This window comes from Haliotis cracherodii, unplaced genomic scaffold, assembly GCF_022045235.1.
Source record: "Haliotis cracherodii isolate W230 unplaced genomic scaffold, xgHalCrac1.p SCAF_14, whole genome shotgun sequence".
In the NCBI taxonomy this organism is placed as follows: Eukaryota; Metazoa; Mollusca; class Gastropoda; order Lepetellida; family Haliotidae; genus Haliotis; species Haliotis cracherodii.
Window position 1 is genome coordinate 6,892,179 of NW_027266269.1, and position 72,089 is coordinate 6,964,267.

The following is a 72,089-nucleotide window of genomic DNA, read 5'->3' on the forward strand; positions in this document are numbered from 1 at the left end:
CACCAAAATCTTCACCAAAGAAGAGATCACTTACAAAATATTCAATGGACTGTTCCCCAAAGACCCCAAACCAGGCCGGTTCTACCTCCTGCCCAAAATACACAAAAACCTAACACCTGGCAAAGTACCGGGCCGCCCAATCATAAGCGGAAACGGAACCACAACTGAACTGATCAGCAGCTTCGTTGACGAACACATAAAAAAGTTTGTCAAACATTATCCCAGCTACATTAGGGACACCACCCACTTTATCCAAACCGTAGGCTCCATCCACCTACCACCCAATAGTGACATCATTCTGGTTACTATGGACGTCACATCCCTCTACACCAATATACCCAACATGGAGGGCCTCCGTGCAGTAGCTCAGGCCATTAGACGTCACAAACCTGACTGGTCCATCAGCCCCACTAGCTTACTCTCATTACTTAGACTTGTTCTATACAAAAACAATTTTGTTTTCAACAATGAACATTTTGTACAAACCGGAGGAACAGCTATGGGTACCAAACTAGCCCCATCATACGCAAACATTTTCATGGGAGAATTAGAAGAAGAACTTCTAAAAAAGCCCACTGATAGCCCCAACCTATACGTCAGATTCATAGACGATATTTTCCTCATTTGGACTTTGGGCTACACACTAGGTTAGAATCTTTCATCAAAGAAATGAACCAATCACATCCCACAATCAAATTCACTGCCGAATTCTCTAGAGAACAAGTATTTGTCACAAAGTGACGAAATGTCCCCCGCCTGTATATACACCATAGTACCAAATAGGAAGACAATCCAGCGATTAGTTCTTGAGATATCGCGGCAACACCGTTTTCCAACTCCAAAACCAGATTTGCCTGCTGTGACCTTGAAAATGGGGTCAATGTCACCAAAACCGACTGGTGTCTGCGGAGTCTGTATATACACCATAGTTCCAAATATGAAGACAATCCAGTGTTTAGTTCTTGAGATATCATGGCAACAAACAGGTGGGACGTATGTACGGACGGTTGTGAATACTATATCCCCATCTTCTCGCTTTCGCACGGCGGGGGACAAAAAGTAGCTTTCCTAGACACATGGGTCATATTCAACCAAGAAACCAATAAACTGGATTTTGACCTATATTGCAAACACAAAGATACACACTCCTATCTGCTATACACCTCCTGCCACCCGCGACCGTACAGTCAATTTCTCCGACTCAAAAAGATCTACAGCTCGCAATCACAATATGAGTTCCACAGCAACAATCTAGTAAAGTATTACCTCAAGACAGGTTATCCCAAGAAAATTCTCTTGGACAATGAAACAAAAGCCAACGCCAAAGAGAGAACATCCCTCTTAACACCTAAACAGACACCTTCCAAAGACACTAAACCAGTGATCTTTATCACAGATTACAACCCCACTGCACTCAAGGTTAGCTCCATGATTAAAAAATCCTGGCACCTACTTCTAGGATCAGATACCTGCAAAGACACCTTCCGAGTCCCACACATCACGGCATACAGGAAAAAACGCACTCTCAGAGACATCCTCATGAGAGCGGCAATCACCTATCCGCCACTTAAACCACATAACAGTGGCCGAACTGTGCCCAATTTAGATGACAGCTGTCACAAACAGGCATGCAAAATCTGCACAAATATGAAATCGGTCAACACCTTCAATAGCCACACAACAGGAAAAAATATAAATGCCATCCGCATTTCACTTGCAAAAGCAGGAACATAATCTACCTGCTTAACTGCACCAAATGTGGCAAACAATACGTAGGTGAGACCAAACGACACTTCTGTATCAGACTCAAAGAACACTTTGCAGATATAAACCACCAAAGGGACAAACCTGTCGCTAAACACTTCAATTCCGTAAGACATTCAACCAGAGACCTACACTATCAAATCATACAACAGCTCAAAACAGACCCTGAGTCAGCTCAGAGCACGGTCAGGCACCGGTCCATTGAACTTAAATGGATATTTGATCTCAAAACCATCCACCCGCAAGGCATGAACGACAAGATCTAATCCTGGAATTCCCCAACCCACCCACCTATTAGGCTTATAGACGGTCGGTGATTTCCCGCCGCTGTGAATACGTGATGTGGAGGACGTCATATTTAACAGCAGATCTAATGGTTGTGGTAGTGTAATGGATACGTGTGGTTTCAGTTTCCAAATAACAGTATTCTCTTTGACTGAACTAGAAAGCATATCTAGTACATCACGATTGGAAAATGTCTACGGCGACCAACGAATGAATGAGACCGCTTATCATTTGACTAACAGTGTTAGAATATTTGGCGCAGTTTTCTAATTTTGGTGTGTTGACATGTGCTTTTCGTATCTGTTTGAAGGCTTGATATTCCAAAAAATTAATGTGCATTTAGTTGAGTAAGGGAATGTATTTTTTCACTGTGTGAAAGCTGTCAAAATGGATCCAATATTAAACAACCTAGATTTTTAATATTTCAGCTTCATCTATTAGAATCTTGAATGGTTCAATTTATAACATCAACAGTAAAAGTAATTAGATCTACTCACAATATATAGATAGTCGATTTCTGAAAGACAAAATGTTTTCAATGTTAATGTGATTTTGTTTTGATGTTTTATCTGGTTTTATTTATGTCCATTTATTATTTCACTCTACAAATTACCAAATACTTCGATCAGTTACATAGTAGTAATTAATTACTTTATTTGTATCCTTGGTATGAAATAGATTTTTTTAAAATGAATATTTGTTTAATAGCAAAATCAAAGCATTCTTGTGGTTCTTTTTTCACCATTTTAATTTGTATATCTTCCCTCCAAGCTGAAGTTTAGCTGGGCCAGAATTAAGAAAAAAGGAAAGACATTTATATTAAAGATTTTGCTGGTTAAATTTTCGAGGTTCAATTCCAAGAATATATTTTTCCTTTTATGACAAATAATTCCATTACTTTCATTGACCTGCGATCATTATCTATTTCAAACTTTTCCTTTAGTAGAATGGGATGGAATGGGAAACTACTGGGAATAAACTATCACGTATATGTCCTTAAATGTACAAGTACATTATACTACATACCTAGCAAGCTGTAAATACACTCCTAAAGTCGTATTTATAGATCAATATGAAAGAAAAAAGTGGTATTTCATGGACTGGCCATACCTGTTTATTTTGAGCAAAGGTCTAACTAAGGCAGCCAAGTGCGAAATACTAGCTGAGACGAGGATGTATGTTTTCTTGTGGTCATAGTGAAACAATGAAATATGGCGCCCGAGTTGCGAGTGATCGAAAATAGGTTTGTTGAATAGATTTGCTGCCCATGAAAACATTTCAAAAATTTTGATTGAATCTACATGTACACTCTTGGATGGTATTACGTTAGTATAATCTTGTTAATTATTAAGAAATAATAATGATGCCCGATATTGAGCGATGTCAATTTGAGTATTGTTAGGGCTGTTTAGCGATCTTTCACATTTTTTGTCCTTTGAAAATGTATGTTTCAATTACCCCGAAGTTGTTTTTATCACTAACAAAAGAGCATGGTCACTGAAACATACATGGACGTTACCGGGATTTCTTCAAGATATACATTCCAAACTGTCATTCGTTTTGAGACATAATCTTTGAAACAGTCTGCATATGAATTAATCATGACCAATTCTGTCAATTTTGTTTTGACGTCAAAAACACGCACAATTTCATCGGGATATTTTATCGGTAAATATAACTCATGGGAAATTCTCAGTGAAAGTGTACTTCAACATAAATGTCATATGTCTATCAGTGTCAGGTCATGTGCTTACAATTATATGAATTATTGGACATTTCGATTTCAAATGAGGTTTCTTACTCGACTTTGCTTGCCATATTCGGGTGCTTCCACTTTAGGATTTATGTGTTGGAAACTTATAATACCAGCACCTTTATCAACAGGTCCGGGTTACCCCTAAAACGAGCTATAATAGATGAAATGAGCTATAATAGATGAAATGAGCTATAATACCATAGATCATTCGGTCTATTGCAAGGGTGAATCGATCAAAACAAGGGAGTGTGCCTTTAATGCGTACTTCCGCAAAGCGGTTGTCAGGCAGGAGTTCGACTGACAAATGCAAATTCATATTATGCACAGACGAAAATACTAGACATAATAGCGACTGTTGAGGTGTAATAAATGTCCAAATCCACAAGAAATGCACTAAATACAAAAATAAACCCACAAAACGCTGAAATTTACCTTCCAAACTTACGGACCTGATCAATGGCTAGCAAGTGCATAGATCTTTTGGATTTGTTGACTTTAGATACTGATGGAAAGACAATCAACTCGAGCTGCATGTCATACAGTTTTGTTACGCTGTGTGAAGAATTAAGGACGTTGTAACACTTTTGATACAATGTATAGGTTTTTGTAACCGCGACGTCAGCACAATGCGGCACTGAACGGTTTGCAGACTGACGTCCAGGCACCATGAGGGTTAAATGTCACTGTAGGAATACAGTTAGACTAACATATAGTCTCTGAAATGAACATATCGTACATAACAAAACAGTTGTTCAGTTATCTTAATAAAAATATAATAAAAAGGAGCCCAGTGACTCTCTTCATTTTCAGATACTGCAGTGATCTAGACTTGCCAAACATTATAGACTTGCATGGGCTGTATTTGATATATATTTGTATCAGGGTCTGTAAGACAGACTAGAATACAGTCATAGCTCACATGTTATTCCCAAACACACGGGCAGTTTGAATATCCCGCGTTATGATCACATCACAACACTGAAATGTCAGCGTAACCTGAGCTCGCAGCACGTGGTTGGCTGTGTATACAAACAAAGTCACGTGCGCCGATTGACATTCAGCGATTTTCGCTGATATTTCTGTAGGACAGCCGTTCAACTTACCTTGTTAATTATCTTCAAATTTCGTTTTAGGATGGCGTTCCATCCATATATCCTTTCCATAGCTTGTAATTCGATTTTTATTCGTGGCTTCGTAACTTTGCGCGTTTCGCTTACGTACTTACTTATACTAGGAGATTTTACGTGCGCGTTTCGCGCCTTGGTCGCCATTTTATCGTCGTTCTTCGATCACGTGTCACGAGTTTGCACGTTAATGTCCTTTTTTTTGCTATAGTTTTCTTAAACTTTTGGTGATTCTCTCATTTATTTTGTTGATTATGACTTTCTCTTGACATAATTCCTATTAATTAGGCGTATTATGTTTTTGAATTGTTTCAAGTCGCGCTTTAAAGGGGCACTGATCTAACGCAATTCCCCGGGACTGGTTGTTGCCTTTGTTATTGTTTTTTCCCAGTGAGTACCCGGATGTAGAGCAGAAATCTAGACTAGCTCGCGACCTCTGTTGCGCCATTCGTAAGCGCATTAGTCACTTTTATGGATACCGGTAGTAATAAGGGCGTATGGTCACATTGATCAACAAAATGAAATACAGTTTTCGAGATAATAAGGAGATGTAGGTATCTTTGTGGGTAGCATCGGTAATGGTGACGAAGTTTTGATAAGTCACTGCTTGGTAATTTAGCGATTTTCGTTTACACTATTTTGACTTGCAACTCAAAGTAAATATTTCATCTGAGCATTGCCTTTTTGTAGTGTGTATATTTTTTTACTGTCAAAATGTGTAACATATTTATTATACGTATAAATATTCAGTTATTTTACAAAGTGACTGAAAAACATTTCCATCTGTATTATTATGATAACGAATTCCAAACATTTTGATGTTTAATGTCATCACCAAGAGACTGAAAATGTTACGTTGAAAAGTACATTTCTATGTTGTTTGGCTTCTAATCCTACATAATAATCTGTTGTGATGTTTGTAGGCCCTTTTGATCGTCTTAATCAATCTGGACAGATTTTTTAGTCAAAATGACTGAAATATTTACACATTTTATAAATTGCCTGAGAGAATCACATTTTACAAATTGACGGTAATCTATACACGCTTACAAAGGAAATGACCTGTGAAAACAACGTCTATCGCGCATTGAAGAGTTTCCAAACCAAGACGTAGAGAAACAAGAACGAATCGGTTCAAATGAAGGAAAACAAAATGCAAATACCATAATTACAACTTACCAAATTTATGTGTATAAATAGGCAGCTTCCTTGTTCGAGGAATGTATCCGTGAATATCCACACAAAGGAATAATATCCCACTCATCTGCAGCTATACAAAATAACTTATTCGATGTCACGTGTCTCTGTAACTATCAAATATTCTAAAAGATATATATCGTTTCGGGATATTATAACCAGTGTTCGTTTCTCAACTGATCACTTGGATTGTTTCAGGTGTTTCACATAGGTGTCAAGTCTCAAGGGTTGGCTGAGAAAGGCCACGTGACAACTATTTTCATTACGTCCACGGTTCATAAAAAATCCACTGAGTTTGATAACAATGAGCAACCAATCAACGTATTATCAGTTAACCCTTTGAACAAAGTATGTTGTTTTTACATCGGCACTTCACGCCATGATATGAGTGTATTCCCTTTGTTTTAGTAAACCTAGACATGTAAACACTCACTTTTGACATATCCTCTGTGCAAGATAACAGTGATTAATCAATCAACGTATTTTCTGTTAATCCTTTGATGACTAGGAACGATCCGTTGATTTACCTAAAAAAGTAAATCAACTGATCATTCATCTCTTGCTGGACTGCCACGTGCATATTACATAACGCACATTTCACCTCACTTCAAACCTGGATTTAGATTGAATAATTACCCCAGACACAATAAATGCCAAATGAGAACCTTTGTCAGGTAATCTAAGTGGTGCTACCACTAATTGTACCTGTAATAAATTCATTAACTGAGCATCAAGTGAATGACGACAAATACACAAGTGTAGGGTTATACGAGAAAACGTGGATGACAACAAGGGAGTAGTAAACGTATTATCGACGCACTCCGAAATCCGAAAATGCTGTCACTGCATGGATACTTTTTTTTAGTATTAAACTATAACCATCTGGGGTATTTCCAAATGACGACTTCCGATGAGCTCCGCCGTTCTTTTTGTCTGTTTGTTTAGGCTGAAGAAATTAATTAACATGCGCCCTTTGTCGAATCTTTATAGATCACATTTAACCAATCAGTGTTTATTCAAAAATGCGTAAAACAAATATTGCCTCCAGCCTCCAAGTTTATTTAGCTGTCCTTGCAGACGGTAGCCCAGTCTCTGGTCACGCTCAGTTGCGTTGCGTATCATCCGGGTACTCACGGGGGAAAAAACAATAACAAAGGCAACAACCAGTCCGGGAAATGGCGTTAAATCAGTGCCCCTTTAATAATCGACTGTCAGTAATATGCTCAAATCGGTCAACACCATACACAAGCACTAGAGGGACAATACAGGATTTCAGGCCAATACGGCTGTACCAGGCCAATGTGGCTTCTGTGCATGAATGCATTTCTTATATACCAATCGCAACAAGGCGATAAACTGTCATCACACTTCTGTCAAGAGCGTGGATCCTGTTTTCTTGTATGTGTTTTCTTGATTTCCTCCAGCAGAAAATGTGGCATTATATTTGTTTGTTGTTTCACGCCGCACTCAGTAATATTCCAGCTTTATGACAGCGGTCTGTAAATAATCAAGTCTGGACCAGATAATCAAGTGATTGACATAGTATCCCGATTGCGTAGATCGATGCTCATAATGTCAATCACTTGATTGTCTGGTCCAGACTCGATTATTTACAGACCACCATCATATAGCTGGAATATTGCTGAGTGCGGTTTAAAACAACAAACCAAACCAAACTAATATCAGAACCTGTCAGGTTAGAGATGACTTGCTTGTCTTTGTACCCCGAAAACATTATAAGTTGTCAACCAATCTGGAGAGGTATGTGGTGTGATGTACCCTGCATGTGAGCACATGTACCCTGGGTGTGAGCACATGTACCCTGGGTGTGAGCACATGTACCCTGCGTGTGAGCACATGTACCCTGCGTGTGAGCACATGTACCCTGCGTGTGAGCCCATGTACCCTGCGTGTGAGCCCATGTACCCTGCGTGTGAGCCCATGTACCCTGCCTGTGAGCACATGTACCCTGCCTGTGAGCACATGTACCCTGCGTGTCAGCACATGTACCCTGCGTGTCAGCACATGTACCCTGCGTGTGAGCCCATGTACCCTGCGTGTGAGCCCATGTACCCTGCCTGTGAGCACATGTACCCTGCCTGTGAGCACATGTACCCTGCCTGTGAGCACATGTACCCTGCGTGTGAGCACATGTACCCTGCGTGTGAGCCCATGTACCCTGCGTGTGAGCCCATGTACCCTGCGTGTGAGCCCATGTACCCTGCCTGTGAGCACATGTACCCTGCCTGTGAGCCCATGTACCCTGCGTGTGAGCACATGTACCCTGCGTGTGAGCCCATGTACCCTGCCTGTGAGCACATGTACCCTGCCTGTGAGCACATGTACCCTGCCTGTGAGCACATGTACCCTGCGTGTCAGCACATGTACCCTGCGTGTCAGCACATGTACCCTGCGTGTGAGCCCATGTACCCTGCGTGTGAGCCCATGTACCCTGCCTGTGAGCACATGTACCCTGCCTGTGAGCCCATGTACCCTGCGTGTGAGCACATGTACCCCGCATGTGAGCCCATGTACCCTGCCTGTGAGCACATGTACCCTGCGTGTGAGCACATGTACCCTGCGTGTGAGCACATGTACCCTGCCTGTGAGCACATGTACCCTGCGTGTGAGCACATGTACCCTGCGTGTGAGCACATGTACCCTGCGTGTGAGCACATGTACCCTCGTGTGAGCACATGTACCCCGCATGTGAGCCCAAGTACCCCGCGTGTGAGCACATGTACCCCGTACCCCGCATGTGAGCACATGTTAACCGCGTGTGAGCACATGTACCCCGCGTGTGAGCAGATGTACCCCGCGTGTGAGCACAGGTACCCCGCGTGTGAGCACACGTACCCCGCGTGTGAGCACACGTACCCCGCCTGTGCGGGGAGCACACGTACCCCGCGTGTGAGCACACGTACCCCGCGTGTGAGCCCATGTACCCCGCGTGTGAGCACACGTACCCTGCGTGTGAGCACACGTACCCCGCGTGTGAGCACACGTACCCCGCGTGTGACCATCATACAGACCTGGAATATACGTCCGAAGTTTCACAGAGAAAAACGCTGCCTGTGAGCACACGTACCCTGCGTGTGAGCCCATGTACCCTGCGTGAGCACATGTACCCTGCGTGTGAGCACATGTACCCTGCGTGTGAGCACATGTACCTTGAGTGTGAGCACATGTACCCTGCGTGTGAGCACATGTACCCTGCGTCTGAGCACATGTACCCTGCCTGTGAGCACATGTACCCTGCGTGTGAGCACATGTACCCCGCGTGTGAGCACATGTACCCTGCGTGTTAGCACATGTACCCTGCGTGTGAGCACATGTACCCTGCGTGTGAGCACATGTACCCTGCGTGAGCACATGTACCCTGCGTGTGAGCACATGTACCCTGCATATGAGCACATGTACCCTGCATGTGAGCACATGTACCCTCGTGTGAGCACATGTACCCTGCGTGTGAGCACATGTACCCTGCGTGTGAGCACATGTACCCTGGGTGTGAGCACATGTACCCTGCGTGTGAGCACATGTACCCTGCGTGTGAGCACATGTACTCTGCTTGTGAGCACATGTACCCTGCGTGTGAGCACATGTACCCTGCGTGTGAGCACATGTACCCTGCGTGTGAGCACATGTACCCTGAACCATCATACAGACCTGGAATATACGACGAAGTTTCCCCGAGTAAAACGCTTTGATTCAACCATTTTCACCGATAGCAGATGACGCAAACTGAATTACTTCCCTTTTTCTAATGCATTCGAATAAACATCAGTTCATTTCAGCTCAACAGTACTAAGCGAGTTATTAGAGAGGTGTTTTCAGATATATTTCTCAGCGGGGTATGTTAGCGGCCAACATGGAAAATAATCAGAACCTAGTATTTTAATTTTAGGGGAGATAATAGATTTTACTCATAATATCAATCACTGGATTGTCTGGTCCAGATACTTTTACAGCCCAGGAACACATAGCCGGAATATTGCCGAGTGTGGTGTTAAACAACAAACAGGATTATATTAGCAGCTCCTGTCCCTCATTGAGTTTGCTGATGACATGTCACTATTAAGCTGCATATCTGTGTAAATATAATGAATTCACCAGTACCCAATTTATTTTTAAATTACTTGCATACAAATATGCATCACTACCTCCGTGGTCTAGTGGATAGAGCATCTGACTGGGCATACAAATATGCATCACCACCTCCGTGGTCTAGTGGATAGAGCATCTGACTGGGCATACAAATATGCATCACTACCTCCGTGGTCTAGTGGATAGAGCATCTGACTGGGCATACAAATATGCATCACCACCTCCGTGGTCTAGTGGATAGAGCATCTGACTGGGCATACAAATATGCATCACCACCTCCGTGGTCTAGTGGATAGAGCATCTGACTGGGCATACAAATATGCATCACCACCTCCGTGGTCTAGTGGATAGAGCATCTGACTGGGCATACAAATATGCATCACCACCTCCGTGGTCTAGTGGATAGAGCATCTGACTGGGCATACAAATATGCATCACCACCTCCGTGGTCTAGTGGATAGAGCATCTGACTGGGCATACAAATATGCATCACTACCTCCGTGGTCTAGTGGATAAAGCATCTGACTTGAGAGTGGAAGGTCAGTAGTTTGTTTTGTGACTGGCATACCCAAAGATAGTAAGATGGTATTTGCTGGTATCCTGCCTGGCACTTGGATAAAACAAGGACTATTCGGTATAATTTTTATAATTTGAGACGGGTATCCATGTTAAACTGAGGCATTAGTCTGGATTAGTACAAGCAGCCATGCCACGCCACACCAGTGCAACCTTAAGACCCATTTCAATTCATCTCACCTCACATACATGAGTGAGTGAGTGAGAATGGTTTTACGCCGCTTTTAGCGATATTTCAGCAAAATCACAGCGAGAACACCAGAAATGGGCTTCACACATTGTACCCATGTCGGGAATCGAACCCGGGTGAACCTGGGTGAACCCGAGCGAACGCTTTAACCACTAGGCTACCCGACCACCCTCACATTCATGAACTACAGTGAATGATGCACAAAGTCTTAGCACGTTGTACTTTTTGTAACTTGGACATCATCAGATGGTAATCGAATGTTCAGAATTGGCACACATCATTGTCATTGACCCAGGTTCCAGTTGACACACATGGACCAGTAGATTTTCAGGGTGAAGTTCATCTGTGCTCAATATCTTGTATGGTCACCATTAGAGTCCAAAACTGACTGGCATCAGGGTCCCATGGAAACAATCACATCCTGAATTGTGGCCTTGTGATTGTTCACCCAGACTGCCTGCAGTGCTTGTGCCAAATGAAGGAGGTTCTGTGGTTGTTGCTGATGTGCCCGCAGTAAACATGATGTCTTCCATCCGCACGACGAAGCATAAAACGTGACTCATCACTAAACCAAACTTGTCTTTGCGAAGTTGTGGCCATACTCTGTGACCTTGACATCCTTGATGTCGCAGCTGATGTTGCAGGTGCGTCAAAATGACACCACGTGGTCTGGCGCGGATACCTTCATAAATGGTTCCTCACTGTCTGGGCTGACATCCTACGCAATCCTGGTATTGACATAGCTGTAGAGGTGGCTGTGGTGGTTCTTTTACGTAAGTGACAATGCAGTATGATTTGTTTGTTTGTTGTTTAACGCCGCACTCAGCAATATTCCAGCTATATGACGGTGGTCTGTAAATAATCGAGTTTGGACAAGACAATCCAGTGACTGACATCATGAGCATCGATCCACTCAATTGGGATACGATGACATGCAACAACCAAGTTAGCGACCCTGACCACTCGATCCCGTTAGTTGGGAGTTCAGCATGAGGTTGCTGAATACCTATTCTATCCCGGATCTTCACAGGTCTACATAGCCGTATGAATCTGTCCTTGCTCTAGTAGTGATACGTGGTCAACCGGATCTGAGAAGGTCACATGTTGTCCCGTGTCTGATAGCGGTTCCATAGTCTTGTAACTACGTGCTTGGTACCACCTGGCTACAGTAGAAGATGCATGCCTGTTTACATTCGGCCGATTGCAATTGTGATAGCATGCAAATGAAAACCCAACATTTTTATAGCCCAACACGTGTCTGTCCTGTTGGTGTGTTTCAACGCTTTTCCACCAAATTTCTGCAATACCTCATTCTTTCCACACAAATCAATTCCAGTCCCTGCAGAAATGACCAATTCATTTATGGTATTAATTTTGTATGGATGTCGGATACATTGCATTTCTGTTTTTGCTGAGTATTTGTTAACTTGGGGCAGCACATAAGCTGATACACATCCCAAAACTCCTAAAACAGAATTGTTTCAATAAATGTCCACTCACTGGTTTCATACCCAATAGGCTGAACCACTGCAAATGTTTATGAGAAGGATTACATGTGAGTCAATATGCTAGCCATTCTGGAGCAATGGTACTGCCCCTGTGTCCAGCCTCACCTAGAAGATGCTGAAACAAGGTTTGTTTGTTTGTTTGTTTGTTGTTTAACGCCGCACTCAGCAATATTCCAGCTGTATGACGAGACAATCCAGTGACTGACATCATGAGCATCGATCCACTAAATTGGGATACGATGACATGCATCAACCAAGACATATATAGTCACCTTTTACAGCAAGCATGGGTTGCTGAAGACCTATTCTACCCTTGCCACATCAAGCCCACTTTCTTGTGCTAAATATGATTGGACTACAGCACATATCAATAGTCCAATCATAGAACGTTTCACAAAATCAACGTAAACTCCCACAAGCTCAATAATAAACACTCTGAGGGGATTCCGGGTCAGCACGAGTCCCCAGCAATCTATGCTGGTTGTAAGAGGCGACCAACTGGATCAGGTGGTCAGGGTTTGTGACTTCTCTCAATATCTGTCGTCTTACCCTGACGATGTAGATCCTTTTTCACAATATTTGATCCAGACTTGATTATTTATTGGGCACCATCATATAGCTGCAAATTGCTGGATGTGGCATTAAACAAACAATAAGAAACCATAAACAAACAAAACCAAAGCTGCCAAATATATTTATTGAAGGGGGCTTACAAAAGACCATAACATAGAAATTCCATGAATCATATTTAAAGAAAACCCAATACATTTCTTGATTTTGTTTCACAGATCCTTTCAACAGCTGCATTTAATTTTTAAGTAATCAAAAATTGTCCCATTCTATCAATATAAATCAGTTCAACATCAACTCAACATACATCTTTAGCCTGCTATTTTAGGCACAAGGATCTGCAAAGCAAAATGTCAGTCTTGCCTTTCAAAACATTCTGAGTATTTGTTGACGAAAACAAAGCACAAACTGAAATCTTGTCAACTCACATACTCGACAAGCTGAAACATCACAGCTGTGTACAAGCTCCTCGCAAGGCTAGCCCGTTCATGGAGTTCTCTATACAATCACTGCTACCAGTCAAAACTCCCACTGTGATAGGTGGCCACAACCATGCTTGGAGTTGAACTTGCAACCGAATGACCGTTATGTTTACAAACAAGTGACGACTGTCGACTGTCGTTACGCCGAATACACTTACCGCTGATAAATTACATTCTTTCTTTGTCAATTTGAATTTCTATTTCATTAAAACTATCATGTAATTGATATAGTTAGAATGTAAGGGAGAAATTGGTTGATTTTCTGTTCTCGAACCACTCTGATTACATAAACAAAGTAGATTCATCTGGAAAACATGGTCCGTCGCTAACCTTTTCAAAATGAACTATAATGACATTCCCAAAGACATAAACAAAAGGCTGAACGTTTCTACATTTGGGGTTAGAGGCCAAATTTCAAGATTCTTGTAATGGCCGCGCCCACACTGGTGGCAGCAATGTTACCGAGAGTGTAACGAAGGTGTCACACGCTGGGAAGGAGCTTGAGCTATGTACTGTGCAGACTATCCAATGTCTACTGGTCACTAAGACATCACAGATTTTATTTTCGTTTCACCACCACCCCAACTTAAAAGCAGCCAGTCTAAGAAATAAATATAAAAATATTTATTTTCTCCCCCTAGTAATATAGCGAGTTTTAGTTTTACGCCGCTTTTAGCAATATTCACGGCGGGGGACCCCAGAAATGGGCTTCACATATTGTACCCATGTCGGGAATCGAACCCGGGTCTTCGGCGTGACGAGCGAACGCTTTAAACACTAGGCTACCCGACCGCCCTAGTAATATAGACTCTTAAACAACAATAAACGTTTAATATAAATTCCATGTATACATCACGTGATTCAAGAGGCCATCGGCAAATCCACAGCAGAAGGATTTTCTTATAAGTGAATAAATAATTGATGTTTATTTTTATTTTGACCGACCTTGTGTTGCAAAGCTGGAATAAATCCGTGAAAGATAAGATTAAAAAATATGACCTAATATACACCTGGGAATAATTAATCTCTGTTTTTGTAAAAAAAGGCGACTATGCTTGTCGTAAAAGGCGACTAACAGGATGGGGTGGTCAGGCTTGTTGACTTTGTTGATGCATGTCATCGATCCCAATTGCGTGGATCGATGCTCATGATATCAATAACTGGACTGTCTGGTCCAGACTTGATTATTTACAGACCTCCATCATATAGCTGGAATATTGCTGAGAGTGGCGTTAAACAACAAACCAACCAACCAACCATGGCAGTTGGTATTGGATTCCAGGTTAGAAATGGTCTCCAGGAACATCTGCTGGTCAAGAGGCAACGAAATGGATCAGGTGGTCTGAGGTCAAACTGTTGACTTGTTTCATCGAGTGTCTTCATAACCAGGTGGTGTGGATCGTTGTTAACAATATCAGTCACTGGATTGTCTGGTAAAGATTCTATGATTTACAGACTGCTGTCATATATCCGGACTACTGCGGAATGTGACGTTAAATACACAGGCATGACCCAGCAACAATCTAGAAGAATAAACAGTGTTCTTGTACCATCTGTAGAAACATAGTGTTCTTGTACCATCTGTAGGAACATAGTGTTCTTGTACCACCTGTAGGAACATAGTGTTCTTGTGCCATCTGTAGGAACACAGTGTTCTTGTACCATCTAAAGGAACACAGTGTTCTTGTACCATCTGTAGGAACATAATGTTCTTGTACCATCTGTAGGAACATAGTGTTCACAGTGTTCTTGTACCATCTGTAGGAACACTGTGTTCTTGTACCACCTGTAGGAACATAGTGTTCTTGTACCATCTGTAGGAACATAGTGTTCACAGTGTTCTTGTACCATCTGTCGGAACACAGTGTTCTTGTACCTCTTGTAGGAACATAGTGTTCTTGTACCATCTGTAGGAACAGTGTTCTTGTACCATCTGTAGGAACAGTGTTCTTGTACCACCTGTAGGAACACAGTGTTCTTGTACCATCTGTAGGGACATAGTGTTCTTGTACCATCTGTAGGAACATAGTGTTCTTGTACCATCTGTAGGAACATAGTGTTCACAGTGTTCTTGTACCATCTGTAGGAACATAGTGTTCTTGTACCATCTGTAGGAACATAGTGTTCTTGTACCATCTGTAGGAACACAGTGTTCTTGTGCCATCTGTAGGAACATAGTGTTCTTGTACCATCTGTTGGAACATAGTGTTCTTGTGCAATCTGTAGGAACATAGTGTTTTTGTACCATCTGTAGGAACACAGTGTTCTTGTAACATCTGTAGGAACATAGTGTTCTTGTACCATCTGTAGGAACATAATGTTCTTGTGCCATATGTAGGAACATAGTGTTCTTGTACCATCTGTAGGAACATACAGTGTTCTTGTACCACCTGTAGGAACATAGTGTTCTTGTACCACCTGTAGGAACATAATGTTCTTGTGCCATCTGTAGGAACATACAGTGTTCTTGTACCATCTGTAAGTACATTGTATTCTATACCATCATGGGATATTTATCAGATGCGATCAGTTTCATAAGTACTTCCAAGAAGGACATGGAAGTTCGGGAGATAAGTAAGAAAAAAACAAACAGCGCTTAACTTTTTCCCAGGTGTATATCTGATGGTCCCAGAAAGTTGGGAGTTAACAAGATATAATTGTATCCAGAATCCTCAACAAAATTTGAAAATAAATACAAGCAATATGTTCATATAAACATTATGACAAAGACAACAATATCTTGAAATTTAATTCAAGTAACATTATATAATCTTATTAAAATCCGATCCTCTTCTTAGATTTGATACTTCTCTGCCCAACTGTGATGGCCTAGTCGAAATCAATGATGCGTTTTGGCGCCAATAATATTTCTGTCTTCTAAAGCAATTCAGCTTTTTATCGTTCACCACCTTTGTCATCGATTCTGAACTTTCGGTCAGAAGAAAACGAAATCCACATAAAGGTTCCCTCGGTTGTGCAACCTTTTGGCTGTATTTTCCATTACACTAAAATATAACGGGGTGTAAAACATCAACAACATATAGCGTGGTTATTATTTTCTCCATTCCGAACTGCATGGTTACATAGTCTTTTACACATACAAAAATCTGATATGCAGATCCAAATGGTTCTGAACTTCTGAAGAAATAGACTGATTGGAGGCTTTCTCAGATTTTAATGGAAAGAGGTTTTGATTCAGAGTCAAAATTGGACCTTTTTACAGTTAAAACCCTGTTAATCCAGACAGTTCTTTTCCCAGTGAAAATATTCAGATTAACAAATGTCTGGGTTAATGAATCGTGGGTACAATAGTGAAACTTCGGTTATATAAACACTTTGCAATAGTAATAATCCAAAATGAACATCACAGATTATAATGACAATTGGTGTGAGAAACTGAATTAACAGAATTAGGAAATCTGGTTTCGGGACAAATTTTGGTTTTAAACAACAACTTTTATATCCTCTTCACTTGTCCAACAGCTTGATTTATTAGTAAGAGAAAGATACAGTACACTCAATGTTACAAAAATGCATCTTTTTACTAATGTTGTGATATATATATATATATGTGACACTAATATACCATTTTGTATGGACTGAGTCTCACGACACCTAAAAGGATCCTGACTACAGATTATTGCAACATGTCCAAAATTCCTTGATTGGTCACACTCAACATAAACGGTGATTACAATTTATTACCATTACGTTCAACTCAATGTTACAACAGCAAATTATTTTCCCAAAGTCAGTTCTGAATTTTCCACTCAATTCGGTGATCATGTGACAAAGGACACGTTAAAGAACAAAATGGCTGCTGTCAAACTCATGTCATGGTGACATCACAATAAGAACATGGAAACTACATCATCTGATCACCAGCTCGGTATGGACACAGAATAGGAGTTCTGCAGTATGCAGACAGGAGGAGTTCTGCAGTATGCAGACAGGAGGAGTTCTGGAGTATGCAGACAGGAGGAGTTCTGCAGTATGCAGACAGAAGGAGTTCTGCAGTATGCAGACAGAAGGAGTTCTGCAGTATGCAGACAGGTTCAAATGTGTCTAAGTGGGTTTTCCCGAGTCAGCTACGGAATGGAGGCCATTTTGTAAGAAAGGCTTGTTCTGTGTCACGTGATCAGCAACAGTTAGAAACGGAATATGGTTAATTGGAACCGGATATTGACAAGATTTATTACTGGTATTTCACTCACAACAATTTTCAAAGACAAATTTGCAGAACAACACCTAAAAACACTGTACAGACACAGTTCAAAAGTACAGGATTTCTTTCATTAGTTGGTTTACGGAATTTTCTTGGAGTGAGTGAGTTGGGTTTACCACCGCTTTTAACAGCATTCCAGTTATATCACTGCGTGTCAGCTTTATGTGGGAGGAAAGCCGGAAGTGATAAGGTCTCAGACGTTTACCACTTCTGTGAAACCCATGAGCACGGGTATGGTGCTGTCAAACCCACAACCACAGGTTTCTGGCGTGCCCAAGGGACGCAACTCTGCACAGTGAATAGCAACACCTTAGACGATTGGGCCACACGTGCCCCTGATATTTCTTGGATGGTCTTGACAGTCAAAATAGAATTATTAACAATAGAGTCCGTAGGATGTGAAAATGAAATATATTATTTTTGCACTCAAACTACATCTGCACAGCAGTATACCAACCAGATGTTGATTTCATTTTGTGATATTGATTGGACTATGCATATGACTCGGAAATTGCAGCCTAGTTTGGCAAGGGTGGAAACTGGACTTTTGTAGTAAGTTAACTCCCTTGCCTCTGGAAGATGAAACAACTAGTCCGATATATTACCCACTAAAATAATGGAGATTAACAGGCTCTGTGAGAGTTAAAACAATTTTTTTTCCTCATTTCTGACTTTTAGGGTTGATGGGTCCGTAAACCAAGTAATGAAACATAAGACATCAAAAATACAAATGGTTGACTGTGACACAGAATCGAGAACTAACAACAGAATATAAAACATCAAAAATACAACTGTAAGCTGTTACAGAGCTGAGAAGTACAAAAAGAATATAAAATGTTATCCAAAAACATGCACTTTAGCGCAGAGATGTCATATACATAAGCAGATGAAGCTAAATACATCATCATCATCATCATCATCGTCATAATAAGTCTTAACAGACTAACAAGCAATTGGTTCAGTGATCAAAAGAAGCAGGATGATTTTTCATTACTTTGATCAACTAAGAGGTATGCATAACAAAATTCAGATAAAATTTCAGCTAGGGTCATTTGATAATCTTTAGTACGAACAAAATTTTGGAAGCCAACAGTCTAGAGGAACGTATAGTGTTCTTGTAAAGTCCGGCGGAACATACAGTGTTCTTGTAACATCTGGAGGAACGTAGTGTTTTGTAATGTCTGGAGGAACGTACAGTGTTCATGTAATGTCTGGAGGAACATAGTGTTCTTGTAACGTCTGGAGGAACACAGTGTTCTTGTAATGTCTGGAAGATCGTACAGTGTTCTTGTAGCGTCTGGAGCAACATACAGTGTTCTTTTAGCGTCTGGAGGAACGTACAGTGTTCTTGCAACATCTGGAGGAACGTACAGTGTTCTTGTACCAAGGTTTCAACGGTATCTAAGACATTTCTAAAAATGACTGAATGTCATATGTAGGTCGTTCAAAATGATACATGGAAGTCACGAATACATAAAAAAGAAAGAAGTGGTGCTTAACTTTTTTCAAGGTGTATATAATAGTATTACGTTGAGAGACTCAGTAGTATTACAAAAAAACCTGGATCCGCATCCGCATCTTAAAATCTTTAAAAAAAACAGCATCACTTTTGTATTCTCCCACAATAATGGTGCATCGAGCAGCCATTTCACTGACAGCTTGGGTGTAAAAAAGTAAACATACACTAAACAATGTTTACTAAATTTAATTGTTATTTTGAGAGATGCGTTTAATCAAGATGTTGTGCTGGTGTGTGAGCAAAAGCAGAACTCCATTGTGACATTCAGGTCACATGTGACTTTAATTCTTCAAGTCTTTTTGTATCGCTTGATGACTACCTCGAAACTGACAAGCATGATATAACTAAAGCTGAAAGCAGAATTAACCCAACGAAACCAACCTTTAAAATAACTTCAACTGATGCACAACAATTCTACACCAAACCTTTTCTCTATACATTGTTTGGAAAGGACAGAGATGATATACACATTTCAAGCTATCAACAAACAGCAGGAGGTCAATTGATGGCAGCGGAGAGAATCACTTGGAACTTTCTGCAGGTTCCGTGGTCTGTGTTTTCAGTTCTATCACACACTCTGTGCCTGGGTAGGCAGGAAGATTGAGACTGTAGCGTTGTTCCAGCGTCTTCGGCACGAAGCGGCCGCCCAGGTAGTGGTGTTTGCCCCTGAAGTGGCGGGCACACAGTTTGGGTGCCGTCAGCGAGATGAGCAGCTCTGGGTGGATGCCGTCGGGGTCGCCGCTTTCTACATCCCATCCTGAAAATAGTGAGTGATGGAGTGAGTTGGGTTTAATGCTGCTTTGACTGTGTGGCTTAAAGTGAGTGTGTGAGTGAGTGAGTTGGGTTTTGCTGCTGTTAACATTATTTGAGTTATATCACGGCGTGTTAGCTTAATGTGGGAGGAAAGCCCGAAGTGATGCAGGTCTCAGACGTTTACCACTTCAGTGAAACCCACGAGCACAGGTATGGTACTGACAAACCTAGAAACATAATCGGGGCGAACCAGGATTTGAACCCACAATCATAGGTTTCTGGCGTGTCAAAGGGATGAAACCCTGCACTACGAATCGCGGCGCCTTAGACGACTGGGCCAGCCATGCTTACAGTGAGACAAATGCCTAAAGTGAGGCAGGTAATAGACGTTTTCAAATTGGTGACACTCATGACTATGGGCGTGGTGTTTATTTTACCATCAGATCCTCGAACACCTAAGGGCCATAACTCTGCCAACAACTCTGCAGAAATCCATGATTACCTGTATGGGTCTGGCAAACAAAGCATTTATCAAACACACAATATTTATCTGATCAACAAAATTAAAATTAAAAATTAAAATTAAAATAGAAATTAACCATTCACACAATCTGGTTGAACACAAATGAAGCTGGCTTGTAATTAATCAAGTCTGGATGAGACAAACAAGTGATTGATATTGTGAGCAACATCACACACTGTCTGGGTCCGATGACATGCATTCAACCACGTCCCAAAATCATTTAGTCATGAATAAGTTCTTTGGGACCAACTCTAACACAGACTCACCACTGACTATGTTACCTGAAGGTACATCAATACTTGGACTAGCTCTAACCCAGACTCTCCACAGACTATGTTACCTGAAGGTACATCAATACTTGGATCAGCTCTAACCCAGACTCTCCACAGACTATGTTACCTGAAGGTACATCAATACTTGGACCAGCTCTAACCCAGACTCTCCACAGACTATGTTACCTGAAGGTACATCAATACTTGGACCAGCTCTAACCCAGACTCGCCACAGACTATGTTACCTGAAGGTACATCAATACTTGGACCAGGTCTAACCCAGACCCTACACAGACTATGTTACCTGAAGGTACATCAATACTTGGACCAGCTCTAACCCAGACTCTCCACAGACTATGTTACCTGAAGGTACATCAATACTTGGACCAGCTCTAACCCATACTCCCCACAGACTATGTTACCTGAAGGTACATAAATACTTGTACCAGCTATAACCCAGACTCTCCACAGACTATGTTACCTGAAGGTACATCAATACTTGGACCAGCTCTAACCCAGACTCTCCACAGACTATGTTACCTGAAGGTACATCAATACTTGGATCAGCTCTAACCCAGACTCTCCACACACTATGCTACCTGAAGGTACATCAATACTTGGACCAGCTCTAACCCAGATTCTCCAGAGACTATGTTACCTGAAGGTACATCAATACTTGGACCAGCTCTAACCCAGATTCTCCAGAGACTATGTTACCTGAAGGTACATCAATACTTGGACCAGCTCTAACCCAGATTCTCAACAGACTATGTTACCTGAAGGTACATCAATACTTGGACAAGCTCTAACCCAGACTCTCCACAGACTATGTTACCTGAAGGTACATCAATACTTGGACCAGCTCTAACCCAGACTCGCCACAGGCTATGTTACCTGAAGGTACATCAATACTTGGACCAGCTCTAACCCAGACTCTCCACAGACTATGTTACCTGAAGGTACATCAATACTTGGACCAGCTCTAACCCAGACTCGCCACACTATGTTACCTGAAGGTACATTAATACTTGGACCAGCTCTAACCCAGACTCCCCACAGACTATGTTACCTGGAGGTACATCAATACTTGGACCAGCTCTAACCCAAACTCTCCACAGACTATGTTACCTGAAGGTACATCAATACTTGGACCAGCTCTAACCCAGACTCTCCACAGACTATGTTACCTGAAGGTACATCAATACTTGGACAAGCTCTAACACAGACTCTCCACAGACTATGTTACCTGAAGGTACATCAATACTTGGACCAGTTCTAACCCAGATTTTCCACAGACTATGTTACCTGAAGGTACATCAATACTTGGACCAGCTCTAACCCAGATTCTCCACAGACTATGTTACCTGAAGGTACATCAATACTTGGACCAGCTCTAACCCAGACTCTCCACAGACTATGTTACCTGAAGGTACATCAATACTTGGACCAGCTCTAACACAGACTCTCGACAGACTATGTTACCTGAAGGTACATCAATACTTGAACCAGCTCCAACCCAGACTCTCCATCAAGGTACATCAATTAGTGTATCGTGATACGTATTGGATCTCACAGTTGGTGTATCGTCCCAGCCCTACTATTTACCTGAAGGGACATCAATGCTGCAGATGTGGACATCGTCTTGTATCTTCTTCAACTTCTCCAAGATGGAGGCAAACTCGGGGCGGGCAGGTCCCTTGAAGCTGAATCCGAACAGCGCATCTACGATGAGGTTATAGGAGTCTTTGATGAGCTGGGGGTCGGAGGGGAAGAAGGACAAGAAGGGCATGTCCATCCCCTCACACTGGCGACGCAGGCTCTCAAACAGGGGCTTGTTGGGCTGCTTCGGGTAGAAGATGGAAGGCTTGAAGCCCTGCAAGTCAGTGTATGGAGTTGGTGAGAGGGGGATATTGAGTGTTATAGCTAAAGTAGATAGAGTGGGCCACTGGCGGCGCAGGCTCTCAAACAGGGGCTGTAAATAATCGAGTCTGAACCAGACAATCCAGTGATTTGCATCATGAACATCGATCCATGCAATTTGGATTGATATTGTGCATCAACCAAGTCAGCGAGCCTGACCACCCGATCCCGTTTGTCGACTTTTACGACAAGCATAGTAGCCTTTGATAGGGACAGGTGACGTATATAGCATTAAGGCTTGAAACCCTGCAAGTCAGTGTATGGAGTTGGTGAGAGGGTGATATTGAGTGTTGATCAAAATTAATTTTCTTGTAGGTTAACATTGCAGTCAACAATATATAGGCTATGACATTAAATAATCCAGTCTGGACCAGACAATCTTGTGATTGACATCATGAGCATCGATCTGTGCAAATGGGATACGATGACATGCGTCACCTAAGTCAGCGAGTCTGACAACCCGATCCCGTTAGTTACAACAAGCATGGGTTGCTGAAGACATATTCTAACCTGGATCTCCACAGGGGTGTAATGTTATGAGAAAACCCAGATGTGCTATGATTTCTTGAGTTGTGTAGTTTTTTCAACAATTTCAGTGCTGGGCTAGTAAATACAACCAGTAATTATCTGTCAAAGTAATATTTTATTGGTAAAAAAAACAGTGAATGGTGGGATCCAAAGAGACAATACATTTAACAGGTGCACATTGAGACTTTCCATTTAACAGGTGCACATTGAGACTATCTATTTAACAGGTGCACATTGAGACCATCTATTTAACAGGTTCACATTGAGACTATCCATCTAACAGGTGCACATTGAGACTATCTATTTAACAGGTGCAGATAGAGACTTTCCATTTAACAGGTGCACATTGAGACCATCTATTTAACAGGTTCACATTGAGACTATCCATTTAACAGGTGCACTAAAAAAGGTTTGAATTGTGACTCACAAATAGTTTGAGATGCCTGGCACAGACAAGGCCGTCCCCACCATTGTTGCCAGGCCCACAACACACCAGCACTGCACCGTTGTCCTTGGACATGTTGTCTATTGGGAAACACTGCAACAAGACACACTCTGTAGAAACACTGCAACAAGACACTCTGTAGATATATACAACACACCAGCACTGCACCGTTGTCCTTGGACATGTTGTCTATTGGGAAACACTGCAACAAGACACACTCTGTAGATATATACAACAAGACACTCTGTAGATATATACAACACACCAGCACTGCACCGTTGTCCTTGGACATGTTGTCTATTGGGAAACACTGCAACAAGACACAATGTAGATACACTGCAACAAGACACACTGTAGATACACTGCAACAAGACACACTCTGTAGATATATACAACAAGACACACTCTGTAGATATATACAACAAGACTCTCTGTAGATATATACAACACACCAGCACTGCACCGTTGTCCTTGGACATGTTGTCTATTGGGAAACACTGCAACAAGACACACTCTGTAGATATATACAACCCACCAGCTCTGCACCGTTGTCCTTGGACATGTTGTCTATTGCGAAACACTGCAACAAGACACACTCTGTAGATACACTACAACAAGACACACTCTGTAGATATATACAACCCACCAGCTCTGCACCATTGTCCTTGGACATGTTGTCTATTGGGAAACACTGCAACAAGACACACTCTGTAGTTACACTGCAACAAGACACTCTGTAGATATATACAACACACCAGCACTGCACCGTTGTCCTTGGACATGTTGTCTATTGGGAAACACTGCAACAAGACACACTCTGTAGATACACTGCAACAAGACACTCTGTAGATATATACAACACACCAGCACTGCACCGTTGTCCTTGGACATGTTGTCTATTGGGAAACACTGCAACAAGACACACTCTGTAGATACACTGCAACAAGACACTCTGTAGATACACTGCAACAAGACACTCTGTAGATACACTGCAACAAGACACACTCTGTAGATATACACAACACACCAGCACTGCACCGTTGTCCTTGGACATGTTGTCTATTGGGAAACACTGCAACAAGACACACTCTGTAGATATATACAACCCACCAGCTCTGCACCGTTGTCCTTGGACATGTTGTCTATTGCGAAACACTGCAACAAGACACACTCTGTAGATATATACAACACACCAGCACTGCACCGTTGTCCTTGGACATGTTGTCTATTGGGAAACACTGCAACAAGACACACTCTGTAGATACACTACAACAAGACACACTCTGTAGATATATACAACCCACCAGCTCTGCACCATTGTCCTTGGACATGTTGTCTATTGGGAAACACTGCAACAAGACACACTCTGTAGTTACACTGCAACAAGACACTCTGTAGATATATACAACACACCAGCACTGCACCGTTGTCCTTGGACATGTTGTCTATTGGGAAACACTGCAACAAGACACACTCTGTAGATACACTACAACAAGACACTCTGTAGATATATACAACACACCAGCACTGCACCGTTGTCCTTGGACATGTTGTCTATTGGGAAACACTGCAACAAGACACACTCTGTAGATACACTGCAACAAGACACTCTGTAGATACACTGCAACAAGACACTCTGTAGATACACTGCAACAAGACACACTCTGTAGATATACACAACACACCAGCACTGCACCGTTGTCCTTGGACATGTTGTCTATTGGGAAACACTGCAACAAGACACACTCTGTAGATACATACAACACACCAGCACTGCACCGTTGTCCTTGGACATGTTGTCTATTGGGAAACACTGCAACAAGACACACTCTGTAGATATATACAACAAGACACTCTGTAGATACACTGCAACAAGACACTCTGTAGATACACTGCAACAAGACACACTCTGTAGTTACACTGCAACAAGACACTCTGTAGATACATACAACACACCAGCACTGCACCGTTGTCCTTGGACATGTTGTCTATTGGGAAACACTGCAACAAGACACACTCTGTAGATACACTGCAACAAGACACTCTGTAGATACACTGCAACAAGACACACTCTGTAGATACACTGCAACAAGACACACTCTGTAGATACACTGCAACAAGACACACTCTGTAGATACACTGCAACAAGACACTCTGTAGATACACTGCAACAAGACACTCTGTAGATACACTGCAACAAGACACACTCTGTAGATACACTGCAACAAGACACACTCTGTAGATACACTGCAACAAGACACTCTGTAGATACACTGCAACAAGACACTCTGTAGATACACTGCAACAAGACACACTCTGTAGATACACTGCAACAAGACACTCTGTAGATACACTGCAACAAGACACTCTGTAGATACACTGCAACAAGACACACTCTGTAGATACACTGCAACAAGACACTCTGTAGATACACTGCAACAAGACACTCTGTAGATACACTGCAACAAGACACACTCTGTAGATACACTGCAACAAGACACACTCTGTAGATATATACAACAAGACACTCTGTAGATATACACAACACACCAGCACTGCACCGTTGTCCTTGGACATGTTGTCTATTGGGAAACACTGCAACAAGACACACTCTGTAGATACACTACAACAAGACACACTCTGTAGATACACTGCAACAAGACACACTCTGTAGATACACTGCAACAAGACACTCTGTAGATATACACAACACACCAGCACTGCACCGTTGTCCTTGGACATGTTGTCTATTGGGAAACACTGCAACAAGACACACTCTGTAGATACACTGCAACAAGACACACTCTGTAGATACATACAACACACCAGCACTGCACCGTTGTCCTTGGACATGTTGTCTATTGGGAAACACTGCAACAAGACACACTCTGTAGATATATACAACAAGACACTCTGTAGATACACTGCAACAAGACACTCTGTAGATACACTGCAACAAGACACTCTGTAGATATATACAACAAGACACTCTGTAGATATATACAACACACCAGCACTGCACCGTTGTCCTTGGACATGTTGTCTATTGGGAAACACTGCAACAAGACACACTCTGTAGATACACTGCAACAAGACACTCTGTAGAAACACTGCAACAAGACACTCTGTAGATACACTGCAACAAGACACTCTGTAGATACACTGCAACAAGACACACTCTGTAGATACACTGCAACAAGACACTCTGTAGATACACTGCAACAAGACACACTCTGTAGATACACTGCAACAAGACAGACTCTGTAGATACACTACAACAAGACACTCTGTAGATACACTGCAACAAGACACACTCTGTAGATATATACAACAAGACACACTCTGTAGATACACTGCAACAAGACACACTCTGTAGATACACTGCAACAAGACACACTCTGTAGATACACTACAACAAGACACTCTGTAGATACACTGCAACAAGACACACTCTGTAGATATATACAACAAGACACACTCTGTAGATATATACAACAAGACACACTCTGTAGATACACTGCAACAAGACACACTCTGTAGATATATACAACAAGACACTCTGTAGATATATACAACACACCAGCACTGCACCGTTGTCCTTGGACATGTTGTCTATTGGGAAACACTGCAACAAGACACACTCTGTAGATACACTGCAACAAGACACTCTGTAGAAACACTGCAACAAGACACTCTGTAGATACACTGCAACAAGACACTCTGTAGATACACTGCAACAAGACACACTCTGTAGATACACTGCAACAAGACACTCTGTAGATACACTGCAACAAGACACACTCTGTAGATACACTGCAACAAGACAGACTCTGTAGATACACTACAACAAGACACTCTGTAGATACACTGCAACAAGACACACTCTGTAGATATATACAACAAGACACACTCTGTAGATATATACAACAAGACACACTCTGTAGATACACTGCAACAAGACACACTCTGTAGATACACTGCAACAAGACACACTCTGTAGATACACTACAACAAGACACTCTGTAGATACACTGCAACAAGACACACTCTGTAGATATATACAACAAGACACACTCTGTAGATATATACAACAAGACACACTCTGTAGATACACTGCAACAAGACACACTCTGTAGATACACTGCAACAAGACACACTCTGTAGATACACTACAACAAGACACTCTGTAGATACACTACAACAAGACACTCTGTAGATACACTGCAACAAGACACACTCTGTAGATATATACAACAAGACACACTCTGTAGATATATACAACAAGACACTCTGTAGATACACTGCAACAAGACACACTCTGTAGATACACTGCAACAAGACACACTCTGTAGATAAATACAACCCACCAGCACTGCACCGCTGTCCTCAAACCTCTAGACCAAATTGTGCTGTCATGTTTTGGACAAGCACCTGTTCTGTGGTGTTTGAGAATATGTTTACAGATGACCTCAAGGATTTCCAACCAGCAGGCTAAGACATGAGGTCACTTGTCTTTCATTCAGGTGAGCTAACAAGTTTTAAAATTATCATTTTCCAGGTCACATTTTTATAAATTCTCCTCACTAATTCGAAAGTTGAAAAGTTTTTACACCTTGTGTTTTTGGGAAGTAACAAAACAATAACATAAATCATTTTGCAGTTTTCCATGGCTATGTTTTTTTCAACAACTAAAACTGGTGACTGATGCCTGACTGACCCTGGCGATGGCGACGGCGCAGCTGTACCCGGCCAGCTCCATCAGCTGTTCCACGCTGAAGGAGTAGTCCTCAAACAGCTCCTGGTCGATCTTCTGGGCCTCATCCTGGCTGAAACACACAACATGGAGGTTCAGTCAACTCTCATCCAAATGAAGCCCCGAACAAGGCTTAATTTCAAGCTGAGGAAATCTAGACTTGCAAAGTCATTCTAGACTTGAGTTGGACTCCTTTTTCAATTTATTCTCCAGGGTCTGGACTGAAGAGAAACGTAATCAGGTGAATATGGGATTTAAAAAGAATATCATGGGATTCTGGCACACCTAAGGGAGGCAACTCTGCATGACTGGGGCCCTAATTCACCATTGCCTGACATCCTTTAACAATAATTTGATGGAAACTGTAGTTCTTCCAGATACTTGACCATTGATGAGTGTGTGTCATTATTCTGACAGCATGGATGCAGTTAATAGAATCACTGTATTGTCTGGTCCAGACTCAATTATTTACAGACTGCCATCACAAGCAAAATATAAATAACAAACAAACAAACAAGTAACAAACATTGCTATTTTGTTTATTTTAAGTCAACTAGATTATCATTTCTTAATTTGAGGAAATTATGTTACTAACAATAACCAGAGTCATTTGTTTTATGGTAGACATGTGGAGGAAATTCCAAATTTGTTGTATATGTGACAAAAGTGATGTCTGACACAATTCCCTATTTTGACTTGTACCATATGTTTTTCAGGAGAACAGTTGACCTGCCTTTGCATGTGTTTGTGACAGGTGCCACCAGTGTGGCAGGACAGCTCACCTTTTTGCAAACAGCTGGTGTCATCACTATTTCACAGTGATTTATTAACACATGCTTTTGATATAGTCGGAGTACAATCAACTCTGCTTGTTTGTGCGGTCTTTAACAACACCACTTTTAACAGTATTCCAGTAATATCATGGCGTGTCAGCTTAATGTGGGAGGAAAGCACGAACTGATGCAGGTCTTAGACGTTTACCACTTCGGTGAAACCCACGAGCACGGGTATAGTGCTGACAAACCTAGAAACATAATCGGGGCGAACCGGGATTCGAACCCACAATCATAGGTTTCTGGCGTGCCCAAGGGACGCAACCTGCACAGGTAATTTCGGCGCCTTAGACAACAACATGTGTTCGGGTGATACGATCTTGTGACCATGAACACAATGCTTAAACTTGAGACAAAAGTGGTCAGTGTGTACCTGCTCCTGCATTTATTCCCCTGGTTAAATATTTTCATTAATACAGCTACAAATATTCACATTAGTGGGGTCTTTAACAACTGGCGCTTTAGACTGATTGTTAGTTTAGTTATATCGTTTAAATAGGAGACCTTCAACTGTATCGTCCTTAACTGGGTGACCCTTCAATAGTTGTGTTGAGTGTACTTGTATAACTATTTCTACCAGGACATTGAAGAATGCTTGACTCTGATTGCTTAAAAAGAGGTGTTCTTTTTGCTACGGAAACACCTTATAAGCCCACAAAAAAGCCAAAGCACTTGGTTCCAAACTAAAATAAGAGTTATCTACTCTACAGTGTGACTAAATCAAACTTCAAAACACAGAAGGTTTATCTCCTCAACAAAGGGTGAACTAATCACGAGGTCACAAGAGCTCCAGACAAGCTTCGTATTTGAGTAAAATGGGTAAAATAAATCATTATAATCCTTTCAAAATTGACAAGAAAAAACAATAATATAACTACTCTAATACCATGCGTAATGGGCGATCTTTTTGTTCCAAAGGTCAATAAATGTCAAATTTATTATTTTAGTTTGTACCTTAGCCGCAGCTTTTTGTGCTTTATGTATCCTACAACGTCGTATATTTTTATTATGAACTGTCATCACTTGTACATCGTACTCCATTTTTCTGCTATGGATCAGGTTACACTTTACCTATCCCACATTCCAATACTTTGTGACGTCACTCACTAAAGCCTATTTAACCCTTCACCCACCATCCGTTTGTTCTAGTTTCTCTCAAAGCCATCTTGTTTATGCTTCTCCCACCATCCATCCCCTTCATACCACCTTGTGAGGCTGCCTTGGTTGCTCCATCAGGCGGGCGTCTGTAGCCCCCAACTCATACCATATACCTCTCCCTAACCTAACACACGGGGCTTCACGACCTCCAAGGGTACATCTCTACTATTAGTACTAATACTGGCGTCCTAGATCCCAGATTAATCCACAACCATATTGGGTTGACGACCCACTAACAAGCCATCAATCCTCGGGGTACTCTTTCTCTATTCCTATCACTCGGGTTTACGACCCACTAGCACCAGCAACCGAGGTAGCCCCCCTTTGTCGCCAATGTAAATAAATTATGATATTATATTCCATTGTCTGTTGTTGTTTGCACAAACTCTCCTTTTGAAAATATATAAGCGACGGTCCAACCTGTTGCTTCTGGTCTGGTTTTCGGATCTATGCACACTGCGACAACTAGTAACATGGAGAGATGTAATTATCCTCTCAGCCTGCATACACAAATATCCTTCCTGGTCTATATTTACTGATCGCATGTGAGCTTCACTTATACATAAACTCCACTTGAGTGAATACTTGTAATGCGAAAATGGGTCACATTCAAATCACTGAGCCCTATTCATGCAATGTTATGAGATTTGCAAGATGTTATTCAACTCCGGCATTTTTTTAAATGACATTAATACCCAAAGTAATTAAAAAACGTGTGAGTAAAAAAAAAATACTTGGAGAAAAAGAACATTAAACCTGTCTCATCCAGAAACAATCACATGGGAGATACAATATTTTCCTTACATGAGGACACATTGTGAAATCAAGTGGTTTCTAGAACATTCTGCACGACGTCATGACTGGCCACGTGTCACCTTATACAGAGCAAGATGGCGTACCGTGAAGGTAGGTAGACATTGTCTGTCCCCGTCTAAAACAGTTTCATCCAGAAAGATACGGTATTTTCCTTACACTGAACATTCAATATGTATTTCTGACCTGAGGACACATTGTGAAATCAAGTACTAGGAAGTTTAACGACACCAATACAGAGATACTGTATTCTGATCATGAATGGAGACACAAAATGGCGACGGATACCAGTAGTGGGACATGTTTCTCCCCATCCCTCTACTTTGAACATAATCATTCAGAAAATGGCATGCAAATCAACAATATGCTATTCAAATAACTTACAGTTGAAAATATCTTTTTTTATCATATAATGGGTAGGTTTCTCGGCAGGATATCCGTTGGGGTCATATGCGGATAGAGATGCAAATATCAAAGGTCAAGTAGGGACTACTTTCACTGTTTATAAACAAACATGGCGTCGCCCTTGTCATTCGGTGATCGAGTCAGATTTAACCATCAGGAATCTGGATAAACTACAGAGATAATTGCTTTCATATCAAAAGAACAGTCCAATATACTGAAAATCCGTGTCTTACTGTGATGTAGCTAAGGCATTTTTTGGTAACTTGGAGATAAAAATTTCGACACAATTTTGCGAGGGCACGAGGCCTAGCCAAGCGGGATCAGTAGCCATATCTGTGCTTGTAGACCTCTGCGGCTTGAAACCTTCTCCACAAATCAAAATAGTTGGATTTGGCCGAAATATGTTTGAATTGTTACCTTGTTTCGTTTTGTCGCTGTGTGTACATCTGACTACACTTCTTAAAGGGGCACTGATCTAACGCAATTCCCCGGGACTGGTTGTTGCCTTTGTTATTGTTTTTTCCCAGTGAGTACCCGGATGTAGAGCAGAAATCTAGACTAGCTCGCGACCTCTGTTGCGCCATTCGTAAGCGCATTAGTCACTTTTATGGATACCGGTAGTAATAAGAGCGTATGGTCACATTGATCAACAAAATGAAATACAGTTTTCGAGATAATAAGGAAATGTAGGCATCTTTGTGGGTAGCATCGGTAATGGTGACGAAGTTTTGATAAGTCACTTGCTTGGTAATTTTGCGATTTTCGTTTACACTATTTTGACTTGCAACACAAAGTAAATATTTCACCTGATCATTGCTTTTTATAGTGTGTATATGTTTTTACTGTCAAAATGTGTAACATATTTATTAAACGTCTAAATATTCAGTTATTTTACAAAGCGACTGAAAAACATTTCCATCTGTATTATTATGATAACGAATTCCAAACATTTTGATGTTGAATGTCATCACCAAGAGACTGAAAATGTTACGTTGAAAAGTACATTTCTATGTTGTTTGGCTTCTAATCCTACATAATAATCTGTTGTGATGTTTGTAGGCCCTTTTGATCGTCTTAATCAATCTGGACAGATTTTTTAGTCAAAATGACTGAAATATTTACACATTTTAAAAATTGCCTGAGAGAATCACATTTTACAAATTGACGGTAATCTATACACGCTTACAAAGGAAATGACCTGTGAAAACAACGTCTATCGCGCATTGAAGAATTTCCCAACCAAGACGTAGAAAAACAAGAACGAATCGGTTCAAATGAAGGAAAACAAAATGCAAATACCATAATTACAACTTACCAAATTGATGTGTATAAATAGGCAGCTTCCTTATTCGAGGAATGTATCCGTGAATATCTACACAAAGGAATAATATCCCACTCGTCTGCAGCTATACAAAATAACTTATTCGATGTCACGTGTCTCTGTAACTATCAAATATTCTAAAAGATATATATCGTTTCGGGTGTCAAGTCTCAAGGGTCGGCTGAGAAAGGCCACGTGACAACTATTTTCATTACGTCGACGGTTCCTAAAAAATCCATTGAGTTTGATAACAATGAGCAACCAATCAACGTATTATCAGTTAACCCTTTGAACAAATTGTATGTTGTTTTTACATCGGCACTTCACGCCATGATATGAGTGTATTCCCTTTGTTTTAGTAAACCTAGACATGTAAACACTCACTTTTGACATATCCACTGTGCAAGATAACAGTGATTAATCAATCAACGTATTTTCTGTTAATCCTTTGATGACTAGGAACGATCCGTTGATTTACCAAAAAAAGTAAATCAACTGATCATTCATCTCTTGCTGGGCTGCCACGTGCATATTACATAACCTCACTTCAAACCTGGATTTAGATTGAATAATTACCCCAGACACAATAAATGCCAAATGAGAACCTTTGTCAGGTAATCTAAGTGGTGCTACCACTAATTGTACCTGTAATAAATTCATTAACTGAGCATCAAGTGAATGACGACAAATACACAAGTGTACGGTTATACGAGAAAACGTGTATGACAACAAGGGAGTAGTAATCGTATTACACAATCCGAAATTTTTAGTATTAAACTATAACCATCTGGGGTATTTCCAAATTACGACTTCCGATGAGCTCCGCCGTTCTTTTTGTCTGTTTGTTTAGGCTGAAGAAATTATTTAACATGCGCCCTTTGTCGAATCTTTATAGATCACAGTTAACCAATCAGTGTTTATGCAAAAATGCGTAAAACAAATATTGCCTCCAGCCTCCAAGTTTATTTAGCTGTCCTTGCAGACGGTAGCCCAGTCTCTGGTCACGCTCAATTGCGTTGCGTATCATCCGGGTACTCACGGGGGAAAAAAACAATAACAAAGGCAACAACCAGTCCGGGGAATGGCGTTAGATCAGTGCCCCTTTAACGTTATGACAGGACAGACCGACTGTCAACAACGTCTGACCGTGGCCATGACGTCTCATAAACTAGGGTTAGAGTATCTTCCCTTTGACAAAGGGCAGTCACTCTAGCAGACAGACCAATGGATTGCCGTGAAAGGCAATTTAAAACAATTGTTGTTTTGCGTATATGTTGCTTCGCCACTGTATAAGAAACAGATTTCAGTTGGAACTATATTGGCTACTGTCACTGTCCGACTGACACATCACTTACATGGTGATGTAATAAATATTAATGCGCGCATCCCAGGAAAACTCACAATGTTTTGGTAATGTTTGTGAGAGAGGGAAAGCGATCTTGAAGCACAGAATTAAAGAATGACATTATATGATAAAGAGGTTATCACGCTTGTGTGTTTGAGGATGGTAAATATCCTGTATTAGGAATAAACACTATGTATTTAGCTCGCCAAGGCTCGCTAAATACAATGTTTATTCCTAATGCAGGATATTTACCATCCCCAAACACACTCGCGTGATAACCTCTATATATCAACGATTTTCGATTAATATTTTCATGGATGTTTTTTTTGTAACTGGTCCTTATGCTCTTGCTGCGATGTCATACAAAACATACGCTTCACGTCAACTTGAACTAACAGTTGAAAATATCTTGGTTTCAGATGATACAAACAGACCAGTTGAGAGTAACAAATCATTACAGAATCAAATTCATGCCACTCAAGGTAAGTCATCCATCACTCAAGAGGCTGACCATTTTATATTCTGGGATTTCAAAATCAAAACAATAGTTATCATTGTTCATAATTCTAAGAATACTACCTCTGTTGCATAATTTCAATAATCCTGTATTTGGGGTGTAATATCACTATAGCTAAAGTTTTAGATTTTCAACAGAAGTCGTCTTCTCTGTCAACTATATATTAAGAGTTGTTTCCGTAAAAAGGAAAAATCATACAGCTCTTACTTGTACAAAGGCGGGAAAGTTCTCACTTCAACAATATGATTGAATGTTTAAAAACATGAACTATCACGCCAATGTCATTTTCAATACCACAGTTCAGGAAGTTTCCACTATCAGAAATGAGAAGTGAAAAGCAATAAGTATGAGTCAGGATTAGATAAAATTATAGAAATGTACTTTAAATCCTGTCATTTTCAGTCACTTGGTCATGAAATTAAAGATCAAAATGTTTGGAATTTGTCATCATAATAAAATAAATGGACAGATATTTCAGTCAGTTTGTAAAACACTGAATATTTAGGCATTTAATAAATTGTCTTTTACACATTAACTATGACATATAGTCACGATCAAATAAGCAACACTCAGGTGAAATATTTACTTTGTGTTAAAATACATCAAAATAGTGTAAACAAAAATCGCACAATACCAAGCAAGTGACTTTTCAAAACTTTGTCACCAAAGATACCTACATTTCCTTATTATTTCCAAGACAAAACTATATTTTTATTTTGTTGATCAATGTGATGATACGATCTTATACAATCAGTACAAGTGACAAATGTGCCTTCTGTCATAGGTCACAAATTAGTCAAGATTTCTGGTATATCATCCGGGTACTCAATGGAAAATACAATAAAGGCAACAACCAGACCCGGGCCATTGCTGTAGATCAGTGCCCCCTTAGAGTTAATTGGTGTGATACCTAAATTGCTCACAAGCCAAAAAGTCCATATAATCTTACACACACACACACACATGACCTGAGCAGACACAAGAGGCAATGTGATATTCTTCTTAATTTCTTCTGTAATATATTATTGGTTAATTCTTTGAAGAAAGTAGGTTGCTTTCACATTAGAATTTCATGCCCAAATATGGGTGTATTCCGTCTGCTTTAGTAAAACTACATATATAAACACTTACTTTTGGCAAATCCACTGTGCAAGATAACAGTGATTAACCAATCAATGATTTTCAATTAATATTTTCATGGATGTTTTTTTTGTAACTGGTCCTTATGCTCTTGCTGCGATGTCATACAAAACATACGCTTCACGTCAACTTGAACTAACAGTTGAAAATATCTTGGTTTCAGGTGATACAAAGGAATCATCGGAGAATGAGATATCATTACAGAGTCTATTTCGATATAGACAAATTCCAGATACTCAAGGTAAGTCATCCATCACTCAAGAGGCTGACCATTTTATATTCTGGGATTTCAAAATCAAAACAATAGTTATCATTGTTCATAATTCTAAGAATACTACCTCTGTTGCATAATTTCAATAATCCTGTATTTGGGTTGTAATATCACTATAGCTAAAGTTTTAGATTTTCAACAGAAGTCGTCTTCTCTGTCAACTATATATTAAGAGTTGTTTCCGTAAAAAGGAAAAATCATACAGCTCTTACTTGTACAAAGGCGGGAAAATTCTCACTTCAACAATATGATTGAATGTTGTAAAAACATGAACTATCACGTCAATGTCATTTTCAATCCAACAGTTCAGGAAGTTTCCACTATCAGAAATGAGAAGTGAAAAGCAATAAGTATGAGTCAGGATTAGATAAAATTATAGAAATGTTCTTTAAATCCGGTCATTTTCAGTCACTGGGTTATGAAATTAAAGATCAAAATGTTTGGAATTCTCATCATAATAAAATAAATGGATAGATATTTCAGTCAGTTTGTAAAATACTGAATATTTAGGCATTTAATAAATTGTCTTTTACACATTGACTATGACATATACACACGATAATATAACCTATGCTCAGGTGAAATATTTAGTTAGTGTTAAAATAACTCAAAATAGTGTAAACAAAAATCGCACAATACCAAGCAAGTGACTTTTCAAAACTTTGTCACCAAAGATACCTACATTTCCTTATTATTTCCAAGACAAAACTATATTTTTATTTTGTTGATCAATGTGATGATACGCCCTAATTCTATCAGTAAAAGCGACACATGCACTTACTGTCACAGGTCATAAGCTAGTCAAGATTTCTGGTATATCATCCGGGTACTCAATGGAAAATACAATAAAGGCAACAACCAGACCCGGGCCATTGCTTTAGATCAGTGCCACCTTAGAGTTAATTGGAGTGATACCTAAATGGCTCATAAGCCAAAAAGTCCATATTATCTTCCACATACACACGTGACCTGAGCAGACACAAGAGGCATTTTCTGTATTTTATTATAGGTTAATCCTTTGAAGAAAGTAGGTTGTTTTCACATTAGAACTTCACGCCCAAATATGAGTGTATTCCGTCTGCTTTAGTAAAACTACATATATAAACACTTACTTTTGGCAAATCCACTGTGCAAGATAACAGTGATTAATCAATCAATGATTTTTGATTAATATTTTCATGGATTTTTTTTGGTAACTGGTCCTTACGCTCTTGCTGCGAAGTCATACAAAAAGGTAGTCAGCAAATCGACTTACCCCACCTGGTGAGCCCAAGTGGGTTAGGGTTATACAGCCGGGTAGAAGCCAGAGATTAGAGCCCCTTTAAGAATCGCTTGAAAAGGGGCATTTGGATATCAGAGACAACTGAAAGTTTCAGAAGAAAGCTAATGTCATAAAAATGTAGCTTAAAAAATGGATAAAGTGAAAAAAGAAAAGAAAAGGCACAACGTTGCCAATCAGAACCAGAAACATACCACTATACATAGCCTAACAGTCACACATTACCTTTTTCAGAGAGTGTCAACTCATCCAATCAGCCAGGGTCAGAATTTGCCCCAAGCCACACCACTGGTGAGTAATAGTCCACTTAACTTTTCAAAAGGAAGACAAAAGTGTTTCATAAGTTTCCCTCTTAGAAAAACATATTCCAAGTTGTGAATAGTTGGTGAACACTGTCACTATCAGATGTATCATGGCCTTGTAATATGTACTGGAGTTTTATGGAGTGGGCTGGTGACTTAATATTCATCATGTCCAGACTATCCTAACTTGGTAGGAATATATATCACCATTGTATCTGAATGGTCAGTATTGTATTCAAAATTCTGAAACTGTCTTTGACTAACAATGTGATGAAATAGAGAATACTGCACTCATTCTCCTAAGATACTAACAAACCACAACACCAGAGACCTATATTCTCGCCTAACAGTCATACGTTACCTTTTTCAGATCGTGATGACGCACAACATCAGCCAAGGGGAGAACTTGACCCCAATCCATCTACTGGTAAGTCCAGACTGTCCTAACTTGGTAGGAATATATATCACCATTGTATCTGAATGGTCAGTATTGTATTCAAGATACTGAAACTATCTTTGACTAACAATGTGATGAAATAGAGAATACTACACTCATTCTAATAAAGATACTAAGAAACCATAACACCAGAGACCTATATTCTCGCCTAACAGGCATACGTTACCTTTTTTCAGATCGTGATGACGCACAAGATCAGCACAGGGGAGAACTTCACGGCAATCCTTCTACTAGTAAGTAGTATTCTACTCAACTTTGAAAAAGCAAGATTTGACTGTTTTAATTCAAAATTATTTATTTTCCCTGTTATAAAAATAATGTTCCTTGTTGTGATATTGTCACTTTGAGACATATCAGGACTTTGGACCAACCTATAATGGAGTTTTATGGAGTGGGCTGGTGACTTCTTAATATTCATCATGTCAACACTGTCCTAACTTGGTAGGAATATATATCACCATTGTATCTGAAGGGTCAGTATTGTATTCAACATTCTGAAACTATCTTTGACTAACAATGTCATGAAACATGCATATCATATGTGTCACTTTGTTCTAACATAAAGTCTGGGCACTTCGATCATGGGTTAAAATCCCAGATTCGCCCTGATTATGTTTCTAGGTTTGTCACCATACCTGCGCTTGTTGGTTTCACCAAAGTGGTAATGTCCAACACCTACATCTCTTCGGGCTTTCCGTCCACATTAAGCTGGAGCACTGTTTGAAGGGATGTAAAGCCAACTCACTCACTTGGTCAAAGTCATTTCTTTAATGTTCATCTCGTATGCATAATTCTTTCTTTCTGTTGACAGGTCTCTCGCATTCTCTTCGGTAAGAAACTTATTTTTATCTCACAGAGTTTTCTAAAGACCGGGGATGGTTCTCTTCTTAGTATGTTCATTATGTGAAGACCAATTTAATTTCTTGCTGCTGTCACCTTCAAAATAATAAAATCCACGACAGGAAAAGAAACCTTTTGGCTCAAACTTTACAAAAACACTGAGTCACTGACTATGTTTGTTCTCTACTGTGTGCACAGTCTAGAATATTATAATTCTCTTCCGTAAAAGGATAAACCCCCCAAAAGTGGGTCTACTAGGCACAAGAAAATACTGTAATAGGCAAAATGCACTTGAGTTTTTCATTTTAAAAACCCATTTTTTTGAATACACAATGCCATTTAGAATGTGGTCAAATGTAACAAATGTTATATTTGGGATAATAAATGGCATTGTGTATTCATAGCTTTCGGCCATGGGAGCCGTGCCAATTTACACATGTCAGAGGGGTACTATATTGATGTATAAATATCACAGAAAATTAGATATTTTCATACTAAGTTAGGTTCTTGATCTGTTGGTCAGGCTGATATATACTGAATTGTGATTCTAATAATATGGTTTACAGACCTGTCAACCCTCCTGCATTTTGCAGGAGACTCCCTCAATTTGATGAAATCTCCCAGTCTCCCGCATGATGGACTTTTTCTCCCCCAAACAGAATTCCTCATTATTTTTAAAAAATTGCCTCCATTGTCCCTTGAGTAAAAACAAAGAACTGGATTAGTGACTCTTATAACAGCCACCGCAGTGGGACCCACATTAACTTTTGTCTGGTAATCAACTGGTAAATAAATTCATGTGGTGAACGATTTAACCATGTAAACTGTAAAGAAAACCCAGATAGTCTGAAGGTGCCTGAAGGGTTGAACTTTAAATGAATAATCAGCTAAGTATTCATCACTTCCTGAAATGAACTGTTGTCTTCATGTTCTTAGAGTGTTTATTACTTTGTTGCTTATCAGATTCGTCAGAAACTTTGTTAAACATCAACATACTTCAAAGTTAAGTCATTTAACTCTCGGAAATGAAAACAAAATATGATCTGCAAGCGCCGTCTTCAGAAACAACACTATGCATGATTGGTTGATTCGGTAGTCGAAATAACAATGAGTTACACGATCAGGCTTCCTCATAGCTTGGGATTCAAAGTCAAAGTTTAAAGTGAAACTTATAAATTTCCTATTGACTGACATCGTGACTTGTGTGCACACAGAAATATCAACACATAGAACTTTATCAAATTTCACAAGAATGTATCATGTGATTATTTTACACGATTTGATTGACTAATTGTTTGCTAGCGTCCCAGGGCCCCGTTCCACAAAGCGATCGTAGCAATAAGAAGATCGTAACCCCCATACTTTAACATAGACTTAGGACAGTCGTCAGTCGTAGCGCTACAATCGCTTTGTGGAAGGGGCCCCAGATCGGCAATCTAATTTGCATACAACAGTACTTGTCAACCAATGAGATTAATACACGTCAAGGTCAAAAAGGTCAACAACGACGAGACTCATTTCATTCATAAATTGTGGTAAAACGTAATAGTACTTCCAAATATGGATACATTTCTTGGAATGGAAAAACGTGAACATTTCTAGCAAACTTAAGAAGCGAAGTAATGGGACTGTCAGCAGACTACCGCCGACAGAAAAAAAACAATATATCTTATTGAAATAAGGGGCCATCACGTTGCATCAGGATAAATGCAGTTGATATTTCTTTGGCGTATTTTGTAACCCAAATCGCGCCAAATACTTAGAAAACCTGCATCATAACGAAGCCTGCCAACTGGTTGACAGGCCTGGGTTTAAGTCACTAATTTCTGTATTACAAACATATCTGAAGAAACAAGAATAACTTTCCACAATAATTGTTTTTTATTCCACCAAGTCAGGTTATATATTACACTTAGAAAAAAAGATAATAGTGGCACAGGCACAGGCCCCGTCTTCGTGGCATACATGAGATTGCATGTGTAATAATTGTAACTGACTCTACTATTTAGTGACCACTTATTTTAAATATTATTCTGAAATATTATTTATTATTGTCTTTATATTTCAATCACTGAGCCTGTGGTTTTAAGAAAAATCCGTAAACCAAATAATTAATATATAAAAGGCCTAAGTGTGACACTAAATCATACCTATGATTTTTATATAATTTATTAATTTGCAGTTTCCACACTGGAAATGAAGAAATGGTACACAGCTTTTCTCAAGATGAAGATGGTGTCGCTGGAACAAACCATAATAAAAAATCGAGGCCTGATGTGGCTGTTGGTAGAATAACTAGTTTTGAAGATTCATGTTTGAAAAGAGCTGATGGTTCTGATCCTAGACATCCTGGCATTGATGGCTACAAATACCATATTTTGGGCAGTGATTTTGAAAATCAATTACAACTTTGGGATCTACAAATGCCTGTAGCCATGTTTGTATCATGCGTTGGCAATCACTCCACTGTTGATATAAATAAGAAATTTAGTAAGCACTTACTTTCTAACATTTATGATGTAAATCTATTATCACTTAGGCACAAAAAATTATTAGCCAGTAATGATATCGTCAAACTTTGGGATCTACAAATGTCTGAAGCCATGGTTCTACCATACGGTGGCAATCACTCAACTGTTGATATAAGTAAGAAATTCAAAAAGCACTTACCGGTCCCCCTGAACCTACCGGCCTCTGAACCTAACCGCCCTGTTATTTTCTCTATTTTTACTGATTCATGTGAAAAAAGAAGACATGGATCCAACCATTTTGGCATTGGGGGCTACTGGAAGGTTGGCTCCAGATATAATATATTTTGTGCTCGCTTTGAAAATAGTTTAAAACTTCATAATAATGATTTAGAAATGTTGCCCACTTTGGTCGCTGTCAAACTTTGGGGTTCACAAATGTATGGTGGGAACGTTCTTCTACACTGTGACAATCAGTGCACAGTTAATACAATTAATGGACTCAAAAAGCAAAAGAAAAGTGAAGCTCAAAAAAAGATGTTAGAGATAATTAAGAATAAAGAACAATTAAACAACCTTCATCTAACATGTGTACACATTGCGGGTGATAAAAATGGAAAAGCAGACACGTTATCAAGACATCCTATTGAAACATTTACAAGAAACCTCCCTCAGACGTCTACATATGAAGAATGTGACGCAACTCCTATTTTACAAGAAATCTTTAGGCATCTTAACCTTTAGCCTGCTGAATTATTATTCACACTTCTTACCCCTGACTGACCACGATGATTGCGTATTGATGATAGATTTGTAATTGTTTAATTATGTACAGCTGATTACAGGTTACAAAATTTTGAGTTATATTTAGTAGCTATATTCTCGCGATATTTTCTTTTTGAGGTAAATAAATGACTGAAAGTTTTGATATTGAGCAAGCTGAGCATTTATGCATGCCATACGTAATTTAAATGTTACGCAAAGCCTTCTTGGTAAATAGATATGGCGAGTTTTATTGTAAATTCGCGAGGGATGGAGAGCCTTATGTTATCTACACATAAAGAATTGTGTATACATGATTGTTAGTTTATCTGAATACAATATGTCTGTTTTAAAGCGTTTCTGATACTGTACAATCTCATCAAAATCAGATCTTAGTTCTCGCTATCGCTAAACAAAGAACTTAGGACATCCCATTACAGGTCACGTCAGAACGACCTTGCGCGAACTTTGACCGATCACTGAAATGACAAACAAGAAGTCGACATCAGCCAATTAGAAAGCAGCTTTCTCAAGCTTTACAGCACTCGTTTCAACCTGGCGACTGCCATTTCAGACTACGCTTGAAAAATATGTTTACACAGTTCTCGATTAAAATTTTGAAAACTGAGGAACCGAACATTCCGGAATGTCTAATATATGGTTGAGATTGTATTGCAGTGCTTCCCACGTACTGTGCAACGTACACCTCCTCCGTTCAAATGTTTATCCCACGACAGCGAGAGATAGACGAAAATTTTGACAGAATCAGTGTTACGGGCTGTTACTGTTATTCGGAATACCCCGTGTTAACGTTTTCGAGGTTGCATGATTAGAAAACACATTCCGACTGTCACTTTCATGATCAGGTAACCGACGCTTTGATTGGTCGGATGAATGGTCATTCTGACGTGACCCGTAATAGGATGTCCTCAGATCTTTTTTCAGCGATAGCGAGAACTGAGATCTGATTTTAATGAGAATTGCCAAGCGTTAGATGACTGGGCCACCCATGACCCCCAATTGCCTTGTAGAACAGTGGTAAATGTGCATATATTTGCATAGATATGGTATATTATGAATTGTGTACTGTTGATTGTTAGTTTATTTGATGACAATGCATGTCTGATACTGTAAACCCTCCAGTAGAGGTAGCACTGCATACGTTTAGGGAACACGGTTCCAGAGTTTTTTCACCAATGTTTTTTTCTCTGGTTTTACGTGTTGGGCTTCAGCTACCTTCAGACCATTTCATCTGTACATCTGTACACAGAGATGCCAACTGTTACAATTTTGGCGTAATAGTTACAATTTTGGTGTAATAGTATCAATTTTGGCGTAATAGTTACAATTTTGGTGTAATAGTTACAATTTTGGCATAATAGTTACAATTTTGGCGTAATAGTTACAATTTTGGCGTAATAGTTACAATTTTGGTGTAATAGTTACAATTTTGGCGTAATAGCTACAATTTTGGCATAATAGTATCAATTTTGGCGTAATAGTTCCAATTTTGAGTTAATAATTACTCTATTAGGCTTGTTCTCCTTCAAATCAAATTTTTTGTCATGAATTATTTAGATTCATAAATATCCTGGAGAGCAAATTGTTAAATTAAATTAAATTAAAGCACCGGTGATTACTGATTACTGCTCTGATTACTCCAAAGCTTCAATTTGAGTTGGCATCTCTGTAGATATATTTATGTTGGTTGACATGTTTCATGTTAGAAGTGTCAATTAAAAGTCTTTTAACAGTGTTGGTATTTTTTCATGTTAGAAGTGTTAATTAAAAGTCTTTTAACGGTGATGGTATTTTTTCATGTTAGAAGTGTCAATTAAAAGTCTTTTAACGGTGTTGGTGTTGTTTAATGTTAAAAGTGTTAATAAAAAGTCTTTTAGCGGTAATGTTTTTATATATGTGCATATATATGGTATATTATGAATTGTGTACTGTTGATTGTTAGTTTATTTGATGACAATCCATGTCTGATACTGTAAACCCTCCAGTAGAGGTAGCGCTGTATACGTTGAGGGATATAAGAAGTTTGTTTGAACCAGACAGATCAGAAGCGCTAATGTAACAATTGTATTGTTATTGTTGCTCCATGTCTGATACTGTAAACCCTCCAGTAGAGGTAGCGCTGTATACGTTGAGGGATATAAGAAGTTTGTTTGAACCAGACAGATCAGAAGTGCTAATGTAACAATTGTATTGTTATTGTTGCTCCATGTCTGATACTGTAAACCCTCCAGTAGAGGTAGCGCTGTATACGTTGAGGGATATAAGAAGTTTGTTTGAACCAGACAGATCAGAAGTGCTAATGTAACAATTGTATTGTTATTGTTGCTCCATGTCTGATACTGTAAACCCTCCAGTAGAGGTAGCGCTGTATACGTTGAGGGATATAAGAAGTTTGTTTGAACCAGACAGATCAGAAGCGCTAATGTAACAATTGTATTGTTATTGTTGCTCCATGTCTGATACTGTAAACCCTCCAGTAGAGGTAGCGCTGCATACGTTTAGGGAACACGGTTCCAGAGTTTTTTCACCAATGTTTTTTTCTCTGGTTTTACGTGTTGGGCTTCAGCTACCTTCAGACCATTTCATCTGTACATCTGTACACAGAGATGCCAACTGTTACAATTTTGGCGTAATAGTTACAATTTGGGTGTAACAGTATCAATTTTGGCGTAATAGTTACAATTTTGGCGTAATAGTTACAATTTTGGCATAATAGTTACAATTTGGGCGTAATAGTTACAATTTTGGTGTAATAGTTACAATTTTGGCGTAATAGCTACAATTTTGGCATAATAGTATCAATTTTGGCATAATAGTATCAATTTTGGCATAATAGTATCAATTTTGGCGTAATAGTTCCAATTTTGAGCCAATAATTACTCTATTAGGCTTGTCCTCCTTCAAATCAAAATTTTTGTCATGAATTATTTAGATTCATAAATATCCTGGAAAGCAAATTGTTGAATTAAATTTAATTAAAGCACCGGTGATTACTGATTACTGCTCTGATTACTCCAAAGCTTCAATTTGAGTTGGCATCTCTGTAGATATATTTATGTTGGTTGACATGTTTCATGTTAGAAGTGTCAATTAAAAGTCTTTGAGCGCTGTTGGTATTGTTTCATGTTAGAAGTGTTAATGAAAAAAGATTAATCTACCTAGTTGGGTTTTATGTTGTTCAATATGGGTTGTGAATACACAATGCCATTTAGAAAGTGGTCAAATGTAACAAGTGATATATTTGAGATAACTCTTTCTTAGTAAAGTACAGATTCTCGTACTTTTTTGGGTTGAGTCCCATCCGGGATTCGAACCCACACTTGCCAGAGTGAGGCACCTAATCACCAGCACTCAAAGTCAGCGATCTAACCCACTCAGCCACCGTGGTTTCCACGAAGTGAAAGTTCAACAACTGGTAGTCGAGATCACGTACTTTGTGTACCCCTGACAAGTGTTAATTGGCACGGCTCTCATGGCACACAGTACCATTCAGAAAGTGGTCAAATGTAACAAATGTATTATTTAGGATAACACTTTCTTAGTAAAGTACAGGTTCTCGTACTTTTTTGGTTTGAGTCCCATCCGGGATTCGAACCCACACTGCCAGAGTGAGGCACCTAATCACCAGCACACAAAGTCAGCCATTTAACCTACTCAGCCATCAATGTTGTACCCCGATTTGGTTGGAATGAATTCTTCCTGGGAGGTACAAACTTCTTCTTAGGAGGCTGTTTATATGACGAGTCTTTCTGATCCCCGGTATGTTTCTGGGGATGGGAAGATCCGTGTGCCTTGGCAGCTAGGCTGATAGTTGATGCTTGGAATTGTTCCGTTGTATCTTGTCTGACTTCGTCTACGATATGTCCCAGTTTGCCGTTAAATGTCTTGGAAGCACATTTTGGTTGTGACGTTTAATTCACCTCTTGGTTTGACTGGAAACAGATCTTGAACGAATCTGTGCTAGTATTTGTTGACGCTGAACCCATAGAAGCTGTGAAGACATCCAGATTTGGGAATAATCGAGTCTGGCCAGACAATCCAGTGATTGATATCACGAGCATCAGACTTGGGTGGAGAGTAAGTCTTCCTGCATTCTGTTTATGGTGTCTAGCAGGCTGTGGATGAGTCCGACCTGATCCGTCCTAACAGTCATAGGAGTCTCTCCGGGTATGCCATCATATGATGTCTGTAACGGTGGAATGATGTGTCCAATTCTGGCGACAAACCAGTTGATATAAGAGCTAATGTCCTTTGAATATCTGGATACGGAGGACAGATCCTTAATCCGTGAAGCAGGTAATGTGACGTTAGTACTAGGGTTGCGCACTAGCTTCATAAAGTCTTCGTCCAAACTTTGATAATCCGGAAGTGGAGCATCATGTGTTCTGTACAACTTCCGCTTAAATGGCTGAGTGAGTGAGTGAGTTGGGTTTAACACCGCTTTTAATAGTATTCCAGTTATATCACGGCGTGTCAGCTTAATGTGGGAGGAAAGCCCGAAGTGATGCAGGTCTCAGACGTTTAGCACTTCGGTGAAATCCACGAGCCCGTACGGGTATGGTGCTGACAAACCTAGAAACATAATCCTGGCAAACCGGGATTCGAACCCACAATCATAGGTTTCTGGCTGCAACTCTGCACAGAGAATAGCGTCTCCTTAGACGACTGGGCCACCCGTGCCCCCCGCTTCAATGGAGGTAAAGGTTCATCATGTCTGAGCTTGAGTAGACTTTCCGACATCTGGTCTACTACCTTGCCTGCATAACCTGGCCAAGGCGGATGTGTTTCGATGATGTAGGAGCATGACATCCCCCATATTCCGGCATCTTAGGTGGTTGGAGTACAGACATGAGTGATATAACTCCTTGATGAGTTCCACAAAAGTATACCCCTCCGTATAATCCCGCTGGGGTGAGTCATCAGCCTGATTAATCTCTTCATAAAACTCTGATTCCGCCTCCAAGGGATCGTGGGTAGATCTCAGGGGGGTTTGTAATTTGTAGATAATCTGTAGACTCCATGTGTTTCCCGTGCAGTTCATTACCTGCTGGTGTCCAGGATTCGGGTATGATAAAGGTTCGTGTGGCTTGTTAAGACCGCTGTGTATAACTGACCCTGGTTAGCTGAACAGTCGGCTGGGTTACGGTACCGTGTCTTAACGGTCAGCTGGACGGTCGGCTGGGTTACGGCACGGTGTCTTAACGGTCAGCTGGACGGTCGGCTGGGTTGTGGTATGGTGTCTTAACAGTCAGCTGGACGGTCGGCTGGACAGTCAGCTGGTTTACGGCACGGTGTCTTAACGGTCAGCTGGACAGTCGGCTGGGTTGTGGTACGGTGTCTTAACGGTCAGCTGGACGGTCGGCTGGACAGTCAGCTGGTTTACGGTACGGTGTCTTAACGGTCAGCTGGACGGTCGGTGTCTTAGTTGGGGAGTATGGCCTTGCGGTACCCTGCTGGGACCCAAGCGAAGATTTAGCTGACCGGTAGGGAAAAGCTGATATGTTAGCTAAACACCTGGCGATACAAGGTGTGAACAATGGTCATACATGTATTTATTTATATTTGTATGTAGCAGGGCGTGGAGCCAAACCGTAGATGCCATCTTTACCTTGTCAGCCTGCTGGCAGGGTTAATCTCTTTTCATGTGGACAAGGTGTCTGACTTTGGGCCAGAAGGCCTAAGGTTCAAATACCATCACATGACTGACATTTATTGGCCGCAACATCGTAAAGGTAAAATGTAAAAATGTAAAAGCACGTTGAAACCTGCATCCATGTTTATTCTCTAGTGAGTGAGTTTGGTTAAGCGCCACTTGGAACAATTTTTCAGTTATATTGCGGCGTGTCAGCTTAATGTCGGAGGAAAAGCCTGAAATGATGCAGGTCTCAGACGTTTACCACTTCGGTGAAACCCACAAGCACGGGGATGGCACTGACAGACCCAGAACATAATCCGGGAATCAAACCCACAATCATAGGTTCCTGGCACGTCCATCTGCACTGCCAATTGCAGCACTTTACATGACTGGGCAGACCGTGCCCCCTTACTTCTATAGACTTGGAACATACAGTAGAAATAACAAAATATAACACTCCCTCCCTACGCAGTCACAGACAGATGGGACACTATATTGAAGGGTGCAATAGTGAGAAACACTGGAAATTTCTAAGTTGTCGTCATGGAAACATAGAAAATAAAAAACATAAAAATCCAAAATCATCAAAAGGCACCAGTTCCCCACTAGACTGGTCTATGCAGAAGTTTCAACAAGAATTATTTAATGGATTTGGAGTTCTGCCACAGAAACGGAAAACAACTTGTTTTCATCATGAAAAATCATGAAAACAAAACAAAATAAAAAGTTTTATATCCCAAATCATCAAAAGGCTCCAGTTGACCACTTGACTGATGTATACAGAAAGTTTCAACCAGAAATATTAAACAGTTTTGGAGTTCTGCTCTGGAAACAAAAACACAGATGCTTGACGGATGGACAGACATGGCGGATATGGTGATCGCTATATCCCTCCGTTTTTTAAACTAGGGGGATAAAAACACACAGAACTGTTGATGGACTGTCTCTTTAAACACTTAACGCAGCAGCAGCAAAGTGTAGTTATCAGAATAAGAGTGAGTGAGTGAGTCATGTTTAACTCCGCTTTTAGCAGTATTCCAGTTACCGTATTCAACGTAATAAGCGCCCCGCTCTAATAAGCACCCACGGCGATATTACTAATATATTGGCTACTGAACAATCCCAATTAGCACCCCTTTCCGACTGATCAATGTAAACAAGACCTAATTGTTCATGTATGATACACACCCTTAATTATGGGCAATTAAATTCTCGAAAATATATCTATCGTGCATAATATGCACAGATTCTTCTTATATATCATTTCAGGCTGTAAGCATAAACCACAAAATTTACAATCTTTCAACTCTGTTTTTTATCTCACCAAATTTATATTCTAATAAGAGCCCCCTATTTCTAATTTTGAGAGCACCCTGGGCGCTTATTACGTTGTATACAGTATATGGTGGAGTGTCAGCTTAATATGGGAGGAAAGCCTGAAGTGATGCAGGTCTCAGACGTTAACCACTTGATTTTTATGTATCAGATAAAACTGAACTGTATTATGTGCCATACTGAATAAACTGTCTGTCTGTATATACCAAGTTCCAAAAGAAACGCAAATCTCATGTTGCAACTTCCGATCTCAATAATATCCATAAGCAGTTATTTATTTACACAAAAGACACACTTTGATAGAATAACATGTCTAGAAACGTATCATGTGCATATAGACTCTTCGTATCCATGAGACAAACATGTCTTTCTGAGTAACCCTTAGGGGCAAAATCCACACTATTAATGTTCAACATTGGACTGATAGGTGTTCAAGGTACCCACAAAAACGTAGCAATGCCACAAACATCTGCCAGTTTTATTACTGGCCGGAATGCACAATGCCCGGATTGGTCATCAAGTATTGGCCATGATTGAAGCTGGTATACGACAACACGAGTAGCGAGAGATCGACAGGTTCACCCTTCTAAGATCTCCCATCTTATTGACAAACAGTGCGTAGGATTGCCTTAGGAGCAGATGCCCACGTGTAGCGTCATTACGTCAAAATAGGGTTAACATCTGTTCTCACAAGCATCACACCAAAGCTAACTACTGCAAGAAAAATAATGATAACGACACGTACACACAATTTGTAATAATCACCATGAAGACCTTGAAATTGCACAAGAAACCTGTCCATTGCATTACATCACGTGAGTAAGAAATTCTCAGTCAAGTCAAAGACAGAGCAAATCGTGTTTTAACAGCAGTGTTTTAGACAGCTAAACCCTCGTGCACAATATGTCACACCTATCTGAAAATGAGAGGTTTCATGCAATTGGAATGCTTGAAACCACAAATGCACAAAACATTGCTGCTACACTTTTGTGTTCTTTTTGGTGTAACAACAGACTGGTGATATTCATCTGTATCGGCCGGCGAACTGCTATAATACATGGGTTCAGTGCTATGGCTGCAGACTCATTGTTATATGTGTAATTTCGACCTGTGAAGATCTGGGTTAGAATAGGCCTTCAGCAACCCATGCTTGCCGTAAAAGGTGACTATGGTTGTCGTAAGAGGCGACTAACGGGATCGGGTGGTCAGGCTCACTGACTTGGTTGATGCATGTCATCTTATCCCAATTGCATGGATCGATGCTCATGATATTAATCACTGGATTGTCTGGTCCAGACTGCCGTCATATAGCTGGAATAGTAGGGCGTAAAACAACAAACCAACCAATCATATGTAATTTCACTGGCTGCATAGATGTTATAATACCTATTACTGGTATTTTCTGCGAAAACCACTGACAGTGTATTTATATTCACAATCTTTTGATGCATGAATTGTTGCATGTCATATGTGTTTATGCTGTTGCCTTGTTGTGAGTGAGTTGGGTGTAACGCCGCTTTTAACAGTATTCCAGTTATATCACGGCAATTTGTGGGATTTGTGTAATATTAGGCTATTACGTTAAGCCTAAAATTACACAAATCCCACAAATTTTGATTTTTGTCATTTATTTAACGAATTATTTAGATTCATGAAATATCCTGGAGAGCAAATTGTTAAAGCATCGCTGATTACTGATTACTGCCCTGATTACTCCGAAAGATTCAGTTTTGGTTGGCATCTCTGTAGATATGTTTATGATGATGAAGATGCTGTCTGTTTTTCGTTCTCTGTCGGTGTTTGTAGCTGCATTTGAATTCTTTCATGTCAGAAGCATTAATAAAAAAAAGCTGCGTGCCACACAGTTGTATTTGGTTTCATGTTGTTGATTATGGGTCAATTTGGACAGTCTAGGAAATTTTCAAATGAGATAGGTTGGGCCAGACAAAGATTGTCCAGGTTTTAAGTGTTGAAATAGTCTGTATACATGGCAACTCTCAACAATCCCTCTGTTGGAATTCTGGGAAAGTCTGTATACATGGCAACTCTCAACAATCCACCTGTTGGAATTACTGGAAAGTCTGTATACATGGCAACTCTCAACAATCCCTCTGTTGGAATTACGGGAAAGTCTGTATATATTGAAACTCTTAACAATCCACATGTTGGAATTACGGGAAAGTCTGTATACATGGCAACTCTCAACAATCCACCTGTTGGAATTACGGGAAAGTCTGTATACATGGCAACTCTCAACAATCCCTCTGTTGGAATTACGGGAAAGTCTGTATATATTGAAACTCTTAACAATCCACATGTTGGAATTACGGGAAAGTCTGTATACATGGCAACTCTCAACAATCCATCTGTTGGAATTACGGGAAAGTTTGTATACATGGCAACTCTCAACAATCCCTCTGTTGGAATTACGGGAAAGTTTGTATACATGGCAACTCTCAACAATCCACCTGTTGGAATTACGGGAAAGTCTGTATACATGGCCACTCTCAACAATCCCTCTGTTGGTATTCTGGGAAAGTCTGTATACATGGCAACTCTCAACAATCCCTCTGTAGGAATTACGGGAAAGTCTGTATACATGGCAACTCTCAACAATGCCTCTGTTGGAATTACGGGAAAGTCTGTATACATGGCGACTCTCAACAATCCACCTGTTGGAATTACGGGAAAGTCTGTATACATGGCGACTCTCAACAATCCACCTGTTGGAATTACGGGAAAGTCTGTATACATGGCAACTCTCAACAATCCACCTGTTGGAATTACGGGAAAGTCTGTATACATGGCAACTCTCAACAATCCCTCTGTTGGTATTCTGGGAAAGTCTGTATACATGGCAACTCTCAACAATCCCTCTGTAGGAATTACGGGAAAGTCTGTATACATGGCAACTCTCAACAATCCACCTGTTGGAATTACGGGAAAGTCTGTATACATGGCGACTCTCAACAATCCATCCATGGGGATTCCAGGAAAGTTTGTATACATGGCGACTCTCAACAATCCACCTGTTGGAATTACGGGAAAGTCTGTATACATGGCGACCCTCAACAATCCATCCATGGGGATTCTGGGAAAGTCTGTATACATGGCGACCCTCAACAATCCATCCATGGGGATTCCGGGAAAGTCTGTATACATGGCGACCCTCAACAGTCCATCCATGGGGATTCTGGGAAAGTCTGTATACATGGCGACTCTAAACAGTCCATCCATGGGGATTCTGGGAAAGTCTGTATACATGGCGACCCTCAACAGTCCATCCATGGGGATTCCGGGAAAGTCTGTATACATGGCGACCCTCAACAGTCCATCCATGGGGATTCTGGGAAAGTCTGTATACATGGCGACCCTCAACAGTCCATGGGGATTCCGGGAAAGTCTGTATACATGGCGACTCTCAACAATCCACCTGTTGGAATTACAGGAAAGTTTGTATACATGGCAACTCTCGACAATCCATCCATGGGGATTCTGGGAAAGTGTGTATGTACAGATGACTCTCAAGCCAAACAAGAATCCACCTGAGGGCATACTGGGTAATGATATTCATCCACAGAGGCAACTAAATGGATTGGGTGCTCAGGCTTGATGACCATGATGTGAGCCACTGGATTGTCTGCTCCAGACTCGATTATTTACAGACCACTGTCAAGTAGCTGGAATCTTACTGGTTGCGGTGTTAAACAACAAACAAACAAACAGTCCACTATGTTTTGATGAGTCTTATGATAGAAGGGAGACAGCTCTCAGTCTCTTGGCTGAGGTTCCAGAGTCCAGTGATCTGAGAGAGTGAGGTGAGGTGAGGTGAGGTGAGGTGAGGTGAGGTGGGGTGAGGTGAGGTGATGTGAGTTGGGGTGAGGTGAGGTGAGGTGTTGTGTGGTGTGGTGAGGTGAGGTGAGGTGAGGTTAGGTGTGGTGAGGTGAGGTGTGGTGTGGTGAGGTGAGGTGTGGTGTGGTGTGGTGTGGTGAGGTGAGGTGTGGTGAGGTGAGGTGAGGAGAGGTGTGGTGAGGTGAGGTGAGGTGAGGTGAGGTGTGGTGTGGTGTGGTGTGGTGTGGTGTGGTGTGGTGTGGTGTGGTGTGGTGTAGATTGGTGTGGTGTGGTGTGGTGTGGTGTGGTGAGGTGTTGTGAGGTGTGGTGTGGTGTGGTGTGGTGTGGTGTGGTGAGGTGAGGTGAGGTGTGGTGAGGTGAGGTGTGGTGAGGTGAGGAGAGGCGAGGTGAAATTGGGTTTAACGTCGTGTCCAAGATTATTGCACTTATTTAGCGACATGCATGTGTAGCGGCCATAAAATTTCCGAGTCCCGTGATGGGATTCGAACCACGGACCTTCTGTTCCGAGGTCAGACGCCTTGTCCACATGACCAAAGAGGTTAACCCCGTCAGCAAGCTGACAAGGTGATGATGTCATCTGTAGTTCACATTTACTAACTGTTGATTATTTCTCCAACTGGCCAGAAATGGTTCGGCTAGAGGATACAACCTGTCAAAGAGTAATTCTTCACCTGGAGAGCTAGTTCGGCAGGTATGGCATTCCAGATATCGTCATGAGCGATAGCGCCACAGTAGTCAAGTTCGGAATTTAAGAAATTCGCCGCAGAATACGACTTCAGGGTTAGAAACTAACAGTTTTTGTCCACTAGTCCTTATAATGATAACATATAGCAAAACCCTTAAAATGGGCCAATTTCTACTGGTCCTTAGGATACCTTTACTATTGGGCAGTTTGGTAAGGACTACAGGACTAGTGCCAATTTCTAACTCTGGACTTCGAACAAATCACTTCTAACAGACAAGCAGAGAGGACAGTCCAAACAATTAAGAATGTTCTGAAGAAAGCATCAGATCCTTACAGTCCTATCAAGGGATAGGAAAGTCTCCAGCTCAATTATTCTTGGGGAGGAGATTGAGAGGAACTGTACTAATGTCAAACCCATTACTGAGCACTGAACATACAGAGCAAGACAGAAACCTACTCCAGAAGAGTGAGTGAGTGAGGTTTTACGCCGCTTTTAGCAATATTCCAGCAATATCACGGCGGGGGACACCAGAAATGGGCTTCACACATTGTACCCATGTTGGGAATCGAACCCGGGTCTTCGGCGTAACGAGCTAACGCTTTAACCACTAGGCTACCCAACCGCCCTACTCCAGAAGAGACAAGTCAGTCAACACAAACATTACAAAGGTAACACTGATCTGAAACCACTAGATTGGTTGGTGTGGTTGGTTTGTTGTATAACGCCGCACTCAGCAATATTCCAGCTATATGACGGCGGTCTGTAAATAATTGAGTCTGGACCAGACAATCCAGTAATTGATATCATGAGCATTGATCCACGCAATTGGGATACGATGACATACATCAACCAAGTAAGCAAGCCTAACCACCCGATCCCGTTAGTCACCTTTAACGACAAGCATAGTCACCTTTTAAGGAAAGAATGGGTTGCTGAAGACCTATTCTACCCCGGAATCTTCACGGGTTGCTGAAGACCTATTCTACCCCAGAAACTAACACTGATCTGAAACCACTAACCACTAGAAGCAGGAGTAGAGTCATGGTAAGAGGAGATAACTCCTGGATGCCTGCCAGAGTAATACAGAAACATACCACACCCAGATCGTACATCGTACAGTCAGAGACCGGACGCACCTACAGACGAAATCGTCATGACCTCATAGAAACAGTAATCAGTAAACCCGTCATACCAGACATCACCATACCAGCACGGAGTATACCAGCACCGAGTATGCCAGCACCGAGTGTGCCAACACCTAGTGTGCCAGCACCGTGTATGCCAGCACGGAGTATGCCAGCACCGTGTATGCCAGCACGGAGTATGCCAGCACCGAATATGCCTGCACCGAGTATGCCAGCACCGAGTATGCCAGCACGGAGTATGCCAGCACAGAGTATTCCAGCACCGAGTATGCCAGCATCAAGTATTTAGCACAGAGTATGCCAGCACCAAGTATGCCAGCACCGAGTATGCCAGCATCAAATATTTAGCACAGAGTATGCCATCACCGAGTATGCCATCACCGAGTATGCCAGCACTGAGTATGCCAGCACCAAGTATGCCAGCACTGAGTATGCCAGCATCAAGTATTTAGCACAGAGTATGCCAGCACAGAGTATGCCAGCACGGAGTATGCCAGCACCGAATATGCCAGTACCAAGTATGCCAGCACAGAGTATGCCAGCACCGAGTATGCCAGTATGCCAGCACCGAGTATGCCTGCACTGAGTATGCCAGTATGCCAGCACCGAGTATGCCAGCACCGAGTATGCCAGTATGCCAGTACGCCAGCACCGAGTATGCCAGCAGCATCACGTTATGTCGTCATGTCAAAGTCACCAATTGTAACAACCTGTCCGTCAACGTCGACCATGACATCCAGGTTGTCCATGGAGTCAACACCAACCAAACAAGTACCAGTCAACCGGCCGACATTGCCAGCCAAGACCGTAACCAGGAGTGGCCAAGTCATCGTTAAGCCTGCCAGGCTGAGAGACGAATCAGAGACTTTAATTTCAAGTGTTCAACAATGAAGAATGCTTAATAATGGAAGTGCCAAATATTGTTTATTATTCAGACTCGAAAGTGAGATTTCTAAGTGTATTGTCATAGCGACTGATTTATGACACCCATTGTCTGAAGAACATTTGATTGCAAAGGCTCATTACCCTGGAGCCATGACATCTATATGCCTTGAAACACTAAATGCTGTTATTTATAAGATGCTCATCCTAATTGTTAATCCCCATTTATGTGTACATCGACTGTCTGCCATCCTGAACAGGATGTGCAAGTATGTTACTGATGATTTACTGTTTACATTTATATTTATTACTTACTAAATGTCTGGTGACCTTGGCTATATAAGCCTTGGTCCAGGGAAAAACAAAATGGGAGAAAAAGAAAGGTCTTACCCTTAGCCTAGCTAGGGTTAGGCTGGGTGCTCCGGGGTACCTAGACAACAACCACTACCACTATGTGCTGACCAGGCACATAGTGTCTTCTGTATGTATATATCTACATGTATAAAGTAAAACTGTATATACCGCAAGCCATCGTCTCCAAGTTGTCACTTCCTACTGAGAACCATACGTCGGCCCCTTGCATATACGAGTATGCAAATTATTCATTAATCAACGTCAGACCACACGCGTTGTTAGGGGATCGGGGATTTTTTAACAGTTCGTTGTATCCGTTTGTTCGCTATATCCGTGTTTGTTATATCCGTGTTCCACTGTATTGTGAAACACTTCTGGACTGCATGGTGTTAATTGGAAAATTCATTATAAGGACTGTATTAAGTGTGTAGATGCAAGAAACACAAACTTCTGACACTCGCACCCACAGGGATTTTCATTACATGATGTTGCTCGTTAATCACAATGTTCAGTACAAATGGTGAACAATTTCAGTCTCATTATATGACGACTATCTTTATGGACATTTGTTTACGTTGAATACTTTGGTGGGTGAGGTTCAGAAAACTACAATCCTTACTTTTGGCTGAACCAGTTAAATAGTCAAAATTACCAATTTAAAAGAATAACAAACAACTTTCTGACAAAATACTCAAAATTGCTTACAACTGCCAAATAGTTACTAAATTGAAGTTATAAATGCATTGAACACTTGAGAGATAAAATAACATTAACTTTGGCATTGAAAAATATGATTTTACTTACATTTGTGTTGCTTTACACTTTGGAGAATGTAACCGTGGTCCTAACAAGATGGAGATTTGACTGGGGAACAGGTGCTTTTTTGAACATGTGACTTGAAATGAAAATGAGGCTATAAACAAGTTATTAATTTATTTGCAAAAGGTTTTTGAGAAATGGGGATTTGAACTCACAATCTCTAGGTTTGAAAGGTCATGTGACATATTAGGACGTAACACTTTATCCACTAAGCCAAAGTGAGGAGGTTCAAATGAAGATGACTTTAAGTGGACCAAATATTTAACTAAGAAAAACTTTGTTTTTTAAAAATAAATGAAACTTAAACCATTACCAAAATATAGAAAATGAACTCTTGAAACAAATGAAAAACAGCATTTCTGCATTTACAAAGTGTAAACATGATTTTCAACATATGGACTTTAAATGTGTGAATTTAATAAGTAATATTTTATGGACTTGAAAGTTTGAAAATTAATATCCTGAATCCATCAGTGCACACTAATTGTAGAGTCATCCTGATAGTTCAATGTGAACTTATTCTTTAGTGTTGTTTAAATCCCAAAGAAAGGGGGATGTTATGTTTGTTATTGTCGTAAGCATTGTTATTGATATAAGCGGTCGCACATGCGCATTAACACTTCCTGATCCAGCATGCTTTCTCGCCATTTTGGTCATTACCGGTACACACCGGTTAGCACAGCATTTACTCTGATTTTTCTAGTGAATCTTATAAGTTGAAGCTTACAACATACGTTGTTTCTACTTACGGTTCCTGATTTTAGTATCTACGACACGTAACAGCTACCACGAAGTCTGACAAGAAAACAGATAAAGCGTACAAGGTAATGTAACCACATCATAGCTGGTTCTGTCAAGCGTTCGCATTTACAGATTTATTTCTAAAGAGGATGGGTGGCCCGTACAGAGGTCACTGAGATATGATACAGGGTATTCAACAGAACAGTTTGTTTTTTCAGGTAATACAAGCCATGAAACCGCCTCAGTCAAAGGAAGAACCTTTGAGGCGCCCAACTCAAAGTAAGTTATTCATCATTCAACTTACAAAAATTGCTGACACTTTTATATTCTGAAAATGTTTCGAAAAAAAAAATGAATCTAAATGTTGGTAAAAAACACTAAGTCCTCACAAGGAAATAAATCATTACCTCGACATGCTCAGTGTTCTGAAAAATAAGCAACAACTGAAAATGCTCTGTTGTCATTTTATGTCAAACCAAAACACCAGAGACCTATATTCTCACCTAACAGTCATATGTTACCAATTTTCAGATCATGACGACAGTCACATTTCACCCCTGACTACTTTGAACAAAATCATTCAGAAAATTGTTGTGAAATGATGACATGCAAATCAACAATATTCTATTCAAATAACTAACAGTTGAAAATATCTTCGTTTCACTCAAGAGGCTGACCATTTTATATTCTGGGATTTCAAAATCAAAACAATAGTTATCATTGTTCATAACTCTAAGAATACTACCTCTATTGCATCATTGCCATTTTCAGATTTTCAACAGAAGTCGTCTTCTCTGTCAACTATACATTAAGGGTTGTTCTTGTAAAAAAGAAAAATCATACAGCTCTTCCTTGTACAAAGGCGGGAAAGTTCTCACTTCAACAATATGATTGAATGTTGTAAAAACATATTTTTGGTCCACGTGCAAGAGTGAATATTATCCTTCCCTATTTTTTATCCCGGGGATGAAATTCTCTGGTGTCAGGATGGTTCTCCCTAGTGTATTTGAACCCATACCAATGTGTTTAATCCTATCAACATATATTTCCCGCACTCATTTCTCACCCCACACCCCAACCAAACATGGTGAAAATGCATCAAGTATCAACATAAATAACTTGGTAGTTTTATTATTCTAGGATCGGACACACTAGTGAATTTTAACATTTAAACAATCAATTCAAAGAAACACAACATTTTATTTAATAATATTCATAAAAGGGAGGAATGTCTGTTTTTCTTAGTATTTCTCTTTGGACGCTTTGGTTGATTGGTCTGATCCTCATCGTGATCACTTTGTTGTTCAAGATGGATACAAAGTCATGAAGTCACGTGATCAGCTGACAGCATGAATGTCTTGACAGCATGCAATGCATGTGCAAAGGAAGTCTGTCATGAGATAATATACACTGATTCAAGTTAGTGTAAATTATCCCAGGATACATTTTCCTATTTCCACTAACTAAGATATGTTTCACTGGGATGAATTACCCTTAATATTTGGACATAACCTATCCCTGATTTCCCACACTAAGGTAGGATATTATACTTTAAAGTAAAACTTCACCCGGCATAATATTTAGGTAGGATATAATCCTTGCTTACACATGCCAATGTCATTTTCAATCCCACAGTTCAGGAAGTTTCAACTATCAGAAATGAGAAGTGACAAGCAATAAGTATGAGTCAGGATTAGATAAAATTATAGAAATGTACTTTTAATCCTGTCATTTACAATCACTGGGTTATGAAATAAAAGATCAAAATGTTTGGAATTTGTCATCATAATAAGATAAATGGATAGATATTTCAGTCAATCTGTAAAATACTGAATATTTAATATTTTCATGGATGTTTTTTTTGTAACTGGTCCTTACGCTCTTGCTGCGATGTCATACAAACATACACTTCACGTCAACTTCAAACCTGGATTTAGATAGAATAATTACCCCAGACAAAAGAAATGCCAAATGGGAACCTTTGTCAGGTATTCTGACTGGAGCTACCACTAATTATACCGGTAACATTAAGTGAATGACAACAAATACATGGGTGTAGGGTTATACCAAGATACATGGATGACAACACGGTAGTGGCATTCGTATTATCCATGTAATACGAAATCCAAAATCTGAAATGCTTTCAATGTGGATGCTTTTTTTTATCCATTAAACTACAACCATCAGAACACATTCCAATTTCTGACAGAATAAGCGGTGACCACTGTCACTATCAGATGTATCATGGCCTTGTAATACGAGTATGTACTGGAGTTTTATGGAGTGGCCGGGTGACTTCTAACATTCATCATGTCCAGACTGTCCTAACTTGGTAGGAATATATATCACCATTGTATCTGAATGGTCAGTATTGTATTCAAGATTCTGAAACTATCTTTGACTAACAATGTGATGAAATAGAGAATACTACACTCGTTCTCGTAAGATACTAACAAACCCAAACACCAGAGACCTATATTCTCGCCTAACAGTCAAACGTTACCTTTTTTCAGATCCAGATGACACACCAGATCAGCCAAGGGGAGAACTTCACGCCAATCCTTATACTACTAGTAAGTAGTTTTCTACTCAACTTTTGAAAAGCAAGATTTGACTGTTTTAATTCAAAATTATTTATTTTCCCTGTTATAAAAATAATGTTCCTTGTTGTGATATTGTCACTATCAGACATATCAGGACTTTGGACCAACCTATAATGGAGTTTTATGGAGTGGCCTGGTGACTTCTTAATATTCATCATGTCCAGACTATCCTAACTTGGTAGGAATATATATCACCATTGTATCTGAATGGTCAGTATTGTATTCAAGATTCTGAAACTATCTTTGACTAACAATGTGATGAAACATGAATATCATATGTGTTACTTTGTTCTAACATAAAGTCTGTTCACTTTGATCGTGAGTTAAAATCCCGGATTCCACCGGATTAAGTTTCTAGGTTTGTCACACTACCCATGCTCATGAATTTCACCAAAGTGGTAAACCTCTGAGACCTGCATCACTTTCCTCCCACATCAAGCTGATGCAACATGATGTGACTGGAATACTTTTTAAAGTTATTTCTTTAATATTCATCTTATAAGCATAATGTACCAAGATCAACTATCATTGTATTTTTGTTGACAGGTTTCTGGCGCTCTGATCGGTAAGAATGGCATTATTATCTCATGAAGAATTTTTTAAAGATCAGAGATGGGCCTCTATTTAACTTGTTTAATCTTTTAAAGCTAAAACCAATTTAATCACTCATTATCTGTCACCTTTTAGCCATTTCAAAATAATAGGTGGGATGAAATGGGGTTTAACGTTGCGTCCAAGATTATTGCACTTATATAGCGACATGCATGCACGTGTGTGTGTGTGTGGGGTTGCTTGTGCTGGTCCGGACTGATGCCGATTTATAGTGCTAGCCCACTTAGATACCATGCCACAGATTAACATGAATACCCCACTCAGACACAGTATACTGACTCCGAGCCGACCAGTCCTTGTTTTAGCCCCTTAATGCTGAGCGCCAGACAGGGTAACAACAAGTACCATCTTTTAATGTGTTTCGGGATCGAACCCTGGACCTTCCGCTCTCCTGGGGAACACTCTACCACTAGACCACGGAGGCAGTCTCAAAATAATAAATTAGACATTAAATTAATAATATGCAAAGATTTTGATCAGTATAGCATGTTGGTTAGGGTTCATACATTCACTCTTGTGATTCGGTCAATCATTCCTGAATGACAAACAAATTTGAACAAACAAATCATCAGCAAAATCAATTTGTTATTTTTGAGATGACAGGAAAGTATTGTGCAATACTTTTTTTAATCTTTTCAGGTGCGAAACAACACTGCCGAGAAAATGGTTTGAAAACCAATCCCCCAACTGGTTCCAGAAACTACAAGAAAAATGCATGTATTGTTGCCGTGCTTGGATAGAGCCTGGTGATGGAAAACTAATCATAGGGATTGCGTAAGTTTTGAGTTTTCTTTGTGTTTTATCTGCTGGCACTGACCTCAGTGAACTGTATAAAAAGGGATCAGAAAGATGGAAATCCTGGCAGTGGTGAAATGTTTTCTAAATTAGGACTAACATCATTCTTGTGTTGTTTCCTAAAAAGACCACACAAATTTCATGATTGGTTTTACAGATACGACTAAGATTTTAACCAACTTAAAAGCAACAGAATAAAATTACAAAGTGAAATATGGTCAAAGTGTGAATGCAGTTATAAATGAAGTCAATGAATTTTTTACCTAAAATTCTTTTCTTTTTCCCTCATGTCTTTTGGGGAGAGGGGACGTGAAAGTAGAAATGAACTTGTTCTGGCCTTATGATCGATAATGACTTTCTCATCTGTTTGTGTCTAAAGCCTGTGTATGTTGTATGTTTCAGATACCTCATTCAGGATGAAGCAACTGTTCACAGCTTTTGTGATAAATTAAGAGAACTCGGTTCAAAACATGATGTTAGCAGTAATGATGGAAACAACAGAAATGATTTTCATGATGATAGAACTGTTATTTTGTCAGATGCGTGCACAAAAAGATATTATTGCCCTAATTCTAATTTCCCAGGACATCGTGTAATTCCAGAACAACCGACAGCTCCTGGAAATCCACCAATTCCTGGAAATCTTGTATTTCCAAGACCACTGATAGTTCCTGGATATCCACAGATTCCCGTAAATCGTGTATTTCCAAGACAACCGACAGCTCCTGGAAATCCACCAATTCCCGTAAATCATGTATTTCCAAGACAACCGACAGCTCCTGGATATCCACGGATTCCCGTAAATCGTGTATTTCCAGAACTGACAGCTCCGGGGCTTGGGGGCTTCTGGTATAATGGCTCCACATACCACATTTTCAGTCATCTCTTTGAAAAGGGATTATACTTTCATATCAATGTTTTAGAAATGTTAGCCATTTATGTTGTTGTGAAACTTTGGGGTCCACTATGGTATGGTAAGATGGTTTTGGCATACAGTGACAATATGTGCACAGTTAACATAATTAATGGAAAGGAAGGGCAAAAGATAAGTATAGCTCAAACATTGATATTAGAATTAATCAAAAAGGAAGAAAAATTACACCACTTCAACCTGGTATGTAAACACCTAAAGGGAACAGAAAATTTTATAGCAGACATCTTATCGCGATGTCCCAGTGATGAGTTTATAAGACAGTATGGTGATTCATGTGTAGAGTATGATGCAGGTCCTGTTTTAGATGAATTTGTTGAGATTTACAAACAATTCTGGAAGATATTCATTAACCTTCTAATTCTCTTTCCACAAAATTTGTGAAATAAAACCTGTCTGGAATTCATGATTCTGTGATAGACCACAAAGTTTGACAACAGCATACACTACGGCCATAGAATACCAGGGATATCATTAATTACGGTGGTTTGGTTAAAAATTAATGTCTATTTGCATCACAATTAATGATATTAAAACCCAAAAAGGTTTCGATTAGCAATTTTTTGTATCAGAATTTTCCTGTGAAATATGTGAGCCGGGTGTTGGAAAATCCAAAATGGCTGCTACTGAAGGAATCGGTCTCATATTAGGTCAGTAACAACCATCTTGGACTTTTACTGACGTAATACAGGCTCATAAGTAGTTCTGCTCTTACTTTGAGGTATAATAAATAAAGAATTGTGTATGCATGATTGTTTTACGTGTTGGGCTTCAGCTACCTTCAGACCATTTCATCTGTACATCTGTACACAGAGATGCCAACCGTTACAATTTTGGTGTAATAGTTACAATTTTGGCGTAATAGTTATAATTTTGGCGTGTTAATAGTTACAATTTTGGCGTAATAGTTACAATTTTGGTGTAATAGTTACAATTTTTGCGTAATAGTTACAAATTTGGTGTAATAGTTACATTTTGGCGTGTTAATAGTTACAATTTTGGCATAATAGTTACAATTTTGGTGTAATAGTTACAATTTTGGCGTAATAGTTATAATTTTGGCGTAATAGTTACAATTTTGGTGTAATAGTTACAATTTTGGCGTAATAGTTAATTTTGGTGTAATAGTTACATTTTGGCGTGTTAATAGTTACAATTTTGGCGTGATAATAGTTACAATTTTGGTGCAACAGTTACAATTTTGGCGTAATAGTTACAACTTTGGTGTAATAGTTACAATTTTGGTGTAATAGTTACAATTTTCGCGTAATAGTTACAATTTTGGTGTAATAGTTACATTTTGGCGTGTTAATAGTTACAATTTTGGCGTAATAGTTACAATTTTGGTGTAATAGTTACAATTTTGGCGTAATAGTTACAATTTTGGTGTAATAGTTACAATTTTGGTGCAATAGTTACAATTTTCGCGTAATAGTTACAATTTTGGTGTAATAGTTACATTTTGGCGAGTTAATAGTTACAATTTTGGCGTAATAGTTACAATTTTGGAGTAATAGTTACAATTTTGGCGTAATAGTTACAATTTTGGCGTAATAGTTACAATTTTGGTGTAATAGTTACAATTTTGGTGTAATAGGTACAATTTTGGCGTGTTAATAGTTACAATTTTGGCGTAATAGTTACAATTTTGGTGTAATAGTTACAATTTTGGCGTAATAGTTACAATTTTGGTGTAATAGTTACAATTTTGGTGCAATAGTTACAATTTTGGCGTGATAATAGTTACAATTTTGGTGCAACAGTTACAATTTTGGCGTGATAATAGTTACAATTTTGGTGCAACAGTTACAATTTTGGCGTAATAGTTACAATTTTTGTGTAATAGTTACAATTTTGGCGTAATAGTTACAATTTTGGTGTAATAGTTACAATTTTGGTGTAATAGGTACAATTTTGGCGTGTTAATAGTTACAATTTTGGCGTAATAGTTACAATTTTGGTGTAATAGTTACAATTTTGGCGTAATAGTTACAATTTTGGTGTAATAGTTACAATTTTGGTGCAATAGTTACAATTTTCGCGTAATAGTTACAATTTTGGTGTAATAGTTACATTTTGGCGAGTTAATAGTTACAATTTTGGCGTAATAGTTACAATTTTGGTGTTATAGTTACAATTTTGGAGTAATAGTTACAATTTTGGTGTAATAGTTACAATTTTGGTGTAATAGTTACAATTTTGGCGTGTTAAAAGTTACAATTTTGGCGTAATAGTTACAATTTTTTGAATTATAGTTACAATTTTGGTATTATAGTTACAATTTTGGCGTAATAGTTACAGTTTTGGTGTAATAGTTACAATTTTTGTGTAATAGTTACAATTTTGGCGTAAGAGTTACAATTTTGGCGTAATAGTTACAATTTTGGTGTAATAGTTACAATTTTGGTGTAATAGTTACAATTTTCGCGTAATAGTTACAATTTTGGTGTAATAGTTACATTTTGGCGTGTTAATAGTTACAATTTTGGCGTAATAGTTACAATTTTGGTGTAATAGTTACAATTTTGGCGTAATAGTTACAATTTTGGTGTAATAGTTACAATTTTGGTGCAATAGTTACAATTTTCGCGTAATAGTTACAATTTTGGTGTAATAGTTACATTTTGGCGAGTTAATAGTTAAAATTTTGGCGTAATAGTTACAATTTTGGAGTAATAGTTACAATTTTGGTGTAATAGTTACAATTTTGGCGTAATAGTTACAATTTTGGTGTAATAGTTACAATTTTGGTGTAATAGGTACAATTTTGGCGTGTTAATAGTTACAATTTTGGCGTAATAGTTACAATTTTGGTGTAATAGTTACAATTTTGGCGTAATAGTTACAATTTTGGTGTAATAGTTACAATTTTGGTGCAATAGTTACAATTTTGGCGTGATAATAGTTACAATTTTGGTGCAACAGTTACAATTTTGGCGTAATAGTTACAATTTTTGTGTAATAGTTACAATTTTGGCGTAATAGTTACAATTTTGGTGTAATAGTTACAATTTTGGTGTAATAGGTACAATTTTGGCGTGTTAATAGTTACAATTTTGGCGTAATAGTTACAATTTTGGTGTAATAGTTACAATTTTGGCGTAATAGTTACAATTTTGGTGTAATAGTTACAATTTTGGTGCAATAGTTACAATTTTCGCGTAATAGTTACAATTCTGGTGTAATAGTTACATTTTGGCGAGTTAATAGTTACAATTTTGGCGTAATAGTTACAATTTTGGTGTTATAGTTACAATTTTGGAGTAATAGTTACAATTTTGGTGTAATAGTTACAATTTTGGTGTAATAGTTACAATTTTGGCGTGTTAAAAGTTACAATTTTGGCGTAATAGTTACAATTTTTTGAATTATAGTTACAATTTTGGTATTATAGTTACAATTTTGGCGTAATAGTTACAATTTTGGTGTAATAGTTACAATTTTTGTGTAATAGTTACAATTTTGGCGTAAGAGTTACAATTTTGGCGTAATAGTTACAATTTTGGTGTAATAGTTACAATTTTGGTGTAATAGTTACATTTTGGCGTGTTAATAGTTACAATTTTGGCGTGTTAATAGTTACAATTTTGGTGTAATAGTTACAGTGTTGTTTTTTTTTCATGTTAGAAGTTTCAATGAAAAGTCTTTTAACGGTGTTGGGATTGTTTCATGTTAGAAGTGTTAATAAAAAGTCTTTTAGCGGTAATTTTTGTATATATTTGCATATACATGGTATATTATGAATTGTGTACTGTTGATTGTTAGTTTATTTGATGACAATGCATGTCTGATACTGTAAACCCTCCAGTAGAGGTAGCGCTGTATACGTTGAGGGATATAAGAAGTTTGTTTGAACCAGATAGATCAGAAGCGCTAATGTAACAATTGTATTGTTATTGTTGCTCCATGTCTGATACTGTAAACCCTCCAGTAGAGGTAGCGCTGTATACGTTGAGGGATATAAGAAGTTTGTTTGAACCAGACAGATCAGAAGCGCTAATGTAACAATTGTATTGTTATTGTTGCTCCATGTCTGATACTGTAAACCCTCCAGTAGAGGTAGCGCTGTATACGTTGAGGGATATATGAAGTTTGTTTGAACCAGACAGATCAGAAGTGCTAATGTAACAATTGTATTGTTATTGTTGCTCCATGTCTGATACTGTAAACCCTCCAGTAGAGGTAGCGCTGTATACGTTGAGGGAACACGGTTCCAGAGTTTTTTCACCAATGTTTTTTTCTCTGGTTTTACGTGTCGGGCTTCAGCTACCTTCAGACCATTTCATCTGTACATCTGTACACAGAGATGCCAACCGTTACAATTTTGGTGTAATAGTTACAATTTTGGTGTAATAGTTACAATTTTTGGCCTAATAGTATCAATTTTGGTGTAATAGTTACAATTTTGGTGTAATAGTTACAATTTTGGCCTAATAGTATCAATTTTGGCGTAATAGTTACAATTTTGGCGTAATAGTATCAATTTTGAGTTAATAATTACTCTATGAGGCTTGTCCTCCTTCAAATCAAATTTTTTGTCATGAATTATTTAGATTCATAAATATCCTGGAGAGCAAATTGTTAAATTCAATTCAATTAAAACACCAGTGATTACTGATTACTGCTCTGATTACTCCAAAGCTTCAATTTGAGTTGGCATCTCTGTAGATATATTTATGTTGGTTGACACGTTTCATGTTAGAAGTGTCAATTAAAAGTCTTTTAACGGTGTTGGTATTTTTTCATGTTAGTAGTGTCAATTAAAAGTCTTTGAGCGCTGTTGGTATTTTTTCATGTTAGAAGTGTTAATAAAAAGTCTTTGAGCTCTGTTGGTATTGTTTCATGTTAGAAGTGTTAATGAAAAATTAATCTATCTAGTTGGGTTTTATGTTGTTCAATATGGGTTGTGAATACACAATGCCATTTAGAAAGTGGTCAAATGTAACAAGTGACATATTTGAGATAACACTTTCTTAGTAAAGTACAGATTCTCGTACTTTTTTGGGTTGAGTCCCATCCGGGATTCGAACCCACACTGCCAGAGTGAGGCACCTAATCACCAGCACACAAAGTCAGCCATTTAACCTACTCAGCCCGATTTGGTTGGAATGAATTCTTCCTGGGAGGTACAAACTTCTTCTTAGGAGGCTGTTTATATGACGAGTCTTTCTGATCCCCGGTATGTTTCTGGGGATGGGAAGATCCGTGTGCCTTGGCAGCTAGGCTGATAGTTGATGCTTGGAATTGTTCCATTGTATCTTGTCTGACTTCGTCTACGATATGTCCCAATTTGCCGTTAAATGTCTTGGAAGCACATTTTGGTTGTTACGTTTAATTCACCTCTTGGTTTGGCTGGAAACAGATCTTGAACGAATCTGTGCTAGTACTGGTTGATGCTGAACCCATAGAAGCTGTGAAGACATCAAGATTTGGGAATAATCGAGTCTGGACCAGACAATCCAGTGATTGATATCACGAGCATCAGACTTGGGTGGAGAGTAAGTCTTCCTTCATTCTGACGATGGTGTCTAGCAGGCTGTGGATGAGTCCGACCTGATCAGTCCTAACAGTCATAGGAGTCTCTCCGGCTATGCCATCATATGATGTCTGTAACGGTGGAATGATGTGTCCAATTCTGGCGACAAACCAGTTGATATAAGAGCTAATGTCCTTTGAATATCTGGATACGGAGGACAGATCCTTAATCCGTGAAGCAGGTAATGTGACGTTAGTACTAGGGTTGCACACTAGCTTCATAAAGTCTTCGTCCAAACTTTGATAATCCGGAAGTGGAGCATCATGTGTTCTGTACAACTTCCGCTTAAATGGCTGAGTGAGTGAGTGAGTTGGGTTTAACACCGCTTTTAATAGTATTCCAGTTATATCACGGCGTGTCAGCTTAATGTGGGAGGAAAGCCCGAAGTGATGCAGGTCTCAGACGTTTAGCACTTCGGTGAAATCCACGAGCCCGTACGGGTATGGTGCTGACAAACCTAGAAACATAATCCTGGCAAACCGGGATTCGAACCCACAATCATAGGTTTCTGGACGCAACTCTGCACAGAGAATCGCATCGCCTTAGACAACTGGGCAACCCGTGCCCCCCGCATAAATGGAGGTAAGGGTAGTCGTTCATCATGTCTGAGCTTGAGTAGACTTTCCGACATCTGGTCTACTACCTTGCCTGCATAACCTGGCCAAGGCAGATGTGTTTCGATGATGTAGGAGCATGACATCCCCCATATTCCGGCATCTTAGGTGGTTGTAGTACAGACATGAGTGATATAACTCCTTGATGAGTTCCACAAAAGTATACCCCTCCGTATAATCCCGCCGGGGTGAGTCATCAGCCTGATTAATCTCTTCATAAAACTCTGATTCCGCCTCCGAGGGATCGTGGGTAGATCTCAGGGGGGTTTGTAATTTGTAGATAATCTGTAGACTCCATGTGTTTCCCGTGCAGTTCATTACCTGCTGGTGTCCAGGATTCCGGTATGATAAAGGTTCGTGTGGCTTGTGTATAACTGACCCTGGTTAGCTGAACAGTCGGCTGGGTTACGGTACCGTGTCTTAACGGTCAGCTGGACGGTCGGCTGGGTTACGGCACGGTGTCTCAATGGTCAGCTGGACGGTCGGCTGGGTTACGGCACGGTGTCTTAACGGTCAGCCGAACAGTCGGCTGGGTTATGGTACGGTGTCTTAACAGTCAGCTGGACGGTCGGCTGGGTTACGGCACGGTGTCTTAACGGTCAGCCGAACAGTCGGCTGGGTTATGGTACGGTGTCTTAACGGTCAGCTGGACGGTCGGCTGGACAGTCAGCTGGACGGTCAGCTGGACGGTCGGCTGGGTTACGGCACGGTGTCTTAACTGTCAGCTGGACGGTCGGTGTCTTAGTTGGGGAGTATGGCCTTGTGGTACCCTGCCCGGACCCAAGCTAAGTTTTAGCTGACCGGTAGGGAAAAGCTGATATGTTAGCTAAACACCTGGCAATACAAGGTGTGAACAATGGTCATACATGTATTTATTGTCCTTATCAACTACTCCTTGGTTCTAGGGATGATGTAGCTCTCTTTCAAAATCACAAGTCAGATGGTTTGCTCCAGTCCTTTTTATTTATGATAGAGTTAATCATAAATACACACACATGGTCCTCAGATATATTCTTGTTGTTGCCTGATATAGATACAACACATACCTAGATGATGGTTGAAGAGCCTGATGGTTTTTCTGATGAACGTTAACTCTACTTCTTTTCTGACTCGGGATCCCAAAACCACAGTGAACCGTTCTGTTCAGCTGTATGCTCCCGACTCCCCGCACCACTCTCGGACAACTAACAAAATACTATCAATGATAATTTTAGCTCCTCCCTCCAAAATCACCTTTGACATCATGAGAAATGAGTCATAATGGTCATTCCCCAATTTCCATAGTAATTAGTTTTATCATCAAGCCCTTCGGTCTAACCAATCTGATTACCTCTTCTAGGGTCATTGGTCAACTCGGACATACTCATATAATCAAATACCCTCAAGTACTCTGCTAGACTGGAAGGCGCCGAAAAGATACTTAATCATGTTATTTTGACATTCCAATCAAGCAGTAGTATTCAGAAATATTTGATCACCACCAATCTTAACGATTTTGTTCCATCCATCTATCTCCCTTCTAACATTTTCATTGCAAGACCGAATTCTACTTATCTCACACTAGTGACTAATAAAAGCAAAATCCATAATCACTTGCCCTGGGGGTTATGCCCTCACCCTGTTCAATCACTTCTCTCATATGCTTCTATGTGTTACCCAAAAGCTTAGTTTAGTAAACTACATTTTAAGTAAATACCAGAAAACCCCTTTTTCTAAAATACCCTTGTTATAGTAATATGAACCAAAACATCTCCCAAACCAAGAAAAATGTCAAATGGTCGGCGCATGACTGTTGGAATTATGGGAAAGTCTGTATACATGGCAACTCTCAACAATCCCTCTGTTGGTATTCTGGGAAAGTCTGTATACATGGCAACTCTCAACAATCCCTCTGTTGGTATTCTGGGAAAGTCTGTATAAATGGCAAATCTCAACAATCCCTCTGTTGGTATTCTGGGAAAGTCTGTATACATGGCAACTCTCGACAATCCCTCTGTTGGAATTACGGGAAAGTCTGTATACATGGCAACTCTCAACAATCCCTCTGTTGGAATTCTGAGAAAGTCTGTATACATGGCAACTCTCAACAATCCACCTGTTGGAATTACGGAAAAGTCTGTATACATGGCAACTCTCAACAATCCCTCTGTTGGAATTACGGGAAAGTCTGTATACATGGCGACTCTCAACAATCCCTCTGTTGGAATTACGGGAAAGTCTGTATGCATGGCGACTCAACAATCCACCTGTTGGAATTACGGGAAAGTCTGTATACATGGCAACTCTCAACAATCCCTCTGTTGGAATTCTGGGAAAGTCTGTATACATGGCAACTCTCAACAATCCCTCTGTTGGAATTCTGGGAAAGTCTGTATACATGGCAACTCTCAACAATCCCTCTGTTGGAATTCTGAGAAAGTCTGTATACATGGCAACTCTCAACAATCCACCTGTTGGAATTACGGAAAAGTCTGTATACATGGCAACTCTCAACAATCCCTCTGTTGGAATTACGGGAAAGTCTGTATACATGGCGACTCTCAACAATCCCTCTGTTGGAATTACGGGAAAGTCTGTATGCATGGCGACTCAACAATCCACCTGTTGGAATTACGGGAAAGTCTGTATACATGGCAACTCTCAACAATCCCTCTGTTGGAATTCTGGGAAAGTCTGTATACATGGCAACTCTCAACAATCCCTCTGTTGGAATTCTGGGAAAGTCTGTATACATGGCAACTCTCAACAATCCCTCTGTTGGAATTACGGGAAAGTCTGTATACATGGGGACTCTCAACAATCCCTCTGTTGGTATTCTGGGAAAGTCTGTATACATGGTAACTCTCAACAATCCCTCTGTTGGTATTCTGGGAAAGTCTGTATATATTGAAACTCACAACAATCCCTCTGTTGGTATTCTGGGAAAGTCTGTATACATGGCAACTCTCAACAATCCCTCTGTTGGTATTCTGGGAAAGTCTGTATAAATGGCAAATCTCAACAATCCCTCTGTTGGTATTCTGGGAAAGTCTGTATAAATGGCAAATCTCAACAATCCCTCTGTTGGTATTCTGGGAAAGTCTGTATACATGGCAACTCTCGACAATCCCTCTGTTGGAA

The 72,089-nt window shown here is 39.9% G+C and overlaps 2 protein-coding genes and 1 long non-coding RNA gene across 3 annotated transcripts; 1 reads left to right on the forward strand and 2 right to left on the reverse strand.

The window, feature by feature from the left end:
* Positions 1 to 19,705: 19,705 nt before the first annotated feature.
* LOC139460992 (NAD(P)H-hydrate epimerase-like) lies at positions 19,706 to 26,597 on the reverse strand. Its single transcript, XM_071242457.1, has 6 exons — positions 26,534 to 26,597; positions 26,384 to 26,423; positions 24,173 to 24,282; positions 23,727 to 23,854; positions 22,457 to 22,724; positions 19,706 to 20,060 (listed from the first exon to the last, which is right to left on the reverse strand). Exons 1-6 carry the CDS (start codon positions 26,595 to 26,597, stop codon positions 19,825 to 19,827), a joined length of 846 nt encoding a protein of 281 aa, XP_071098558.1. The 3' UTR covers positions 19,706 to 19,824.
* A 725-nt stretch (positions 26,598 to 27,322) lies between these two features.
* LOC139460993 (uncharacterized) lies at positions 27,323 to 30,555 on the reverse strand. The gene is made up of 3 exons (XR_011652862.1): positions 30,464 to 30,555; positions 28,462 to 28,570; positions 27,323 to 27,369 (listed from the first exon to the last, which is right to left on the reverse strand). It is a non-coding gene; the product is annotated as an uncharacterized lncRNA (long non-coding RNA).
* Positions 30,556 to 38,257: 7,702 nt separating this feature from the next.
* Positions 38,258 to 55,668, forward strand: LOC139460193 (acrosomal protein SP-10-like). Its single transcript, XM_071241706.1, has 4 exons — positions 38,258 to 38,308; positions 38,515 to 38,571; positions 55,200 to 55,392; positions 55,436 to 55,668. Exons 1-4 carry the CDS (start codon positions 38,258 to 38,260, stop codon positions 55,666 to 55,668), a joined length of 534 nt encoding a protein of 177 aa, XP_071097807.1.
* Positions 55,669 to 72,089: the final 16,421 nt, after the last annotated feature.

Bases quoted from the DNA above. Each gene is read 5' to 3' on its own strand.
- LOC139460193 (XM_071241706.1), top strand. From the start codon at position 38,258: ATGACGCACAACATCAGCCAAGGGGAGAACTTGACCCCAATCCATCTA. The intron at 38,572-55,199 runs GTAAGTAGTATT...GCCAACACCTAG, and splicing joins TCACGGCAATCCTTCTACTA to TGTGCCAGCACCGTGTATGC. The intron at 55,393-55,435 runs GTATGCCAGCAC...TATTTAGCACAG, and splicing joins ACAGAGTATGCCAGCACCAA to AGTATGCCATCACCGAGTAT.
- LOC139460992 (XM_071242457.1), bottom strand. From the start codon at position 26,597: ATGTCCAAGGACAACGGTGCAGTGCTGGTGTGTTGTATGTATCTACAG. The intron at 24,283-26,383 runs GTGTGTCTTGTT...AACGGTGCAGAG, and splicing joins TGTTGCAGTGTATCTACAGA to CTGGTGGGTTGTATATATCT. The intron at 22,725-23,726 runs GTGAGTCACAAT...ACTGACTTGCAG, and splicing joins CCAGGCATCTCAAACTATTT to GGCTTCAAGCCTTCCATCTT.